The following is a 72,089-nucleotide window of genomic DNA, read 5'->3' on the forward strand; positions in this document are numbered from 1 at the left end:
TGAGGTTTTCCCATTTCAATGTGTCACATTACAACAAAAAAAAGCGTGGATGGAATTCAATGAAACGGAGAATTTGAATTTGAATGCGCTTTTCCTTCTCTCTATGGCTTGTTCGAATTACAGTCTAAATTCCCCTTTTGTGAATAATATGTGTTAACAATGATTTGTGGCGTCTGGAGGAAATGAATATAGATTTAACATACGAAATATTGAATAGAGAAATGACGGAAAAGTCCTCTTTATTTCCCATGAAAAGCGCAATTAAGCTACAAATAAAAAGCACCGAAGATGATGCTTTTCCAATAAATTGATTTCCTCTTAGTTTTTCTTATTACATTTTCCGGCTTGTTTGCTACTTTTGTATAGAAAAACAATGACATTTATGGCGTTGGCAATTTTTGCAGCCATTTAATGGCTTCCTCACTTCTTATCGACAACACACAAGCTTTTTAGTCCTATTTAGGTAAATGAGTGAATTTTTGATGTTCTCGATTTTATGCTTACATTAAATTAATTAAATTAATACATAGGGGAGAGCGGGGAATTTAAGTATAAGCATTTAGGGCATTTTTGTGACTGCAATTTTTCAGTTATTCTTAGAGTGAAACCCAAAAGAAATGATAAAGACTGGATTTCTATTAGAAATTAAAGGATTTTCATTCTGTTCTTTAGCTTAGCATAGACACATTAGCAGAGACACATTTGATGAAACAATAATTTTCTTCAATTCCTGCAAAAACATCAGCAATCACACTTTATTATTAAAATATGCACAATAAGATTAAAAATAGTAAATTAAGTTAAATTTCCTGTCGGAAAAAGACGCTGTGCAAAGCTGCCCCACTTGTTTTGAGCTCTCCACAAAAATTTTGCAACTTTTCCAAATAAGTTCAGAAAAGTGAGAAATTTTTGGAATAGTTGAATGAATCTTTGTGGACAATGACTTGTTGAATGCTGAACAAGAAATTGAAATTGCGAAAATTCTCTAAATCTGATGATTTGCAACAAATATAATAATTTTCTTATATGTCTTAAAGACATTCCCGAAACATTTGATCGTGAGCTGGTTTAATTTCTCCACCTTTCGTGGACTGGATGAGAAAGGTGATGTTCTAATTTATCCCTGTTCCATTCTGCCCCACTCTCCCCTTCTGATTTCCAGTGAAGACTTAGTGATCCTGATTGTAAGGCGAATTCTTATGAGAGCGAAAAGATTGTTTCCGCCTTCTTTCATATTGTCAAAAAGGGAAGAACACGCGCTCTTGAACAAGAGCAACACTTGTGAGTTGTATATATTTAAATTGAATTATTACAGCACATAATGGCTCTAGGATAATGTAATTCTAGGAATCTCATGTCACTCTCTCTCTTACCTTAATTTCCTCGTGTGCTTTATCCCTTGTTCTTTCATCTCAATGAATAGAGCAAATTGTTTTGAAAATTGATACGAAGTGTGTGTGTGTGTGTTTGTCAAAGAGGTGAGCGAGAACACTTCCACTTTCATCTTTTCAATATTCCCACACAAACTCACATCCTTCGGCGCCGTCGTCCTGAAAAACGCTCAAGCACATTATCACGACGGGCAAATGAACATGTTAACATATGCCAGACTCGCGTGAGTGGCTTTCAAAATGATTCCCGAGGTGGATGAACTGATAAACTTCGCGAAATTATTTTGCGCAAAATTTAATCTTCACGGAGCAAAAGTGTTTTTCTCTTAAAGCCACTTAATGGGCTAGATGAGGGCTGATAATGGGGTGAAAGGGGAGAAAATGGAATTTCCATCCTTGCTGTGTGTTTTTTTTCACTCCCTTTAAAATAAATCACACATTGTCCGATTTGTGCTGGCGATAAAACACGTTTTGTATTGCAGAAGGCAATACATATGATATGTATGAGAGTTCTCTGAGGCGATGGTGGAAAATTGAGCCAGGATGTTTGGGTGTGAAAAGTTGCTCCGAAAAGGCAAGCGGGAAAAAAATGTTTTCACCCAAATGATCACTTTCGCTATTTCACCAACTCATATTTTATTCCCACATATGAGGTATACAACAATGAAAAACACTCGAAGTTTGGCACCAATTTATCAAAAAAGAGAGAAGAAGAAAAAAAAAGTGGGAACGGAGAAAGAAAAGAAGCTCAGCAATTTCTTTCAGCCACACCCAAAAAGGCGAAAAATATCGCTTATTCCTTACACAAAACTCCACATTAAACGGAATAATTCCGTTGAAATGCTGCACAAATCAAGGGGGAGAAAGTATGGCAAGAAGTAGTGTACAGATTAGAAGAAGTTTTGGGAAGTGGAAGTAATGTTCTTGGGCTTTGATTTGGCCGGAAAAAATGCCCCTAAAATTCCAAATTCAGCACTAAAAGTCACACATTTACATCGTGATGCATTTTATTTATTATATAAATATTATTTATGTTACAAACAATAAATTAATTCTTTTTTTTTATAAATATAAATTTAACATCGTACTTTAGGAAACATTCGTATGCATGTAGTATTTTTTTTCTTATTTTGCTCTCTGGAATTTCCTCAATTAATTGGATGTAAAACGAAATTGATCGCAATTCATTTTTTAGGATATAATCTTCATGTTCTGTCCAAATCTATATGAATTCTCTAGTAATATGACGGTAATTTTCACTATTCACTGATAGATTTCTTTCTTTCTTTTATTTACAAATCGCTGTACGAATTCCATAACAGTTTTGACCACATGTTCTGTATTTCATTAAAATTTTATCTACATTCATTAAAAATCAAATTACATATTCTAGTATACTCTGGGATCGATGATAATTTGGCATAATATTTTATAATTACATGTTATCAATTTATATATATGTATATTTAATTTTGTTATGTGAAAAATTTCACCCTAGAATTTTTATTATGCTATTTTAGATTTAGTCTAAACTTAATTTTGATTACAATTATTCTTCTTCTATATACAATCAGTTGTCCTGTTTTTTTTCTTTTTCTCATACACTCAATCGGCGAGACGCATTGGAATTTCTCTGAAAATGCTGCGAATATTGAGAGAAATTTCAATTCCATCTATTCATTTATTTATATCATTTTATTGGTCTGCTTTTCCTCTCAAAACTGCTTTCATTTTAAATAAATGTTTCCCCCACTTTTGACTCTATAAACACTCCCATATTTACATTTCAATTGAATATTTGACTAATTTGTGATCTCCTCCAAATCTCACAAACGATTCCTGCGAACACTCAAACCATCCTTTATTTCCTCTCTCTCTCTCCAGAGACTCAATTTCCCCTTATCATCATCATACAAGCAAATGCTTTATAATTTACGCTGAGATAACACAAATTGAGAAAATTCATTAACAATTGCCAATGAATTCCAAATGAAAATGGAAAACCATGTAAATTAAAAAGCAACTCTCGACATTGTGTCTAATGCAATTGATCAATTTGATTTCATGTGGAGTTTAATTAAAATTAATTAATTGGAGAATATTTCTTTTTTACTCTTTTCACAGTACGTAAAAAATAATTAAATTTTCCATTAAATGACTCCTTAAATCTATTCCTCACGGTGTTAATAAGGATTTAAGAAATCATACATAATCTTAGTGAACTTTAGAAGTAAGAATTCATCAAATTTACCTGAAATTTAAGAACAATTCGACGAGAAATCGAGCAATTCATGACGTTTTTCTTGAAGATCCTTTCCTGAAATCTACAGGACAATTGTCCTGAAAATACCACGAATAAAGTCATCTTAGATCGCTGCATAAACAGCAAGAAATTGCAAGCATTGGAGGCTCTTCACATCTTCTCGTCGTGACATAGAAATGTCAATAAGAAGCAAGATTGAACTGTTTGGTTCTGTTCAAGTGTCATAAAGAGATTAAAGACAAGGTGAAATGACTTCAAACTTGGCATGGCAATTAGTCATTATTAAAGCAAGATTTGTGGAAAAATTCAAGTCTTTAGCTTCACGTGGAAATTCGCAGCACATCGATTATGTCTCGACATGAGACAAACTTTTCGTCTAACGTTGAATAAACATATTTCGAGTTGCTCCTGGGCATATGAGGCATTGTCTTTCATTCGTCTAGCTAGACACTCTCATTTAAATTTAGACGATGAGTGGGAAGATAAAGAAGATTTGCCAGTAGATAAACAGAGGCAAGTCAGAAGCACTTTGTCTGCATTTAGAAATGATTGAAATACACCACATAAATAGAGATTTGAGGCTCATACTTCTGTTCAGGGTTTAATAATACACACCAATGTGATTGAACTAATTGGGGAAATATTTGGAAATTGAGTGTGAATGCCTGACAGTGCAGTGAAATGATGTTTGAAAATGGTCCAATTATTTATTTTTGCGTAAAAATGTTTCGAGCAACTGTACAGAAAACACATTTTGCAAAATGTACGATGAAATGTGTAATCAATATTCACACCGTGGCATGAGTTACATGAGGAATTTCACACACATATGGAGATACACTAGGGTGGCTCCTGTATAATCAAATAATATTCATTCATCACATATTTATAACCAGAGCCTTGCTGCCAAATTATTTCTTCCGGCCGTTTCCAAAGCGCACCCGAAACTCAACCGCGATTTTCGCAGGCTCACAGGGGTGAAAGCGAGCTTTTAGCGTGCAAAACGTTTCGGCACAATTTGCTGATTTTTCCATGCCCTCTCAGTCACTCGGCAGTCAATTGCAAAACACATGAGCGAACAGAGAAATTGGGAGAAATTGCCAGCAATTCTGCGGTAATTGCCCGCGCCTATCGATATATTGCAAAGTGCAGAGCAATGTTTTTTCGGCCAAAATTGCATGAGAAAAATTGCGTGGACAACGAAAAAAGAGGGCTATTAGTGGCGAAATCGAAATTAAAGAGTTAAATTGGAAGGAAAAGCGAATAATCAGTACTTTAGTGACGCACACACAAAAAAAAGTCACTTTTCAATGAAAAATGTCCGCGCTTTTCTATGTAGCAGAAATCAGTGCGTGATAATTCGTTTGCGTGGGATTTTCCGCCTCCCGTCAAATTAGGTTGAATGCAAACACTTGAAAATTCTGTGAAGCTTGCACGATAGATTTATCAATGGATGGAAGCGCTGATGGAAATCCGCGAGGGGTTGAAAGTCGATTGAATATTCAGAGAGTTCATTTTTTTTTCATTCATTGTTCCCATGCCATAAAACGCTCATTTACTCCACTGGAGGGCACGGGATGAGGTGATAAAATTCGCCGGTGGGGCGAAAGCACGAAGGGAGAGAGTGAGAGAGGTGAAAATGAAATGAAGGAAATATAATTGAATATTAGTACGATGTCATTATTTCTGCGTGTCGGGAAAAAGGTGATAAATGAAAAGAGCATGATGATGGCAAAAGTGGGAGTTTGTAATACAATTTTTAATACGATATTTGTGATAGAGAAAAAAAGAATCACAAATCTTGATAAGATGGCCTTTTATATTGCTTAAGGATAGATTTTTTCCAGACCACACACACAATTCTGGTGAAAGAATTTCGCTTTGTAAGAGTCGTTGCAACTTTACAGATTTCATATTTCATTTCGTAAAAGATATGAATTTGTTTTATGATTTTCATAGCTTATATTTGCGGTCGTCTGGTGGCGCTAGTGTAAAATACGCATGAAATACGAATAAGATGGAGATGAAAAGCGAAGTTAGGAGTTTATTTAATAAGAATGACAGCTGTCAAAACGCTATTTCTTCGTGGTTACTCTTGAGAGAGTGTTTTTAGGATAGAATTTTCCAACTTGCGTTCAGTTTCTGTCATTTTCCTCCACGTGGAAGTAAGAAAATATTCTTCAAAGGATGTTTGAAAACACATAACCTCAATTTGGTGCATTAAAATATGCAAAAAAGACCGAATAAATCCAGTCAATCTCTCTTAATCAATTCAAAAACCATCAATACTGTCTCGCTGAAGATAAATTCACCACTTTCATAAATATTACGATTCGCAGTTTCACGAATTCGTAACTTTTACTGCTTACTTAAAATGTTATGAAATTAAAGTTGCAACAACTCCTAAAATTGGACTATTTAGCAATTTTTAGAACTTTTCTTTCGGTAGCTAAAAAAAAACCCTCTTTAGCTATCATTCAATTAATCTTATGAATCGCAGTTAAAAAGTATATTGAACATAAATAAACCCACCTTTTACTGGCGCGATGGGCAAATATTGACTCCTGATTACTGTGGGTGGAACGACAGTTTTGTGCACAAAAATGATGATTTATAGATTTTTGAATGAATTCACGGTTGGTTGGATTTGTAAATGGGCGAATGATGATGGTGGGAATAAATTGTGTGGTGTTCGCTAAGATTCGTGAGATCCATTAAAAAGTTTCAATAATAATTCAACCCGCCAAGGTGTGAGGAAGTGTCTTCTAATTAATTTCCACCGCCCAGGATTCCTCGCCCGACGCGAGTCCTTCGCCCAGGGAAAGAAGAGATACACCAACCAGCGACAGCATCGTAATTAGATTTAACTTGGCAGTGGTTCGCCCTGTGAGAGGGGGTGGAATTGTGGGGGTGGAAGAGCTCCGACGTCTCTCGCTTGTGCAGATGAATGTAGGAATTTGTGTGGCTTTTCAGTAATATTTTCGATTTGACTCACAGACTAGCATTATTTATGCTTGCAAGGACTTTTGGCCTCGTCTCGGGAATTTCTCAGCATTCGCATCCTTATTTCTCGTGGATCTGCGCGATGGGAAATCGAATTGATGCAGAAGCCAGACCAGTTGCGAGAAGACAAATCAAAAAGGGAACAGTATTAACACTTGTGGAGATGTCAGGAGTAATTAAGGTCCTGACATGAATCATCGCCCATGCGCAGAGGTGCAACTTTACCGTGGATTGCAATCAATTAACATTATAAGCTTTTGTATAATATTTTAATGCACTCTATGCAGATGAAAGTCTGCAATTTGACTGTGCAAAATATTCAAAGAACTGCAAAATCCATTTCTTCGTCACATTCTTAAAAAAAAAAGAAACTTTTAATTAGACTCTGGTTCAATTTGGTACAAATCTTCGCAACTTTCCAATGAATTTTCGTGTAAGAGAAATGAAGATGGATTATAAAAGTTCCTTTTCTCTCTCTTTCTCTCTCTATCTGTTCTTTGTGGGAAAAACCCACAAAAGAGACGAGTTTTTATCTCACAGCCACTGTGATATACTTCCACCTTGTCATTTTTCCTAATTCACAACTATTGTGTGCGAAATTAATTTTCCCTGCGCAAACAAAAGGGAAAGCCAATTTGACTCTCTCGCCTCGTTAAGCACAACACACCAACGCTGGGCGAGAAGGTAAGGAAAGCGCCACATTCGCGCTGTGTATCATGAGTGATGAGGAGAAGGAAGAGAATACGTTCTTTGGCTTATTGTTATACATCACATGCGTATGTATTAGCAGAACGAACATAATGTCGTGAATAAAATTGCCTATTCCAAGTCTATCAACTTCTTTGCCAACTGCGTAGCAATTATTAACCGAAACGAAACGGAACAGTGTGGATAATTTAAGGAAAAAGAATGGTTAGATTCATTTGGATTTTATATTTCAAGAAAATACGACAAACGTAGTGAAATTTCAATTAATTTTTCAAAATTTAAACTACTTTTGTTCATTACGGATGAGCGGAAATCAATAGAAATTAATTTATCGTTATTTGAAAGGCAATTTTTCATGATAAATACGACATATTCAGTAAGATTCCCAAAATTTCACTCAAATATTTCCAAAATTTCATTCAAATTTCCAAAATTTCACGAAATTTTCATCGGATTTTAAAGTGTACCGCGAAATATTTGGGCATGTCAAATTTCAAGTCAATTGAATAACACAAAGTGATTGAATTTAGCATCGAAAGGACATAATTTAACAGAATTTCCGTAGTAAAACCTTAAAACTAATTTATCCTCATCTCTTTTCCATTTAAAATTTCAGGAGCTTTGAGGCAATGTTCAGATAAATAAATATTCGTTTAATGGTCATCGTTATGAATGGCCGATGACAGTTTTTTTTTATGAAACTAATTGATGTTTCAGTGCGTAAAGAGAAAATTCAACAATGGCGGAGACTAAATTCCTCGCCCAATATTCAGTGATGGAGATTATTTTCCATTTTGACTGTTTTGCAAACATAAATTGAAATGACAAATCTCTCTGACATGAAATTCCATCGATGAATTGTCGTGTTGACCAATTAGAATTCTTCTCAAATAAATTCATCATCAAACATTGCGCTTTGATGCGACATTTTGGGAATTTAATCTTCGTCAGGTGATAAAAAATCCTTTTTGAATCCTTTACAATTTAACTGTCAGACAACAAACTGTCACGAGGAGGATTTTAAGTGTGTTTTTTTTCACTATAGTTTCAATGATGTGAAAATTGAAAGGAAAAGGAACGAATTCTGAACTTGTAGAATTGATCCTTGATGAAATGCTTTCCTTTGTGATTAGAGTATGTAAGCTACTTGGCAATAATTCTGCTATCCTTCGGGTAAAGGATGTGTTCAATATTTCGCAATATGTTATTATAACTAAGGGATTTGATTAGCATTTGATTAACAAGGATGTTTACACATAATACATACATTGTACTCGCCATTTGCTTCCGTTCCCACTGCTGTGCAATATTCGGGCTTTTGCCACCTTCTAATACGCCTTGTCACGACCTTAAGTACACTCGACGGACCTGGAGATTTGAATATTTCTGCATGCTACACAAATAACTCACAACTTATGATTATGCTGTGAATAAATCACGCTGAGAGCAATAATGAGATCAATTTATATGTTAACATTCCATAAAGCCATTATCATAATGGTCACTGATTCAGTCATACTAATGCAGTAAAACGCGTCTTAAAGGGGTTGAAAAGGGGTTTGAAAATGTATCAGTTTGTGTTTGAAAATTTGATATTTTTCAAACTTCAATAATCGTCAATTTATTTCCATCGATTGCATTTCCCAAATAAATGCAATTTCACTTTATACCTTTCGCTGTTATTCATCCATAATGCCATCACTGGATAGCTCACAACAAGGGGGAGATAATACAGCCAGAAGTGGTGTACAGTTCAGCAGAAGAACTTAAAAAGTGAAAGTGTTCAAAAACTTCCAATCTTCCTTTCCTGCGTGCTTCCTTTACTGACTAATCATCACGATTCTTTGGGTTTCTTTTGAATTGTGCGAAGAAACAATCTTTTTCTAGGTTATGTAACTAATTTTTTTTTTTTTTCTTCTTTTATTAAAGGTTTTCATCAGGATGATGATTTCCCTTATGTAACTAATCACGGGCGAATTTAGTGAATATTTCACATCAATTTTCATGCTAAAGTCATCAAGATTTTCTAGTTCTTGACTGAATTAAGAACTTTCATGCGATAAACATTGCTATTCTGAACTTTTTATGCCAAAAAACGACGGAAATTTTGTTGAAGTCGAACATAACCTCGAAAAGAGTATTGTGAATTGAAAATTGAATGAATTTTGACTCTGAATTAGCAATTTAGACATTAGTGGAAATTCATAAAAGTTATTTTAACATCTATAAAGCTTCCAATTTGAGTCTTTTAAGATCTCTTAGTGATATTTAGTGAAAAAAATTGGTTTTAAGTCGGATTTTTCCAGAAAAATCGCATGGAATTATTGAGGAAATAGTCTAAAAATTTGAAGCGCTGGAAGTGTTAGGAAGTGGTGTACAGATTTAGAGCATATTATCTTCCCCTTGGCTCACAACATTGTTAATAGAATTTCGATACATTGTGTGGTTTAAATATGTCGTCTCAATTGCATTTAGTCACAGTTGAAAAAGTATCAAATTGAATGGAAATATATGAGTGGAAATTGTTGTGCAAAAACGAGCGCATTTTGGAAAGGATGTTAAGGGAGGAAAAAGCGATGTTGATACATGTTTTTGTAGTTATCTCAGCTTCAGTCTTAATTGATTAATTCTTGATGGTTTGCCGGATACACAATTCTGTCTCTAATTTACTTTGGAATGTCACTTAAACGCCATGTAATTGAAATTTATACACACACACACACACAGTGAGAGAATGAGAGCGTCACAAGAAATACATAGAATTTAATACACAGCTTCCCAGGATTTCCCAATCTCTCACACCCTAGCAGCATTCTGGGGTCATGTGTGAATGCCGAAGAAGCTGGAGCTGAAGAAGTTCAGTTTGCGATGTGTGCCAGAGAGAGACTTGGTCTGAGCTCTGTGTCATTAGTTCGGCGTCCAGTGGTTGGATTTCACCCTCAGGAATGACAATCATTGGTGTATATGAGATTATGTGTGTGTGATTCCGGGGGTGGTGAGATCGCCTCCCTCTCCGCTGGGCGCTCCTTCTCATCTCATCTTGAGACAAACTGATGCAAATTGTTCCTTCATTAAAATTTGATTGCATTTGAATAATGTATGCTTTTCCCTCCATGCCGAGACTCATGTGAGCACAATGGAATGCATATCAAATGGTTTGGAAGATCTCAAATTTATGGCATACGCACGGCGTGTGGGATATTTCTCCTGTATATCAATCGACTGAATACATTTCTCGCCTGCACATCTTTTCTACCCGCCGAGCATCACGTGCATTTGTCGTATTAATTACACTCCCATCGTTTATGCTTCACTTTCACCCACTCATGAAGAATTGCCGCCCCTTCTAGCATATATATCATGGCGTTTTCTGCACTTTCATTCGCTGCAAATTTGTGTTTTCGCGTTCGTTTTTCCGTGAACAAGAATTCTCATGTGGCGGAAATTCGGAATATATCGTGAATTGGAACATTTCGCCTCAGTGGAGAATTTTGGAAATATTAAACAATCATAAATTGCAACAATTGTAGTCAAAAAATCAAAATTTGAATGAAAAATAATCAAAAATGATTATTTTCGGAGATTTAATCAATTTCTGATTATTTTCCCCACATATCGCCGCCAGAGGGCAGCCAAGTTGGCGTGGGGGACGCTAGTCGCAGAGAGAAGGAAAAGACTCGACATTTAGGGATTCAAATCTAGTTTTTGGCAAATTTTGACTTTCCCCTTGACTGAAGAAATTTTTTTTCAGTCTCCTTTATAAAAGGATATGCAAAGGATGAATTTCCACCACATAAAAATGCTGGAACGCGAAATTTAGAACACAGAAACTCCACAAACCCTGCAGATTAGATTTGTCGTGATGAACAGCGTGGAAAAAGTGTCTCATAAACAGAATTCAGTGTGGCACAGGATGTCTCGCTGGTGTCCTCAATTGACTGCACATCTCCTCGCCGAAAATGAACACAGACACTATGATACATACGTGACTCAACGTGTGGCGAGGAGAGGCGGAAAATCAGCGCCGGGAAGCTCACAGGACAATGTATCGGCGGAAAATGGTGTGTGGAAAGTGGAGATGTCGCTCTCAGACCTTGATGACATCTCCCGGATACTGCATCGGCTCGTCTCATCCACCCTCTCGTCACATGAACACGTCGCCCATGATGGGGCCCTTGCGCGGGGTCGTGGGCACGCCGTGCGGACACTTGGACTCGTCCTCGAACGTCACCATTTTCTCGCGCGGCTTCACCAGCATGCTGGCGGGCGGCGGCGGCAGGAGCGTGTTGACGGGCTGCAAGTGCGTCACGGGCGACCTCTTGGGCGGCGGCAGCGCCAGATCGCCCACGCCGGACAGGTTGAACTCGCTGATGCTGCGCGGCACGAAGTACTCCATGTGATTCTCCATCACGCCCGTGGAGCGCCGCGCGGGCGTGTTGCGCTGGAAGGAGTTGCTGGCGCGCCGCGGGAGGGAGCTGTAGCTGTTGGCCAGCAGATCGTGCTGCCGCTGTCAGGACTTTGGCGTCATGGCCACGGTGACGAGCGCCACTTCCTCGTTCATGGGCGACGGCACCTGATCCTGCACGCCGAACTTGCGCAGCCACGCGATCAGCTCGCTCTGGATGAGGCTGAAGCACATGGCCACCACGGCCATGCCCACGAGGATGTATCCCGAGGCGATGTACTGCGCCAGGTGGCTCTGCGGCGACAGGTCGCCGAAGCCGATGGTGCTGAGCGAGGCGAAGCAGAAGTAGAGGCTCTCCAGAACGCCCCACTGCTGGATCTTGTGGAAGAGCACCGCGCCCAGGCTGATGTAGCAGATGAGAATCATGATGCACACCGATATTGGCACTGTTGGTGATGGCTGAGCGGCGCTGTGCTGCGGATTGTGGCTCTTGAAGGTGTTGCCGTTCTGGAAAGTGTGCGGCCGCTTCTCCCCATCCAGGCACGGCAGCCCCTTGCCGCTGACGCCGCTGGCGCTGCTGCTGGCGCTATTTGTGCCCGAGCTGCTCGCCGATGTGGATGGGGAGCGAAATCGACGGAAGATACATCGCATCACACTCGACAGACCCTCACCCATGGCGGAGAGATACAGTAGCATTAGAGGGATGCCGAACAGGGCGTAAATTAAGGCAGCTATCCGGCCCCATTGACTACGTGGTGAGACTCCGCCGTATCCTGCAATTAAGAGACGGGAAGACACGTTAAAAGGACGTAATTTTCATTTTTAGACACTTATTCATCCCCCTCCACCACCCCCCGGACGTGCGTGGCGAGCATTAGCATTAGGAGGGAAAAAATTCTAATTCCCAGACGTGGATTGGTAGCATAAATCTTGAGCCTCGTTTAATAATTGCACCTGGAAATGACCCACATTTCTTTGTATTCACTCGAAGAAAAGGCAATTAAGTGAAAAGTTTGCTTCTCACTGAATAGTGAGTTATCGGAGTGATTACTTTGATACAAGGGGAAAATAATATGCCTCAAATCGGTACAACACTTCCTAACAATTCCAGAGTAGTCTTGCTTTTAATTGACATTTCTATGTCACGATAAGAAGATGTGCAGGGCCTTGAATGCTTCTAGTTTTTCGCTGTGGAAGCTTTCTAGATTGCAAAATCATCTGCTATAATTTGCCAATGAACTCAAAATCGTCCAGAAAGTTTCCCAAATAAATATTTTCCAAGTTCACATGACTCTTTTTGAGGTTATGTTCGACTTTAATACGATTTATCAATGTTTATTGCATGAAAATGCTTAAATCTATTAATTTACTGGCGATCTGATCGAAATCTGTCTCACTGCAATATTTCCTCCTTGTTCTGGATTACGAAAGAAGTACATTATCTCCTTCAGGAGTTGTATGATGATTTTGTGCAACAAAACACTTCGCATGGAAAGATCGTGGAAATCCCATATAGCAAGATTTCCCAAGCATGCAATTTAGCAGTGTAAAAAGTGGGTAATTTCAGCATTTAACGTTAAATCAACAGAGTATGTACATGTTCCAAATGAGCAACCCTCTATGGAGGTTTCTAAATCATGAGGGGTGTGTATAATTAGTGGAGAATTTTCCCCTGTCAGTGAGAAATGGCGTGGAATGTTGTAAAATCCCACCCACATCACCGCGCTTTTCCAACGCTTCATGAGTAATATTGAAGAAGTTTTCACCTGTCTGAGGTCAAGTATATGCGAGATGGCATCATACACTCTGTGTACATGAGCGATAAATACGTGTAAAAAGAGCAGAAAACAGAGTGCAAGTGAAAGAAATTTAATTACACTCCTGAGAGCGAATCCAAAGGCATCTCATGAGACGCAAAGTGATGCGGTTTATCTTGTGCTGCGCCATCAACTGCCTTTTAATGCAACATCTCATGTGTGCAAAATGCCGAAATTGCATTTTCGGTGACTCACTGACGACATGCAATTTGACACATACACGCTTTAATACACTTAAGACACTTTAAGCAGCATCGTGTGTTAGTCAAGTGTTAAAGATGGACAAATTGAGAGTGAAAATAGAGTTTGTTTGGCAAAAGTGTGAAAAACATGCGTCAATCATGGAATTGTTTAAAAATCTCTCTCATGTGACTTTACAAAGGGTTTTTTCCTGTTTGAACGTGTGTTTTTCTACCATTTTCACTGTTTTTGATATGTATTTGATAGCCAAATAAATTGACATTACAAATAAAAATACATTCAATGGTTATGATTGTGTCAAAACATGGTGATTAATGTGCATGACAATTTCCATAAGTTTTATTTGCCATGCAAATATACACAGATTTGTGTCCCAAAAAAGGACTCTAATGAATGAATGTTGTTTGTAAGCGAGAAAGACGAATTCTCATCTTCAAATCGTTGTGGTTTTAGTGTGGAAACGATTCATCGGGAAATCAGGATGAGCGGAAATTTCAATTTTCATAAATATCACACTTTGTGTATTGATGCTGTTGACATATTGACTTTAGAGCAATGCCGCGCGCCATGTGAAGTTAAGAGGTGGAAACGTGGGAAAGAAAGGCACGAAGAGATGAGCAAAGTTGTGGAAAAAAGTAATAAATATAGATTCTGAGCTCAACAATTTCCACCACATTATGCCATATCGCTGATCTCTCTTCATCCCTCTCTCGACTTCTGCTCGTGACCCTCGACAAATCGACTTCCCTCCACCACCCGTTTTGGGGCTGGAAAGTTGGGGGTGTCATAGCAGAGAGCGTCGTGTATGGGTTGAGTGTGAAAAACGAAATTTCACTCTATAAATAAATAATCGGTTTACACGGAGCGCAACCTCAATGCTTAACTCCTCCTTGTTGTCTAAGAAGAGATTCCGCATCCACACCATCATGTGCAGTGGTTTGAGAGGGTGGAAGGAAAACATTTTACCATCGCACATTCCGCACGCAAATAGCATTGGAGGTGAGAGTCAAATTAAACAAAACACCAGTACATCTTTTGCTTTCTGAGCGTCAGAAGAGTAAATTGCGACATCATCCAATTTTAATACATTTTCATCCTGTACAGCATTGTTGGGGGGATGTGTTTTGCACCCTTCCTTCTCTCTATGTGTCTTGACAGTGTCAGTGCTGTCGACTCACATGAGATCAGAATTCAATTCCCACCCTCTTTGGCGTGATCGTGAATTACTCTCAGTTCCAACAGGGATTGGGTTGTAAGGGAAGAAGCACCGCAAAGCCATTATATTTATTACATTCTGTATGAAATTATATATCTACAGTGCCGAAAAGCTTATTAAGACATCACGTTTTTCTTCCCAAAGAATCCCTTTTATCCATTTCCTCTAAAAATGTCATTTTACGCTTGTTTCGGGGGTTAATTATTTATTGGGAGGGGTTTAAACTCCCCAATATTTCCCTATTTCGTGGCAGAAAAAGAATTACCTTTCGAAAATGCGATCGGAACTTCTACATGACTTAAAACTGCTGCCCTCTAGCGGAAATATGTGGCAAAAATATTTAATATTTAAATTTTGATTGAAATATTCGGAAAATATCCAAAAGAAAGTCGTATTTTTTTCACAATAAAGCAAAATATTTCACGTCTTAATGAATTTTTCGCCACTGTATATATCTGATTTCACATATAGCATTACAACAGTCTCATTTTCACCTGCAGAGAGTTTTCCAAAGAATTTCTCCATCCAAAAATCATTTGCATACTTTCAAGAATCAAATCACAAAATACCCCTCAAAAAATACAACCATAGGCGAATTTTTGCAATGAATTTTCCTTCCAAGGTGGTGAAAAATTTTCCAACTCTCACACTCGCAGCCGAAAGAGGCGCACAAAAAGAACACACTCTCTCTCTCTTCATCTTCTCTTTTTGGTGACTTTAATTCACTGCCATTGGCACTTTTGGGTGTATATCAAGGGAAAGTTAGCCAGTGGAGAAATGGGGAGAAGCAGTCAAAGTTCAACGGTCGAGTGTCAATAAAACAGGAGGACACCTAATTACTCGTCGAGGCGAATAAACAGTGTAATAAATTCAAGAAAATCTCAATAGCCCCACGTTTTCCCATTTGGATGTCTCCATGTCGGCATGAAGGAGTGCTTTTTGCCAGCAATGACACATGGCACGGAACGATGGAGGACAAATTGTCTATGACACCCATTTTGCCCTTCACTGAGAGAAAAATCAGGGCGGAGAGAAGAAAATCAAGATTATCGCGACTTGAAATTCAAGTCAAACTAACATTCCTGAATTTGAGTAATTGATTTTCTTCTTACTGCGAAGATTTCCCAATTCCACACACGTTGTTAACATAAAACCTTGCATAAAACCGTAAATATCCGATTAAAGATTTAGTATTTGAGCAAGGTTGTCTACTTATTGGTGTTTGCAAGCTTTTCAGCGGAGAAATTCGTCTTCCAACTCTTTCAAAATGATGTTAAAAAATTTTATAACAAAATTTAAAATATACATTAAATTTGTGATTCACTGGAAATAAACCTAAAATTCACAAAGAACAAAACAAGTGTTTGGAATTTCAGTTTGCCGCCGAGTATCTCGAGGCAAGTGACACTGCATCCCCAATATTAGCAACCCCCTTGTCGTGGATTCACCCACGTGAGCTTGTCTCGTGGATTTTTATTAAAAATTTCACACCAAAGTGACCAGGCAGTGATGAAAGGCGATAGGGCATTAGCACATAAATTCAATTCTCCGAATGGCACTCCAACCGGAAAGTTCAATGGAGGGTGGCGACGCTCTTGGGGCGGCTAAATATTTATACGTTGAGATTATTTTACCCACATCTGCCGTAGTGCAACACACACACACACAAGTTAAATTTGGCGTCGTAAAATATTTATCAAACCTTTCCGTGTTCAACAGTTTTATAGTCATTTTGTGGGTAACACTGGCGTGTTTCTGGGGTAGTTGCCTCGCCTGACATATAGATGCGGCTGCAAGATCTGTGGTGGAGCTTTTTCCACCCCCCCAGGCTTCTTTCTTCCAACCCCGAAAGCACCGGAGAGAGAGCTTGAGTGTGGATTGTGTTTCTTTGTCACGTGTCGACATAACAATTTTTCTTCTCCCCTTGTTTGGGTGACTTTTTTTTTAATAGGTTACATGTTGCTGCATATAAAGCATGATCATTCCTTTCGTATTCATGAAAATTTAGCAGCCAGCAACACTACACCCATTTATAAAGAATTTATAAGTGCGGAATTTATACAAGTAAATTCTATTTTGTATGTACTTTCACCTCGCTTCGCAGCCAAGGCGAGAAAGAGATCTCCTTGTAACGAAATTTCCCACTTTTCCCAGTTGTGGTTAACGTACTCTTTTCGCCTCCTCTTCCACACCTTCATTTTTTTTTTTTGAATTTCGTATGTGACTGGCGGATGTGCAGGAATCTTCCCATGGATTTTCATTCTTCACCCGATGGAGAGGAAAAAAAAATTCCACCTTCGAGAGAAGGAAAAGAGTGGCAAGGAAATTCCTCCGTGCATCTCTAATGCAATATTATTTTCTATTTTGCATGAGAGTGACTATGAATTGTGCCGAGACTCACCAGGGAACCTAAAGGTACAGGAGCGTAAAATTTCCCTGGTAAAACCTCTTGAGCTGCGGAAGAACACGTGTGTGTGTTGGCAGAGCCGCTGGGGAAATTATTCTTGTTTTGGTGTGAAAATGTGGAAAATGCCATTATAAAGTACAACAAAAACCGTAAAAAGTCTCTTGCATAAACTGCTTCTCACACGTTGAATCGCATTGGCTGAAAGAATTGTCAACAACGCACATTTTTGCTTATTTTCTCCCCCGCAGAAAATGCATTGCCAGAGTTGCTTTTCGACAAACATTGTAGAGAATAAGTGAAATGTTAATAAGCTGTGAATACTGAATTGAATTGAAGCAAATATAGTAGCGAAATTAGTTTAGGACATTGATCAATCAAAGCAGTCCAGAAATTCCAATCAATGAGCTTTTCACAAAATAATGAACGCTTGAATATTATAGTGAATATGTAAACGTTGTTAGAATCATTTCCCTGTCATATTTTTATAGTAATTTACTCATTTTCTGAACATTACAATAAGAAATTGATCACAAAACGTTGAACGGAGGATAAAAACACACTTTCTGAGAGTTCTATTGATCTTGGATGACACCATCATCATAGATTGCTGCATAAGCAGCAAGAAACTGCAAGCATTCGAGGCTCTTCACATCTTCATTTCGTGGCATAGAAATGTCAATAGGAAGCAAGATTATGCTGGCGTCTAAACATTAAAAAGTCATGATTTTATGTGGTTATCCGAGCCAGTGTTACGATTACAACATGGATTTTGTGCCCTAATTTAATTTTCACCTTGATTTTCACTGATCTTTTGCGCTTAGTTTGCTGAATTTTGCGATATCATCGTGATTTCAACACCAACTCCTTCATTTTTTAGGTGTATTGAACCTATTTTTTCCACTATAGATGTTAATCTGCTTAATTGTGAAAAATATTTGCAATTGACGAAAGGAAAGCCGCCGAATTTATTGCGATACAGAGGAAAATCAATGCCAAATGATGCTCAATTGATGCGATTGATTCGCAATTGACACAGTGCGAGCGCACATCACTTTTCCATTTGTATTGAAAATGAGTGGAATTTATGAAAATTTTAAATCGCACATTATCCGATTTTCTACCAATAATGATTTGATGTTGGTTAAATATTAATCAACGGAGTTTTTTTTCATGAAAATTAAATGATTTAGAATTATTTGGATTATACATTTTATTTTCATTATGTCCGTGAATTAATAATAAAATATATATATATATATGAATGACATTATTTTTTTATTCATGTGTTCATGCTTCCGTATTCTGTGTAATTAATAATAATAGGAGGGGAGAAAAAACAATTTTGTGTAAATTGAATCAAAGCTTTATCTTGCTTAATTTGAAAAGTTATTTATGTGTGCTGTGATGTTGAAGCCGCGTCATGCCGTATTTGTTGGTGGGGGAAAAAGAGGGAAATATTGTGGAAAACGCAATTTTGAAGTGTACCAGCGCCATGCTGAAAGTTGCAAAAGTATGTCACAGTGCTAATGTCCCCTGAAAATTTTGTTCGCATTAGTGGCATCTGAGGAGTCTTCGAGGCTTCTCTTTCTTTCTCACTGTGCACCGACTTTTTCACCATGTTGTAGTGCGAAAAAAAACTTTTTCTCATGGCAAAATCCGTTGAAAAATTTCCAAATCACTCCCCATCTTATCATAGTGAGATGCTCTTTTGGCACAGAGTCGCAGCAAACTTTGATCCAATAAGCCAAGAAGAGAATGTGTAATAAGAAGAAAAGTGACATTTAAAATTCTCCTCAGTGATTATAATTTCATTTTGCATCCGCAAACATGACTTTTGTGCCCTTTCTTCTTCTTCACGCATTTCCCAGCATCGCAATTTGACTTTACGAACGGCGCATTATGAAGAGTTGTTATGTAAGGGAGAATTGAGCAAGAATGTTATCATTTGTCATGTCGTCAAGAGTAAATCCAACAATAATTTCCTGGGTATATTTTGGCAAGTACACATTTTCTAATTTGCATATTTCCCAACTGTGCCAATATTTGCACATTTGCATAGACAGGACTGAAAACTCCACTGATCCCGACACCCGTCTCGCTTCTCACTCAGTTATAAAACACAAATGTAACTGCAGATGGATATTATATTTTACGATGGTTAGATGGAAATCTCTACGGCACATATATATTCGGGCCGACTGAGATGAGAGGGGCGAAAAGGTGAGGAATCCACAAGAAATATGACCGAGAGAAAATCAATTCAATCATACAATATGATGGAATATTTATAGCGTTGATATCTTCACATGGAGACCACTTTGAAGGGGAAAAAAAAATCTCGTGTAGGGGAAAATGGGGCAATAGAGAATAAAGAGTCACAACTCTGCCCCGCTGTGGGGCAGCGCTGATTTTCTCTCATTTTCACCACAAATTGCATCGCGGAATTGTTGAATTGTGAGCAAATGTTCACTTCGTTGTCTATTTTATTCACTGACACTGTTTAAGCCCCTAAAAGCTGCTTCCAAATGACTATTTTTACGACTCTTCTCTACGTTTACACCAGATTTTCGCTTTTATTTCCTCGTTTTCCAACGCAGAAGAACGAACAGCTCAAGAATACTGTGGCAAATATTCCAGCGTGGTACAAAAGCGAGGTTATGTCAGATTTGCAGGAAAACTTTGTGAATATTTAGAATCTCTTCTCAACCATTAAAAGCCTCTGATAGTATTTTATGCTGATTGAGACGTTTTCGGTGAGAAAAATCAGCATTTTTCTTGCACTCTTCAATTGGCATAAATTCTTTGGTCAGTAAATAATACAATTTGCTCAGTAACTAATTTTATTGGTCAGTTTTCGAAGAATAAATTTTATCAGTATCTGTGTTGTTTGGTTTGTAAAATATTGAGGAAAAATATATTTTTCAAAAACTGACTAAAATGATTTGTTTACTCACCAAACTGAATTTTAACTGACCAATAAACTGCAGCCTTTCCAATTCCCACTTGTTTAATGTCCTTACGGATCACATAAATTGTATTAAGGCCAGTAATTGATTCATATGCAAGATATATGAGAAAATTCAATGGAACAACACTGCCCCAATTCCCCCTATATTATTGAAATTGTGAATTATGATATATTATTTATGGGATGATATTTAGCGCGATAAGAGAAAAAAGCGCCTTCGCCCATTGAAAAGAAAAGATGTGGAAGGAAAATCAAGGGGTGAATTGGTGAAGAGGGAAAGTTAACCTTCGTAGCGGTTGCGTTTGAATTGGTTGGGCTATTAAAAATTCGCCTACGAATGAATATTAGAAGATTCCTCGGGAAAGTATCCATCTAAAAGAAAACCTACAAACGTCGTCATGTGAAAGGGAGGTTTTTTTTTCCTGGGGGTGCCTCTTTGCAGTGAAAATAATTTTCAGAAAGATAACTCCCTCTCTGTGCTTTATCACACAGCCATCCATGCTAGCATGTATTAATGCTGTGCTGAAGTATCTCTCCTCTGCAGAGTCTGTTTATCTGGCATAACGACGTACACTGAGAGTGGGCGAAGGAGGAGGAGGTGGAGGAGGAAGAAAAACTACGGAACAGCAGGAAGAAAGAGGAGCAAAGGACCACTTTGCCGGAAAATGGCACACACAATCCAAATGCACATCTCACGATAATATGATAAAATATTGTAAATGGGAAAAGGTTCAAAAAATTATTCAACTGTAAAACGGGCTTATTCCAATGAAGAGCCGAGGTCCTGGCGGATGATTCGGATGTGGGAAGCCATGGGAAATGGATGGTGGCGGTTGACAGAATTTGCGATATCGTGAAAAGGGGGATGAACACTGTGTCGTCGTCTGATGGAATAAAATTGCATAATAATGATATATGTTTTGGGGGGCGGGAGGAGAATTCGAAGGGATTCCCATTGCCTCCGCGCGCGATTTCGCCGTAAAAGATTTCTACAATTCATCCACTTGCCTGAATTATTCACACTAAAGTACACACAGAGAAAACCTCATGAATCCGCATCTCTCTGCTGCTACATACATATGTATCACAAAATATATATATTTGTTTTTCTGCCTCAAATTCGACTTCTTCATCTCCCATGCAATTTACTGTTTTTGATGCTGATTTGATGTGGCGCGCGCAGAAATGAAAATACATTCGGGCGAATAAAATAAATAAAAATGCTTGAGAAAATCGAATTTTGATATTGATATGCTCCCAATATATCTATTTATTCTGCGAGACACTTTTTTTCCGCCTCTCACAAACCGCCAACAATATTACACACACACAAGAAAAAAACAGTGGCGCGAAGGGCAAAAAGATTACCACCACACACACTGCAAAATCCCATAAACCAAATGATAAGGGTTGTCTGTCTTATATGTCAAGTGTGTAAAAACCCATTTTGATCGGTTTGGGCCTCGTTAAGATATCCACTCGCTGTAAATTCTCAATCTATTCAAACCGCACCCCTTTCGCCTATCCCCCTTTTCCGGGCCCACGCGACTTCGATCTATGACACTGGGTGAGAATGAAATCCGAGAGAGAGAGACAACCACCAGGCGCCTCCATCGAAACGTCCCGCCAAATGTTCATTAAAGTCTCACACACGAAGGGAAAATATTCCGTAATCGTTCGTCGCGTTGTTGATTTATCGAACGTGAGTCAGCCTAAATAATTACCAATATCTGTTTACATACGAATAGGCAATTAGCAGTCACTTTACTACATTATTCATTACATTTTACTCACTTTCAAGCCAAATAATGCCTCACAACGCTGCGTGTGTAAACATAAAATATATCTTTCGCCAAATCGACGATGTCAAAAGTGCAATTTTGACAGAAATTACAATTTCAGATCACAGAGAATGATTATAGAAACATACAATCAACAATTTGATAAATTAGAAAGGATAAAAACATTTTTTCTACCCCTAAAAATTCATAATTAAAAGATACTGGAAAAAGTATAAGTTCTGCAGAAGAAATTTTTAAGAATGTCTACAAAAAATAAAAATTTGCACAAAGAATGTGAAATAGAAACTTCAGCAGAATTTATCAAGAATTGTAAAGAAAAAAATGATAGAATTGCAAATTATATAATGAAACATTTTAAAGAAACTCTAAAAACGAAAATATACTTGAAAACAAGTCAATTTTTCAATGAAAAACTGAAGGAACTAGAAATTTTATGAATTTTGAAAATAGTAGAGTTAAGGGAAGAATTTCAGGTCTCTTGTTTATCGTGAATTGTATTAAGTTTTCTCCTCCTTTTGATGAGCGACAGAAGAGAGATTAAAAACAAGAGGGTGAGAAATACAATAAAACACTTTTAGTTTTGGGTGGAAAAGGGGAAGAATATAAATTTATTTGAAAAGTTTTAGTCGAAAAATAAAGTGGGAAATTTTCTGACCGGGAAACGCTGTTTCGGGTGGAATTTGAGAAAGAAAGAGAGAGAGAAACAGGAAAGCTGTGAATTGTGATGTTCAAAAACAGAGACAGATTTATTTTGACTCTCCCAGTTTTCTCTATCCTGTGGGAATTTAGAGTGTAATAAATGCGCATTATGTATACAAAAAAACGCGTGTAAAGTTTGAAATGTTTCAAAAGTCTTATTAGCGTGGAGAACTAAATGAATTTCTCCCTTTTTTCTACAAGTTTCCTTGAAGATTTATTCATTCGTGTCCGAAGAAATGGAAACTTTGACAAGATCTACAAGTTAAGAAGTCTCTTATTGTTGAAAGAATTGCACAATTCTGGGTGAACAGTTGGACAGTCATGGCAACTGATAAGATGGGCAGAAGTGTTCAGAGGATTTGTGACTCCTTGACATTCCTCTGATTGCAATGTGATACATTTACTTCCTCCGCACAAGAGTCCTGCACAAGACATTTCAAGCAGCACAGAGTCACTCATTCTGCGCACAATTCAATGCCATCAGTGATGAATGAAATTTGAAAGTGATGAAGACCTAATCAGATTTTGGGGCATAAATTCATATTCCCATTCATATCACGTTGGAACATTTCTCACTGACGTGTCTTGTGGAATTTCCACATTTCCTACATGGCAAGGGTGCAATTTTCCCTCACTTTTCATTTCGAGCGCGCCATCGCTGCTGCTGGCAGCGAAGAACCACAGCGACATCCAACAACATAAACCTCATCATTATCGTCTGAGGGTTGATGCTGCAGTAGTGCAGCGCACATCGTCAAATTAGACAGGATATTGCATTGAATTAACATAACACTTTCACGTTCATACAAGGATGCAGCACGAGATGAGTGCAATGCGATATGGAGTGACGGAGAGCGGAAGTCGCTGCGATGTGACTCAAGAACAAGGAATACCATTAAAGACACCATTACGTGTGTCCTTCAGTCGAGCAATTGTAGATTCCGCGCACTTTTAGGACACGAAGAGTGTATTTGATTTGAAGTTGCTATTGTGATCAAGGTTAATTCGGCACAAAGACGAGCGGCGCTGCACAAGGCGCAGAAACTACGCAGGGAATTGGTGTACAGCTTTTAGGGAAGTGTTAAGAATTACAAGTTTTTGCACTCGAAAAACAAATTGAAGCATTTTATAAATTATTTTGCGCAGAAAAATCAATTTAATCGCTTTTTTTAGGTTATGTGATTGATATAAATCGGGTTTTGGTGGTAAAATAACCCTCAAAATCATCAAATTTCTCTTTTCCTCGGAAGAGTTGAGCTTTTGTGTTCGAAAAAACATCACAATGGTTAAGAAAATGCTTAAAAGTCAATCATAACCTCAAAAATGTGATTTCAGTCTAGAAAAATGTCTCTTTTCTTAGTTATCTTCGCGGTTTGATATGGAAAACTGTAATTATCGCCACTCATTTCCAGGTTTGGAAGGATTAAAATTGTGGAAAGAAGAATATTAAGCCAAATTCATAACCTCACAATTAAGTCAGAACATTCTTAAGCATTTTCTGAAGACAAAACTATAAAATCAAGACAACAAACTCTGATTAAACCGTGATAAGTCAGAAATGAGAGTGAAAAACTGCCGAAGGAGTCAGAAAAGCGATGGAAATTGTATTTGAAAACATTCAGAAGTGCTTGAAGGCATAATTCCTCCCCCTTGCCGTTGAATGCTCATGAGGGTTGGTCAGGAAATGCTGAAAATCCGCGGTTGCGAGTAGATATTGAATATCAGGTCGCCACATCGTTCCCATGCAGGCATTTGAGAATGGCTTTCAGTAAATTTTGCGGCATCTCAATTATGCAAAAGGCCTCGAGAGGAAAATACATGGAGCTAAATTATTAATACAAATTCATCTCGCCCTCCTCGTGGTCAAACACAATTGAATTACACATTTAGGAAGAAAGAGGTTGAAATGTGCACATTATTGGCATACATTTGTAAATAAAATTAGACACCACGATGATTACGGGTTATAAAATAAATTGAATGCTGTATTGATTGCAAGGACATTCCTGCAAAGTGCGGGCGGATGAAAGCAAATCAAATTATACGCATTATACATATGTATATAATGAAATGGGGGCTCGAGGGTGTGGATAATGCAACATTGTGCAACACTGCACAGAGGTGGAAAATTGATTTCATTCTGTAATCAGTCACTGGCCGTCAACATCCGGCGCAAACGAAATAATATCACATCTCATGGTGATTTTGTCGAAATTATAGAGAGAGTTTCAATCCCTTATTTTGGGGCCAACATCAGGCCAACAACTGCCATATTAAAGGGAATGAGCTGAAGTGCATCCGTGTGATGTGGAGAAAAACTTTGTCCTGAGAACACCTCTCACGTCTAATGAAAATTCTTCCTTGGTGGTAATATTAATTGGAATTTCGTATCTCATTGCAGTTTGTATTTGTGTTTTTGTCTTTTCCCACACATTTCCTGAATAGTTTATATGTAAGGAAGATAATGAAAATTTTGATTATTCCTTCTTGTGGCACGGAAGGAAGCAAATATACTTACTTACATCATGAGGAAAAGGAGTTGAGCTAAAGAAATTAATTAAACACCGGCAAATGGAATGAAATTGAAAACTAGAGATTTCCTGTGAGCAGAAACTGTGCAATATAAAGTTTATTTGACACTTGCAAAGTGAGTTATTAGACTTTTTCAAGTATCGTCTTAATCACTCCGGCGATTCTTAGAAGCATTATTGCTCAAGGGGGAGATAATATGGCTGTACACCAGTGGCAGTGCTTAAAACACGCATTTTCTGCGCTTCATAGACTTTTCCAAGCGTCTAAAGTGACATAACCTCAAATTTAGAACTTCTTGTATTGAAAAGACACAATTTTTGTTTTCTTGAGCCTGAAAACTTACAAAAAAATAGTAAAGTAAGTAAATAATCGATCTCTTGGCTGTAATTAGAATCATAAACTTAAAATTACCGTGAAATGCCTCACAGATTCCTAGAAAGAAACTTATTTGGAATGTTTTAAAGGCAATTCTGGGCAATATTCATCAATTCTTCACTGACAATTAGCTTAAATTTGCTATTTTAGAGTAGAAAATCAATAAAACAGGTTTTAAAATAGACAATTTTGTATCCTGAAGTAATATTTTTGAGGTTATGATCAATCTTAGCGTAATTTATAAAGTTTAACATTGAAATCTTGTGATATTTATCAATTTTCTTTCTTATTGTGCCTGTAAATTGCAAATAATATCAGTTTAAGTGCAAGAATGAATGATTTTGTAGGTTATTTATTGTCAAAATTTATCTTAAATTAGTAACATAACCTAGAAATATGAGAAGAACAATTCTTTTTCTCCAAGTATTGCGTTAATTTCTTCAGAAAGTAACTTTTGAACGCATCATATTGAAGATATTGAAATACTTCTACTGAATTGTACACCACTTCTGACCACAATATCTCCCCCTTGTTATTGCCCTGGAAAGAGCCAATAAGTGCGATACAGTGAAGGTATTCAAGGGGAAAATGACGGTTATCAAGTAAAATTCCGATCGTTTCCAGCGAAATCCATTAAAATCAATATCTCTCCGGCAGATTTCATCTCCTTAATTCAATCTCAAACATCTGAAAGGCTAGAATAAACTTCCACGAGAACTTTGTATGGATATTACATGGCAAATCACTCACCCTTATGTACATCTCGTGTAGCGCTTTTTTTGCAAAATTCATACTTGAGGAGTGAAATTTTAAAAGCTCCGATAAATCAATTCTTAAAGCACAGCACGCACACCTTTTCATCTTTATTCACTTATCTCTGTTTCACGTTCGACTCTTGCGATTATGCTTCCACTTCCTTTTCATACACACACACGTTCCTTCCTGTCGCTCGTGTATTCAATGTTAGACTCTGAATTGTGGAATAAAATATGAGAAATTGTTGCTCAAATTTTGTGTCTTGTAGATCAGAGAGAGAGAGAGAGGAAGTTAACATTGGGATGTGATGTGAAATCGTCACAATTGAACATGAGAAATTCTCGATTTCATTCCACCTTGAGCGGAAAAAGGAAGATGCGAAGAAGTCGCGCAAACAAAACGTGGAGGTTTATTGGTTGTTCACTTTGTGGAATTTGCCCTACTTTATTCTTTCTTCCCTCACAAAATTCACCACACTTCCAACCATATATAAACTCCGAAAGGGTGAGTTGGAAATATTTGCACACATTCAGCAAGAAAATGTCATGGAAATGTCGTTTTGTGCTGAACCACAAAGTGCAATTCAATTTTTTTTTTCCTTCTCCTCCTCATTCTCCCTCTTTGACGCGTGAAAACAGTGAAAATGTGGGAAAATTTAATATTTCACACACACTTTCGGCAACCACAATTCATCAGGCGAGTGATTAATTGCATAATCTGAAGATTCTGCCAAGTTATCAGACAGAATTTATCACTCTTCTGACCATTCTTGATCGACACACTCTGGGAATTAATTGGCGGGGAGTAAAAACACTGGCAGAAAATCTGCCAGATGTGCTCGGAAATGTAGTTTGTCCGTGTTCAATATTTGATGGCTCAACATTTACATATTACGTGAAACTTTTCTCCAACCATTCAATATTCCACTTGCACTCTTTGCACTTATAATAGGGAATTTATGCTTGCATGTCATCATTAAATATGCATAAGACATCATAGTAGATGCAAAACTAAATGCAATTTCTATTATGCATGCATATATTAGGCATTCTGCAAACCCATCAAATGAAAATTGGTGGATTTAGCTGTAATGGAAATATGACCATTCAGACAAAAAGCCCACATAATGTTAATGTATTTTAATAGAATCCGAAACATTCACTGCTTCAGCTCTTAACTTAATGGCACAATGTTGAGGAGGAAAATTGATTATTTACATCAATCAGTGTTTGAGATAACAAAGTTCTAACTGCAATATATGTCACATCTTCCTCTGTGTCAACATGTGTTTTGTGCTTAATTGATCAACATCACGTAAACAAGTTTTAATTGGTCCTTTGCAGGAGGTTTGCACACTTCAGCAGTGGAATTATGCTAGAATTACCCTATTTTATTAGTAGTTTTCAGTCATAATTTTAACACTGATTTTTCTTCTGCTGTTATTGTTACTTTGCATCATTTTCTAGACTCCTTGAAGTGCTTAGATTTCAGATTGAAATGATCTCAATGTCCAAGGATTTGTTCAAGAATAATTTCTACCTTGAGTTTTGTCTTTGGGAAATATTTAAAAAAACATTCTGACCAAATTGTGAGGTTATAAATCCAGCTTGAAAAACCTTCTTGACTAATTTAATCCTTTTGAATCTGAAAATGAGTAAATATAGCGAATATCGCAGTGTTTTTACTGCATTATTAGGTTGAATTTGCCAATTTTAAGAAAAGATTCTTAGCTTAAATGTGAATTTGATAATTTTGAGGGTTATTAAATCGACAGAAACACTATTAAATCAATAACATAACCTAGAAAAAGCAATAAAATTGATTTTTTCTTAGCAAAATAGTTAAGAAAATGCCTCAAATTGTTGAAATAGAGGCTTTTATAATTCAGATTTCGAGGACAAATCAATTTTCTTTTGGTGTGTTAAATGTTATAAATTTTTCTTTCTGTTCATAAACAGTGAAAAAAAATTGGCTAAATCATCTGATTATATTACAATCAATACATGAAATCCAATTACAATAACTATAAAAATGCATGACTTACAATTTTTATTTAATGTTCGAAATTCAGTTTCATTTGATTAATGCTGCTGTGAATTTCCTTGGAAAACCCTAGAGAAATGCAGTGCACAAAGTGCTCTCTGTGGACTGAGAAATGACTTTAAAAACTTTTCACCCTTTCGGTGATATATTACAGTACATAGAATGGGGAATGATTATATTGTGTTTATACACCCCATTCAATTTTCCTTGTTGGCAATAAAAGCTGATGCGCGGTACTTCATCTAAAAATAAGAACTCTAGAGTAATTTGCCGTTTAGTACTTATAGTCAGCAATAGATGCAATTAACCCAGATTCTCTTTAATCACGAACGCGCTCCTTTCTCTCTGCCGATGCACAGACAGCGAATTCTAAATAGAATCATTAGCCCATTGAAATGTGCCAAATGATCTCTTGATGCTGCTGATGTGCCTTCGAGAATTTTTGCAGTGAAAAGCACTCTTCAGTTTTCCCTCATTCGCCATTATACCTTGTCTTCCGCCTCTTCATTCACAACATATAGATTCTTGCAGTCGTGAAGGAGTCTTTCTTCAGCCATTTGTGACTTGAATTGAATATTTCACACAAGAACGTGCGACTGATTTCCACCAAAATTTGTCAATCCGCTTAGCGCATTCAAGAACTTCTCCACACACACAAAAGAGGAGAAATCTTATTTTTTTTAATTAAAGAAAATACTTCTCAATGCATTTCTCGGTTGATGTGAAAAAAAAAAACAATTTTCTTAAGTCAAATGCGAAAAAAAAACCGCCTTTAACACTGCGTGGCAACTTGAATGTCTTTCACAGGATGAATCTGCAAAATGTCAATTTATGTGCGGGGTTGAGACCAAAAGCCAAATTTAAAATTCAAATTGCTTATTTTGGTTCTCGCGGAGGAACACATTCACAAGAAAACAATAGGGATAATTTTGGTGGTGCCGCTCGCGTGTCGTTGAGATGAAGATGAAAAAGGGGAGGAAAACACTTAATGATCTGACGCACATCCACAGACAGACAACAAAACCCTGCATTTTCTTTGTCTCTTGGCTTTCCTTCTACGCAAGTCTGTCTCTGTCATCGTCGAGAGTGTGTGTCTCTTGTTAAATTTAAAGATTTGCACACCTGTGTTCCGACGCTTTACGCACGACTTTCAGCCTCTTTCACACTGATTAAATCACCTCTTCCATCACCCACGGTGTATATTCTTTGTGGAAACAATCAACATACTTAGCGTGACACGCGAAAACACTCCTAATTCACTAGAATTCAACATCATTATGCATATATTCGTCACACGCAAAATTTAATTTGCACGATATTTTGTAGTAAATTCATTGAATCGAAATTACCACAAATTATTCATGTGCACATAATTTCTTCATTACTATTTTTGTGGCATTAATTAAAATTTCCCATATCTGTCACCATGTATTACGGGAGAGCGGGGAAATTTGGTATGTAGATTTTAGTATCGACTTTCGATGCATTTTCCAAAAAGACAAAACCTTGGAGGAAAATTCTGTTCATTCTTTTTAATTTTGTATTGAAAACCGAAGTTTTTTCTTTCATTTCTCGACATTTTGTACAAAACTGCCCCACTTTGGGGCAGTTTTAATTTTGAGGCAGATTCAAACTGCAATTTTTCAGTTATTCTTTGAGTGAATTTTCTGATTATTCATTGAATGGCAAAGAAAGCTTTAGAATAACTTTCATGGCAAATTCTTTATTGTAGCACAGACACTTTAGCAGAGGCACATTTAACGGAAAACTGATTTTCTTCAATTCCAGCAAGAATACCATGAATTAAATTTAAAATTTCAAGTTATCAGTCGTTTTTGGCGCAATATAATGTAAAATGCACAACTTAGGTTGCATTTTCTGTTCGGAAAAGGCGCTGTTCAAAGCTGCCCCACTTTGCAAATCCCCTAGAAATGTCCAGAAAAGTGAGAAATAATTGGAATAGTCGAATGGATTTTGAGGAAAATGACTAGTAAATGCCAAGGAAGAATCTTAAAATCGCCTAAATGTGGAAAATCAGTGGCTTTTCATGTCTCATGTTGCCCCGTTCTCCCCTACACATTTTTTTCTTGATTTTTCGCGTGACTCTTGTCACCAAACTTATCACCTACATGAATGTAGAATGGAAATTAGGCATGCGGATATGCATATTTGTGAGCAGAAGCAACATTTTGGCTCAGTTGAAGTCATCTTACTTCGCTTGGGAGGAAGAACATTACTTGAGGGATTAGTTGTGCTGAAAAGCAGCCAAACCACATTCCAGAGAGATAGTTAGAGATGTTAGTAATGCTTCTCCTTGGTTCAGTTTAGAATAATCTTCACTCTCTTGCTCACATCACAACTTTCCATATATATACAAGCGAAAGGATGACTAATTTCCATAATTACAGCTAGGAAGAATTATTACAACTGAATATTCCCATCATGAGCGTCGCTATCTTGAAGACAGTGCGGAGAAAATTTATGCAGTTTGTTCCTCTGGATTTGTTTAATTGTGTGCAAAATAATCTAATATTAAGTAATTCTTAGTTTTGTGAATTTGCATTACTTTCAGCGAATTGTTTCCTGTGTGTGTCTGTGTGTGTTTCTGTATTTTTATCTCCACAATTCCATAGTTAACTTGCCATTGCAAATCACTTGTTGGCCACATTATACATAGCTCTATCGTAAGGAGTAAAATGCAAAAGCTCAATTCCTCATGTAGATTTTCTGCGAGTGGGAAAAGTTATGTGGAAAACTTTTCGTCTCTCACTTCCCAAAATCGATAGAGAGAGAGAGTGTATGCAAATAAAGTGGATTTGTTGCAAAGTTACGACAAATATCATGGTGGAAAAATTGCCGACTTTGCCTCTCTTTTGCTCACATAAATGCTATTAGCTTATTAAAGAGCCCTGGAAAATATGCAACTTTAAACGTGAAATGTAGCGCACTGATCCTCCCTCTCGTTGTATATTTTTCTTATCTCCTTCGCATGCTTTACCAACTTTTGGGGGTAATAATATCCGAGAAGAAAAAAAAGTTCTTTCCCACCCACCTCATCCATTAATGAATTTTCCCCATTGAAAATATACACGTCTGAATCCGTTTGGCAGTGAAGAAAAAGAGAGAGAAAAACTCCACCGCGAAGCTGTTTGTGAAATTAAAAAAATTTCCTCGAATTCTACAATACAAGGAGATAAAATGTTATTTTCTCTTTAACAAGCATCACCCGCAGGTTGTCCTTTGTTTATTTTTGCGTATATGTCATTCATGAACTGCGGATTATGTTTCTTATGCATGGACTGTATTAATTATGAGAAGATTGATGTACTTAAATGAAATCATTATTATACTTCTTGGCATCTGAAGAATGTGGTTTGTTACACAATTTCACTTCACCATCAATTCTTGGGATTCTAGGAATTAATATTCTTTTATATATGACCAAAAAAAACACTCTGATTAGAGCACAGTGAAATATTTCTCATTATTATGCATGTCTGATGAAGTTTTCTTAGAAAAAATTCCTCTTTCTTCATCAATTCTGGGAGAAATAAGTTGAGCGTAATTCAGGAACGAAGGCAAGATTTTATGCTAGCAAAACAAAGTGTAACCTTTGTCAAATTTAAATACTAATCAGACGTCAATTGCGCCAAGATGTGAAGGGAATATGAGGGTGAAATTGATTAAATTATATCGATTCAATGCAATCTTACCAACTGTGGTGATTAAGGCCAGTGAATATCTGTGGGAGAAGCAATATTTGAGAATGGCTGGGGTTGTTTTAGGCGGGGATTTTGCATATTTCAAAGGTAAACTCACAAGAAGCCGGAAGCGTAATCCCATCGGTACGCCTTGATCACTGGCTGCAATCCTGGCTGCTGCAGCTTCGAGGACTGCACAGCTCTCAGCAGTGTGTCCTGCAAGACATTCGCCGATCAGAATCACGATGCATATTCAATCGAACAGTATCACCTTGAGATTTCTCTGTGATTGAAATTATGTTTACACAATTTGTATCAGTTGCTGAGCACACAAGCACGGACAGATCCTCAAGAATTCAATTTGCATGTCCAAGTCATGTACAGACACTGTTTACTCAGTCAAACATTCCAAGTCTCACAGCAATATTTCATCCAGACCCAATCAGACCAATCATACACTCTTATAATCGCCCAATATTCCAGCTCATGTATCTTGGACGAGGCCAAGGGGGAGATATTACGGTCACAACTGGTGTTCAGTTCAGCAGAAGTGCTTAAGAAATTGAAGTGTCTCAATATTTTCAAGATTTCTGCTCACAAAGTCGTTTATAAACTAATTTCTTTAGATGTGACACCAGAAAAAAAATCATCGTCATTATTTTCTAGGTTATGTGACTCAATAAAGCAAGAATTACTGAGTAAATAACCTCAAAAACATCAATTATCACGTTAAAAGTGGAAATATTCTTACTTATTTGCAAAGTTTAGCATTTGCATGCAATAAATATCGCGATTTTTGGTTTTTAGGTAAGAAAAAAAGCCTAAAACTCTACGAAAATTAAACATAACCCCAAAAATATGAATTTTTAGTGTTTTCTCATCAAGCTTGGAATCAAAATCTTCAATTTTGAGCTTTAAAAAGAATTATGATGATTTTGTATCTTTTTTTAATATTTGGAATAATTGTTTTAAGTTTCTTGATGATGTTTTTTAGGTTATGATAAAAAAAATTGAAGAAAAATAATTTAAATCCGTTTTTCTTTTGAAACCTCTTCGTCAGTGTTCTTAATTCAGTTTTCAGGCTGATAAAAACAGAAATTGAAGAAAAATTTTGAGGTCAAGAAGTAATGGAAGTGTTGAATAGAATTGAGCCACATTATCTCCCCCTTGGACGAAGCACATGAGTGAAATTCCTTCTCAACAACTTTGCTTTTCCCAATATTTCTGCAATATGGATTTTCTTTGCACACAGAATCATGTGAAATGTGGAAAATTCGAGAGCTTTTCACTCCGAAGAATTTTTCATCAATTTTGTAAATTTACAAGCTTTGAAGTTTGCTGAAATTAGATAAATAAATGAAATAAATTTGCGTTTAGTTCATTCATCAGGCAATTAATGAAGATTTTGCCGTCACTCTTCTACATTTGCAGTGCAGCCAATTTGATTGCTCCTCTCGATTGGCTTCGCCTAAATGTCCTCGATGTACATAATGTACACATGGGCCGAATGTATGTGGCGGAAGCTCTGGCTAAAGTACAATATTGAAAATGTTTAACAGCCATCGCTTCGCTGTGCCGAAAGACGAGGGTGACTCAGGAATGAATTGGGTTGAATCGTGATTTGTGTGACTATCGATATATTCCGTATAGTAATTGCTCTCATGGCCGGAGTGGCGAATCTCTGGGTGTAATGAAAAGCAATGTATGTGTTGTACAACATATTGCTTTCGATCCAGCTTTTCTCCCAATTCATTCCCACTATAATTTCTCTTCAGCACCAAAATATTTCGATTCGCACACAGGATCAAATGCTGGCTTCTTCTCGCTTGACAATTTGCCTCATACATTGCGCATTGCTTTAGATATTGTCCAAGGGGGAGATAATATGGCCAGACTGTGTACACACTTCACTTAATTTTTATGCACGTTAGCACATAACCTGAAAATTATCTTAAGATATTTCAAAGAATCCTCGAAAGAAACTTATTTAAGAGCACTTAAAGGCAACATTGAAGGAAAATTTACAATTTTAGAGGAGAAAATCAATCAAAGAGCTCTTAAAATACACAATTTTCTACCCTGAAATAATATTTTAGAGGTTATGATTCAATTTTTGCGTAATTAACACAGTTTTGCATCGAAAACGTGTGATTTTCATCAGATTTCATAATTATTGTGCCAGAAAATGCAAATGAAACCAGTTTAGGTGCATAATTGAATGAATTTGGAAGCTTTTTTGTAACATAACCTAGAAATAATCTAAGGAATCATTATTTTTCGCTAATATTGCAAAGAAATTCCAAACTTTTCACTAATTTAAGTTAAAATTTAAGCACAAACAGGGAAGTATTGACGCACTTTCACTTAGGAATACTTCTTTTAAGTTGAACACAGTTTTTAAATTAAAATATGAGGTTGTGATTTTGTTAAAAATATTTGTAGTTGTTTATTTGTGAGTTTTTCCAATGAAAGTGACCGAAATTGGAGTTATTTTATGCAGTAAATTGCAAATTTTCAAGCACTTCCACTTCACAAATACTTCAGCCCAGCTGTACACCACTTCTCACCACAATATCTTCCCCTTGATATTGTGCAATGGAAACATATTTGCGATAATGTCAAAACATTCATAAATCAATATCAAACTCCGAGTCAAGTGGTTTCGTGGGTAAATTCTAAGCCTTTGACATTGAATTGCTCAAGCAATTTGTTGTTGTTTATTAAATTGTCAATTAAATTTCAACCTGAATCACTTGAATGATTATAATATAAATTGTATTTATGATATATAATTGCTTTGAAGTTGCATGTCAAACTTCAAGCACAGAAGATATATTTTTCCGCTCTGTGGAGAAAATACCAGAGAAATTGGTGACTTTATGCCATGCTTTATGCTGACGACATAGCATAAGAGGACAATCGACAAGCAATTGTTGGGACGAATTCACAAGTTGTGAGGAAATGCACAAATTTTCTCACAAACCGCAATGTGTACTTGACGAAGAGGATCTTCTCAATTTTTCTCCATTCACCTGAATTTCGTCCTTCGCTATCTTATGGACGAGGTGAGCTTTTGTCATCACTGTGGGTATAAAAGTTTTGTTATTGCTTAAAAGCAAAACTTTTATTTATGATTTTCTCATGTCTTTCTTTTCACGTTTATTACTCCAAGTCTTCCGTCGTCCCTTTTGTTGGCTATTATTTTCATCACAACACACACAGAGAAAAAAAAGATGAGAGAAAAACCGAATGCCATGAACAAAACCCACCAACGCCAAAAACTACTCAAAACTTTATAAAGCTTTCAGACTTCCAGCGAAGAGGAAGATGTGACCACATTTAGGGATTACCTGAAAATGCTGAACTTCTTGAGCAGCAAGTCGTGTCCAATTTTCTTTATACAGAATGTTCAAGTCCTCCGTTATCGACCAAAGTCGATCCACCGTTCTGAAAAGACATATGAAAAGAAGCGCGCTGTAATTAAATTATATCTTTTGCATTTATACGCCGAGCGAATGCTTATAAATATTGTGACTCTATTCACAAATAGGACGCTTCTTCCGGATAAAATATGACATTACATTTCATTAACATAAAATTTCTTCATCTGTCGCATGAACAATGTGAAGATTTTTCGTCGCTTCCGAGGCGCTTTATTTAAATGAAAGGTGCGTAAAAGTTTAAATAGGATAATAAATATTTATAAAATTTAGGTCGTCGGAAATAAATTCTTCACACTTTCGCATTTATATGCACTGAGAAAAATATCCCGAATAACTTTTTTAAAGTTTATATAATGAGAAGATCTTCAATTAATACATATTCGGAAAAACCACAAGAATTTTTATTGTCAATCTAACAGATTTGTTAAATAAGGGGTAAATATTATGGTCGGAAGTGGTGTACAGTTTTTTGTGAAAGTGTTTGGAAATTGCAAGTGGTAAAATATTCGGAATATTTGCATAGCAAAAGCCTTCAGTTTCAACAAATAAAGGCATTTTCTATAAAATTCCACTTAGACAAACAAATTTTATGGCTTTTCTAGGTTATGTTATTGACTTAAAAGAAATTCTGCTGACAAAATAACACATAAAATCATGAAATTTGTATTTAATCTAGGTATATTTCTCATATACTCGGCAAAATTGAGCATTTTTGATCGAAAAAACTTGATAGTTATTGAGAAAAAGCTGAAAAGTCAATCATAACCTCAAAAAATCCAATTTCAGTCTAGCAGAAGCATTCATATTTCCAGGTTTATAAAGGTCTAAATTAGTTCAACAATGATCTTTTAAGTCCAATTCATAACCTAAAAATTTGGTTAGAATTTTTCAAAACATTTTCTAAATGCAAAACTTAGATTAGATTTTGAAAAACAGTTGAATGAGTCTAAAAAGCGATGAAAAATGACTTTAAAGACGCTAAAAAGTGTTGAAAAATGATAGAAAAGCTTTCGGAGTTTTGAGAATTTGTGTGAAAGCTCGGATGGAATTCATTATCATTGAGAAAATTCCCATAATAATGGTGCTCATTGTGATACAGTGTTTTCAGTGTGCTCAGCAAATTGAGCACTTTCCATTCTATCAGTGCATTCACTCTTTTGTGATTTGAAAAAAGAAAGTAATTTCGTCTTATTCTGTCGCTTTATTGTACAGAAATTAATTATATCGTTTGATACGCTTTGATATCATCATTATTGTGAGTCAATTTGGTTTAAATTGAGTTTAAGATCCAAGTGATTTGTGCAACAGTGAATTGGATTGCAGAGAGCAATTAATTGGTGTATGCGATGGCGACATAATCACGTCTCCCATTGAAATTAACCCTTGTCTCTGTCAGTCCGTATCTCAATTCAGTTGTATCCTCACAATAAATAGTTGGCAGTATTGTTTTCTCTGTCTTCTTTGACTTGACTCTATCATGGCCACACTCGTAATCCACCCACATGACAAGTGGACAGTCTAAAGAACGATTTCAGATATGATTTAACGTCCCAGACGACGCAAGGATGCTGAAAGGATGCCGAGGATGGCGCAATAATGAAGATGTGTCCGCCTGCAGGCGATAGTAATTAAATTGCTTGAAATTGTTTCGCTTTGTTAATGGATATAAACACTACACACACACACAACCTGGATGGCATGAGCGAAGACGCTGGGAAAAGAAATAATTCAGGACTATTCACCTATTCATTGTTCTGTCTCTGCGTGAGTGTTCCCCGAAGATACACGCAGTCAAGCACCATTTCCCATTTCATTTCATTTATTGATGACGGCCTCTGGTGAAAACCGTTGACTTTTGTGTATTTTCCACAGCACACAATCATGATCTTCAGGAGGCACAGGAAGAAAATGTCTCTCTCTTCTTACTTCACTTTGGCATTAAACATTCTCAACGCAAACACCATTTCGGCGAGTTGTTTTTTCTTTGGTTATTTTGTCAAGACAGCGAGTAATGTAATCAATATAACCTCGAGAGGTGTTTGCGTTGCTTAAGTAAATGTGCTGAAAATAATATATACTTCCGCAGATATAATGAACGCATCAATTACAAATCTCTGGACAGATGGATCAATTTCCACTACAACTAGAGAATGTTAAAATTCAGAGATATCAAAATTTCAACATAACACATGATTGCAACTTGTTGTCAATTTTCTACTCAGCTTTCAACGCATTTGATGAAAAGCAATCGCTGAAGATTGTTTTAAAATAACACATTTGAGCTGTACAAATTGACTTAACACGTGTTAACCAGAAGTGAAAGTAACAAGTGGTTAATTTTCTGGGGTGTGGTGAATTTCTCAACACACATGGTGAAATAATTAACACAAGTGGTGAATTTTTAACACAATCGCCATGACTGAGAATAGCCAAGACAGTTTTAAGCTACATAATATATATTTTACACTCCTTATTTGAATGCGAATTGATCTGTATTTTAAACTACCATAACACCTCTTTAGCATTCCTCAGTGTGAGTGGGAATTGATCATTGAGGTTTGGTTAAGTTTGTGCAAACTTGAGGAGCTTTTTCCTATATATTTTTTCACTCAATTTTCCCCTTTCTTGCGCTCCGCTCAAGGAGAAAAAACACTTACCAACATGTACATTCTTATAAGCGATTTGGAGAGCACTAAAGTACAAAAGTGGTCACCATGACCTTGTCCGTGGACCATCGCCTGTGGCAACAACACTACTGAGGCTACATCAATCTATCCGTGTTTATTTATATACGAATTGGATGCGGGATGAATTTCAATTTTGTAAAGAGCCTCTCCATTGAGCCGAGCCGCAGCTTAATGCTCAACCCCCAAACAACACAGTCCATAATCTACATGGCACAATAGTTTGCTGAATATTGCAGTGGGACGAGGGGGAGGTTCTCGTGCAGTTCACAACGGGAGCAACTCTCTCTGTGAGTAGCAAAAGTGAAGGGAAGAAGCAGAAAATACCACTAACACCCTTTTATGGGGGTTGCCAAGAGGACGACGGATGGCGAGGAATACAATCAGGGGAAACACAATAGTTTCATTATTGCACTGGATGGTAAGTGCGGCGTGTGTGTATTACAGCAAAAACAGCACAAGTTGATCAGTGAAATGGTTATACAGTTTCGCCTTTCTCGTAAAGTTAACTTTTCTTTCTCCGCCACCTCCATTTGCACAAATTTCTCTATACACAGACACACTCACATAACTACATGGGCCCATATGTATAGTCGTGGTGAAATAAAAGTTCGCCTTTTCCGCCTTCTCACGGCTTTCTTCCCCATTGTCCAACAGATATACACCAGATATTTACTTATAAATGAGCGGCAAACAATGAATTTTCCTCTTTTTTCTTTGGACCCAAGGCGAAAAAACATGAAAGTTTACAGTAGAACATTAGGAAATAGATTCTCATTTCATATCGACAAAACAGCCAAAGATAATGTGGCCATTTACTGATATTATTCCCAATCCCAACACTTTAGAGATTACAGACGTAAGAGCGATTAGACACTTATGGGTTCGTGTCGCTGACGATATCGAGATCATTGGGCACAACAGAAGTTGTGGACTCCTTTCTGACCTTGGATAAACCTTGGTTTTTCCTCGGCGATGAAGTCGGCGGCAGCCGCACACAGAATAAGGAAGAATAAATGAATATTACGAGCACTATCCTGAGGTAGACGTCGTCAGAAGGAGAGGTAAGCAGAATAGAGAACAGTGGAGCCGAAATCTTGTCAGGCCAAGCCCAGAAAATGGTTCTAGTGCCGATTAAGCAAGTAAGATTTGCAGGAGATCCGCCATTTTGAGCTGTCTAGCGATATATCGAGTGATATATCACAGTCTTACAGACTCGTGGATCATCCGTAAGTCTGTCTCCGCTCTTGGCGCAAAAGAAGCATCACGCCAAAGAGGTTTTCAAACTTAATCTCATCCATATGCTGTTGCTCAAAGGCAAGACTCCATCGCTGTAATCCTCGAGCGGAATTGCAATCGTGAGGAGCTGCAAAATGGCATTTTGGAGGTGAGGAATTTTATATAATTTGTTATTTTTATGACTTTTATGGTAATTTGCCTTCCATCAATTCTAAAGACCACCCAACACTGGCACATTTGGGCGGAGAGAAGGACGTGCACACACTTAAGGAAATGCATCATGAATTATCTTGCAAATCGTGGTGTTAATAAGAAAATCTCTGCACCGACATCAATGTAAACTGCCTTCGCTTGCAGCTCCTGCAAATGCACCCATTTTTTATTGCGCCAAAGGAGCATTTGCCTTCAATTTGAGGCATGAAATATCCTTGGGGAGATTGCACAATGTTGGCAAGTGGCAACCACAATTTGATATTTGGCGAGAGTTATTCTGAATTAATGATGACAGGAATGAATGATTCAACCTACCATTCTAGAGACTTAGTTCTGCTTGGGAAAGAAACTATTTTCTCAGGCTTGTCTTCATTATTATCCTTTGGCAATGCTCTCGAATTTCATGAGAAAAGTCAATTTTTGAGCAGTCTCAATGGTCATGAATGTTTATTTGTTTGGCCTTGTTGAAACTTTTTGAATTATATTTAAATTTCTAATGTATTAAAGAGGAAGAATTTGTAATAAAAATACTTAAAATTTTAAATATTGAAATATAAATCACAAATATTGGGGAAATTATTGTATTTAGAGGCACAAAATACGCACAATAGATTATTTGTTAACGCACAACAACAAGGGTCATATTTGTGTGTAATTTCAGCAAATAATACATATTTCTAATTCTCATTAAAATATTTTCCTTTCAAGAGATACATAAACAACATTTATGGTGCTTGCTTTTGGCCTTTTTTTCCTCCTCATTCTGAATTGCCAGAGAAAAAAAAACAGTGGGTAAATATTATAATTATGGGAAAGCCTGCGTGTGTGTGTGTGGTGGAAAAACAGCAGGGATGGAAAATTTTTGGAATATTAAATTGGGGTTATGTTTAATTTGAAATTGTAGCACGAAAGAGCTTATTTCTCTATCCCTCGAGAAAAATTACACTTCATCAACGCTAATAAATTGGAGTGCTGTAGCTTGTATGTAAAATACACCGTCCGTAACTTGCAGAAATGAAAAAGGATTCACAGCCACTCTCGCTGTGCTTCAGCGAAAAGGTGGCTCTATATATATGTAATACGGTGAAGTCATTTGAAGGAAGCACAACAAATACAGCCCAGAGTTGAAATGGGAGGAAAGCTTTTTAGCGCGGACTGACAGAAATTATCCTGGGCGTGAGAGAGAAAGGACGAATAAGAAGGAGATTCGGAGGACTATATAGTAAATTTTCGTGTTAAACACTGTGGAGAAAATTAAGCCAATAATCGTTTATTTTAGTTATACTCAGGATCATCGTGCAGAGTGAATATTTGACAATGGGAGGGGGAGAGAAAGGAGGTTGCAAGGATGGCTTGTGGTCGAGGTGGTTTTCCTGCCAGGCTTTAGTTACCTCTGGCTTCTTCTTTAACTTTGGGCCTCGACAGAGACACCCAGCATGGCATTTATCAGCACTACTATCCTCACATATGCTGAAATGTGTGTATTTACTAAATATTTACACCCTCTGTGTCAGTCGCCCATTGAGGAATCCCTGTTGTGGGCCAGATACTATTGAGGAACAACACATTTTCCTCATCATAACTTTAAATGATGCTCCAAATTCATGCCATTTTCCGCACTTGAAACTCCCTCAACTGAAGGTATCCATGAATTTCATACCACAATAAAATTAATTTTACAGGCTTCTTTTTCGCCCAAATGAGCACTGTTGCCTGCCTATTCTCTATTTCAGTGGCAAAATACTCAAACCTTGTAGCATTGATATTAGAGCAAATTGTATGTTTGATGGTGCGAAAGGCCTGAACAGCCATTCGCTCTTCTCATCTATACAAAGAACGCATGAATCCAATTAGGGCGCAAATCTATGATAATTAACATGTTGAGGATCTACTCAAGGGGAGTAATTGAATTTACAAAGACGAAGCGTGCGAAATACTTGAGAAAATTCCCACTGAAATTTCTGCATAACATTATATATATATAGTAATTTCCAATTCACTGCTTGCAATTCTTCTGAAATATTCATGTATTTGCAATTGGGTGCAACAAGACAATTATTTCTTCAATCTACATATGTTAGTCTGTGGAAAATGCAGCTCAAGACGTCTTCCTTTAGTAAAACTTATGCATTACAAAGCTCAACAGGAATTGTTGGAAAGTAATTTCTATGGAATTCTCCATGAGTTTCTTTTCATAAATTCCCATCAGAGAATTTCTATGCATTTCACCATGGAAGAAAGTTCAAAATGCACGCATAATTCAATTTTTCCTCAGCTCTTGTGAGTATTTAAACAATTTCAAGTTGAATTTCCAACTTCTTTTACAATTGTGCATCTCATGTAATGAAGAATTCTGTAAAATATAAAAATTAACTTTACCTGGAGCGAATTTCTGAATTCACCAAATCAGTTCTTGGATATGGTTTTGATGCTGCAACAGATGTTTCTTCTGCATTCCCAGAATCATAAGTTTCCAGTGTTACAAACAAAACTGAACCGAATGTTGTGTACGCCAATACGAGAATTAAAGCACCTAAAGAGAGAGAGAGAAAAAAAAGTTAATTCATTTGACATGAAATGCTGAAATTGATAAAATGTGAGCTGTTTTTAGTGAGTGATTCAGGGATGGAATTATGCTAAAATTACCCTATTTTCTGCGTCTTTTTACAGTGTCGTTGAACGACTCTGTATTTCAGCATGTATTTTTGTCACCATACTTAAGAGAAATATCACACACGACTTCTATTTAAGCGTTTCTTAACTATGAAAGTGCATTTTACTGCGATTTTGCGAAAATTAGACAATTTTTCTTGACAAAAATGACACCAAATGACAGTTTTAGTACGCAAATTTGTTATGAAAGTGTTTTATTGTTCGTGGGAAACAATTTTACAGACTTTTTCCACTTTCGAGGCGACTTTTTGCGCTAATCTCGGGAAAAGTGGGAAACATAACCTCCAAATTATACTTATTTATGGTTCTCCTTATTCAATGAATGTCTAAAGAAATACGGAAAATATTGCTTTTTATATTATGAATCACAATTCACTGACGAACATCGTTGCATTAGTTTAGAAAATAGCTGATCTCAGAATAAAATTTATAGAAATTATCCGTAATCCCCGGAAAATCCGTGCCGTTTCTTGACAATTATTCTCCATTCCAATAAGACTGTTTTAGACTCCAAAATTGCACTGTGCAACACTAAAAACAACAAATTGCTAAGCAGATGCATTCAATTTCGCGTCAGCATTCATTAAGAGTTTTAGCAAGTCTGTAGATTTTTGTCCCGCAGAAAAGAGGGTAATTTTAGCATAAATCCACTGCATGAAGTGAGATTGTAAATTAATTAGGGGGAAATAAAATGTTCACAAAATAGTTTAGTCTAGAGAATCACATGAGTAGAAGGAATACAAACTAAGCACGCATATGCCGTGATTAAATATCCTGTTTCAGCAGGTAAACATGATGCATGTTCAGTTTGGTGAATGTTTAATCAAACTTTTCCATGCAATTTTGCATCGCGCCACTCTGACTTTGGCAATGAAGGGTCGCTTTTTCCATTTAGTATACCGAAATTTAATTATAATTTTAAAGTTTAAATAGCACTACGCTGCACACCGCCAGCAATAACATATGGGAAAATACGCACAGAGGTTGTGAATGAGATGATGTTGAAATTGCCAGAGTTTCTGGAGAAATTTAAAACAATTTTCCTGGGCTAATCATGCAATTAAAAACTCACCAATAGCTGCCAACATTGGCGATCGTCTCTTGGAAGATCTGCCACAGAGACCGGACTTTTCCGCCGATTTCTGCTGCTTCGGCGATGGAAAGCACAGCGACGGACTTCGAGGACTCGGTGGTGAGCCAACGAAGGCTGGCGGTGGTCTATTATTCATTTTCCCTTTATCTGTAACAATAAAGTGAGGCGAAAGTTTAACAATTAAACCTCCAACTTTTTTTTTCTGCCTCTCAACCACGCCCGAAGGCTCGGGCTGAAGGTGGCGGATGAGATACACGACAATGACGAAGGAGTTCGTGAATGGGTGCTTTTTTCTTCTCCTTTTCCCCCGCCCACTTGGCGCAATGTTTATATTAGAGAAAAGTTGTGATGTGGATCATATGGTGAAGTATAAAAATATTGTACTTGTGTTTTGTGCGGCAGCTTTTCAGATTCCCGCACCAACTATATATTGTTTATTTATTTACTTTCTTCCCCAGCCATCGAGGAGAAACACACCCCAATGCTTCTGGCGGAGGGGGGACAACAGGGGGTGATTGTGCAAAAAGCAGAAGGTGAATAAATGGCAAGAACGTGAGGGAAATTCCTCTGGATCTGTTGCCACTGAAATCGTGATCTTTCTCCCATATTTACTCTCTCTCACTCTCTCTCTCTCTTTTCTATGCCAGAATGAGGCGATGTTATTAGACATTCTCCATGTGTCGAGTGTAGAATTGAAATCACAACTTGACATTTGAATAAAACCCGAAGAAAATTCATAAGATTTCAAGTGACAGACATTCTAGCCACATGCGAAGCTTTTTCTTCAGCTTTCCAATATTGCTGAGTATCAGACAATTATTTTGTTCGGTGCAAAATATAAGATTAGAATAAAAGTCGTCAATAAATGGAGTGATTTCAACTCAAATACGGAATGTTAAAATTGTTTTATATTAGTTTGGAACCATAAATGCTATTCTGAGTCACACAGAAAGGTTTCAAATGGCGAATGTGTTAAAAATTATTTCATTAAAATTTTTTATAAGACTTTACTCATCAAATTCACTACAAATGTTAGGAAATTCGCTACATGTGGCTTAAAATTCACCACAAGTGGTTAAAAATTCACCACGAGATGTTTAAAATTCACCACATATGTTAATAAATCATTTATTAATTTCTATTATACAGAAATAAACATCAAATTCACAACATATGTTAAAAAAAATTCACTAAAAGTGTTAAAGAATTCACCATATGTTTCAAAATTTCACCACTTGTGTTAAAAACTTCATTATATTTCTTTATTTTACACAATGTGGCATCACTTAAAACTCTCCAATACTGTTTTAACAGGAATTTTCTTCCTTATTCATTTCAAATGTCACTTTTACTTGATAAAAGTTTAACATTCTTAAGTTTTAGTGGGAATCTCTCCAAAAATCATAGCAACTTTCTACCCATGCGATGTAAAATGTTTAAGAGCGCAGTGATTCTGTCTCGAAGTAGTTCATCCGTGTGCTGCAATAAAAGCTCTCTCTTATCCATACATATAGTCGAAATGTTGAACTCCGACCGCCAGATTCGAGAGGGTGTATCAAATTTCAATAAATACCCCCCTTAAATTAGGATATTCAATTCGGCAATCGAGGCGGAGCAAGGGTTACACTTTCAAATTGAGGAAAGTTCATGAGGTGTAAAATTATGTGGTTACCCGCAGCCACTTTGAGCTTCCTCGCCTCATTTTTCCCGGACTTGGGAAAGCAATTTGGGCGGGAAGTAAAAATTAAATAACCGCGCTGCCTTATATTTATGTGCTTCTCCATAAGAGGGGGCAAATTAGAGGATGTGAGAGGCAAAAGGAAGCTTTCAATGTATATTTTGTGTCCTTCAGTTAGGGACAGAAATTTGTAATTTCTATTTTAATTACACAAAATAATGTGCAAAAAAAAAACAATGAAAGTAATTTCTTCGAACTACAAATAATTGCGAAATATTTCAATTTGCCTCTGGCATAGGTGAATGAAAAGTGCGGAAAAAGTTGAGAAGAACATAAAATACAGAAGTTGTACAGTCTTAAGCGGAAAGTCATAATTCACAAACAAGGAATAATTTATATATATGGAATATTTATTGCCATAATGAAAGAAGTTGCTTGAATTTTAGTTTTAATATCCGAGTTTATTCACATAAATTTTTCAGCTGATACAGAAATTTATTTTTCCTCTGTTGTGAGGATTTATTAAGCTTCACGATGAAAATTTATTTCACTATTATTTTTTTTCCATAACATTATATAGAGAAACAAAACTGTTGCTTTTGCAAACTAATTTTTCACCTTTTTTACTGTGTCTCAGCGTGGAACAATTGAAGCTAATGGAAAAAAGTATAAAAGCATATTGTGTGTTTGTGTTGCTTTTGCAGAATTGCACAAAGTCGAATATTTTAATTAGGTTGAAATTTTATATTTTACATTTCAATTAGCAACTCTCTTTTTGGACGACGCAAAACCATCTTTTGTGTGCATTCTCGATGCTTGAATGGTGCTCAACTATCCCTATAAATGTTCATTAAATTGCATAAATTAGCAAAGTTTCAGCTACAAGTGAGTTGTGCTTTAAAAGCTTAATACATCTTCTGGCTGAAAGTTTTCATTAATACTTGTCACAGAGCACCATAAGGCCACATTTATGCAGATACAGACACGATATATACACATGTATGTAGCACAAAATGCCCCCTTTTCCACATTTTCCTCCGTGGCCCGACTGAAGGGACACTTAAAATGATGACAATGAGAATCTTCATGGAGGGAATTCTTCTCCGCTTGTCTTCTGAGACTCTGTGATTATATGGCATCATCTGGCATAACAAAAGGATGTGTTTGAAATCATCAACTCCTCGAATTAGCAAAAGGAAGAATGAGGAGAATTCCTTCGGTTGATCATGTCAAAGAGCACAAGACATGAAAATGTGCTCCATTTTCCTTCCATCATACAAATCTCTGGCGATCTTTGACTCAATTAAATTCATTCTCCACACTTCTTGATGGTCAATTTCCAATTGGTTTTCCTTCGCAAATTGTATTTTCAACTACCTTAAATTGGATTTCATATTGACGGGGAGATAATTTGAGTTAAATCAACTCAAAACCGCTCACTTTGGATGTCTTTTTCAACAATAAACTTAAAATATCACTAAGAAATCCATGAAGAATTCGTTTAGAACGCTAATAAGATAATTATAGAAGAATTTGTTCTTCTATAATTGGCAAATAAACTCAAAAATTGCTGAATTACACTCTTAAAATGGCCAAAGAGTTTTTGAAAATGCAACTAGTCGATTTTTGAGAAATTTTGATATTGAAATATTGATTTTTACTTTCAAATAATAAAAATTTAATTGTTTTCCAAGTAAAAATGACAAATTATAAATGATTGAATACTTTTGACATAATATTGAAATTAATTTAATTATTATTGATTAAAAATTTAAATTCAAATATCATCAAAAGCCACAAAATTTGCCACAAGCTGAATTTAAATACCAGAAATTAGGAGAAAATACAATTGAAACTCCAAAATGAATTTAAAGTTTAAATTTCTGCCCTCTGGCGGCAATATATGGAGAAAATAATCAAATATTTAAATTTTCTTTTAGTATAAATCAAAAAAATTTGATTGATTGAAAGGATTTTTTTTTCTGTTTTCAAAGTAAAGATCAAAACAAATGTCAAATTCCAACTTGTGATTAAGTTCAAAAAGTCCAGAAGAAGATTCTAAATTACTCAAAATCCAGTTTACTGGAACACACACAAATCTTTCCCCCACAGAAAGCACAAGAATGCGAACTTTTGTCATATCTTCATACGTTTTCATGGGCGAAAGGGTAAGTTTTTGAATGATAAAAACTCAACTGGGGGTGGAAAACTTTCATCCTGCCTTCCCACACACACACACACACACACACACACACACACACATAATCTAAAATACATGTATAACTAATATCTAACAATCACTGAGTGGAAAATGTCACAGAAAACTTTTCCCACAATCCTCAGCATCACGTATTATTTCCCAAATATCCGCCTAACCCCGCGTAAACACGGAGTTTTCACGCTTTCCACCCTTTTTTGTTGGGTGCGCGCCTCTGTCAGAGTAATAACAAAAATTTGAATATATGCAATGTGACGTAAAAATTTATCTTATAAATTTTACACGAGACTTGAAATTTTTCCCTCCTCCGTGTGGAAATGAAGTGTGCGGAGGGGGTGGAAATTGCGCGGGGTTGGTTATGAATTTTGTAATGTGCGAGCGCGAATCTGCGCTCAACAATTGCACCGCGAATTGCCACAGTTTCGCGAATATTGGCAAATCGTCAGTGACATCACGAACAAAGCCTCTCGGCATGGTGACAAAAAAGGGGCTTCACAGGCGAAGGATCATTTTATTCGCATGATAAATAGTGTGAGTATAGTGAATGTTTGCAATCCGTGTGCTGAACTTTTATTGAAATTACACACAGCATTCAACATATTCTTGTGGCATCGCAGTCTAACGGATATGTTCGCAGCGAATATTCCATAAAGCGAAGGTAAATAACATATCTAGTCAATTGGAAAATATTTGAGTTTGGTTTTTCTACATGTCAAGCACAGCAGATTGAATTGGAAACGTGACTGTGGATGCCGGCGTGAGTAATATCTAACAACGGAGACAGTTTTCCCCAATATGCATAATAGAGAAGTAGTCAGAGTGATATCTGGGAATTTTACAACACAAGCCTAATAGAGATTGTGTGCGAAAAGCTTACAATACACGCACAAATTGTTCAGACAGCGCGACATTGGCTAAAATAATTTACTCAGTGAAAACAAACACAAATTTGGCTGGGTTTGTCTAAAATTGTGTGTCATTCGACCAAATGTTTTCCCCCAAACCAATTTAGAGAGCACGAAATACAGTGAAATACATTCGGTTCAATCAATATTTTTGCATTATCATCGCTTATCTTCTGTCTGCTTCATGAACTTCTACGAGAGAATTTCCCGAGGGAGAGAAAATGCCAGATAAAATCAGTACACTACAATTCGTATGAAAAATCCTTAACACTTCCCAGGACTTCAGATTTCATGGATTGTTTATGACTTTGATAAGAATTGATTCACAAAATCGTAAGAAACATTTTTTATACTCAAAATAAAATGATAAAAAGTCTAAAAACAGTGATATTGTAGCAAATTTTAATTTTATTACCTTGAAAATCAACCTAAAATTAACTAAAATCTAACTAACAAGTTTGAAACTGATTTTCTCATACAATATTTCATGATTTTCTTCCGGTAAAATTGCAATTTAGGGTATTTTTCAATTAGAATTTTTCTAACTCCAAAATATTAGCTGTTAAGTTTAAAATTGAGGTTATGTTTTGTTAATATCACGATTTTTAGGCTCAAGAATTTCAATTTTATGACGTAAAATGATGAAAAATTAATAAATGACAGTATTAAATCGTTTGAAAAGATAGAAGTTCCTTCTGCAGTTGAGCTCTAGAGAATTAGTTCGAGAGCAGCAATAATTATATTTATTAAAGCGGATTTCGGTGGAATAATGTAAATATTTTGCAAGGTATAAAATGTGTAACATTTTGTACAAGGGGAAAATAAGAGATCCCCAAAAGCTTCGTGCGAAATTCATTTCAACTTTGTCTATTTATCATGTTCACCTCTTTTTGGGGGGGATGAAACTGGAGACTTTGGGTTAGCAATAAGCTTATCGCACTCGCTCATCAGATACAGGCGAGTGGAAATAAAACAAAGTAGCTCAGAGCCTTTGTCCAAAATACACCACAGAGTCTAATGAGTTTTATGCAAGTGGCGCCAAATATGAATTTCAACTATATGGCGTGAGCTGAAAATTTTCATTTACATCTGAATGGGATTTCGGATGTGTTTTGCAAGGGCAAAGTTCAAATTCGAATATCCTGGACGCGAAATCAAGTTTTCCAGCCAGCGCTGCGGAAGAACAACAAAATGTTGGGTGGGAAAATATATATATGCAGCGCTGGGGAATATTTTTGCTTCGGTGTTTTTAAGCATCCATCACTCTATAATAAAGTAACAAACGTGCCTGTCTCTCACATATTTGAGGCTGTATTTATGGTTTAGACGGTTTTAGAGATATAACAAAGCCAACACACGGGCGTACTTGAAAACTCCAAACCGCACAATATTATGTATACCTTTGTTGCTGAAATAAAACATAATGAAAGTTTATGTTTCGAGAGTTAGATACACACACACGCCAATGATGTACACCGCATATATTTACATTTCTCTTTAGTTAAACAAAGATAAGCCTTTGTACAACGTGTGAAATTTCCTCAATGAAAGTTAAAATTTTATGAGGTTACACATGCATGTACATATTTACATCCCGGTGGGCTCAGTTAACCACGCAAATGTGGTTTTCCATATTGGCTACGTTTCGCATATTCAAACTTTTACACGCTAAACGCTACAAATTCTGCCGAAAGCGCTACAAAAGTTGCGCATTAGATGACTTCTCATTAATTCTTCATGGCAGAAATTCTCCTATTTTTTTCCCCGCACGTTAGCATGACCGGATTAATTATTAATTCAACGCCGAAAAACGTTGAAGCAATGAAAGTGTTTGAATATATTTCACAAATGAAAAATTCACTAGAACTCAATTGATTTCCGCGGTAAAAACAGTCATGAACTTGTGATGGATCGTTTGCTCACTTTTCCTGCTGGAAAATCAACTATCTTTCCAAGAGAACCGTTTCTTAGGGATTTCTGATGTTCCTTGACGGATTTTTAATGGATTTTCTTACGCCAATTCTGTAGGAAAATCTTTTGAAGCTCTTTTCAAGCACGAAAAGGACGTCAAACGATGGATTTTGCTCGTGGAGAAAACGGCGGAAAGTGAATTTTGTATTTTTCCTGGTTTATCATTCAATGGCCAGAATCTGCAAAGCATAAAACTTTCCAAATATCTCATGTTGACAGAGACAAAATGGCTGTGTAATAACATAAACTAACCACGTGTCCTGGTAGCACGGGAAAGTCCTCTTCGGTCTTTAATTTTATAGTAAAATCGTTTTAGCACCAAAGTTTCCACACCACAAACTGTAATTAATGTCTGTGGCTTAATTTGACTCTGGCTCAATGGGGAAGTGGCAAATGAAAGCTACGAATATTTTCGGGATCCATTTGGGATGCACTTTGGCTGTATTGGGCGCTGCCGAATATAAACTTTCCGCCGAAACCTCCCCTGACACACAATTAAGTTGAGTGTTAATCTTTCGGCGGTGTTTAAAGCTTGCATGTAAATTTATATTTCATTCGCGCAAAATAGAAGAAAAAAAACACGCGCTTTTCTGCTGCTTTTGGTGGCAACATTGTAAAGTATGTATGAAATGGACGTGACGCATTTTTTCACCTCCCTTTATTATGGTTTTTCACAAGGGGCAAGTCACAAGGCGATTTTTGAGGGAAATTTAATTGGTCTCAATCAAATAATCAATTATTCAAGTAAAATAATCAAAAACGGATTATTTTCTCAAGTATAATTTGCAAAATAATCTAATTTTGAATAAAATATTCAGAAAATAATGAAAAAACGATTAAAATTTCTATGAAATAATAAAATTTTGAATGAAAAGTATTGACAAATCAAATAATTATTGAAATTTTTATGAAAAAAAAAATCAAATTTTGATTAAATATTCAAGGAATAATCAGAAAACGAATTTAATTTGTATGAAATAATCAAAATTTGAAAAAAAAAATCATGAAATAATCGAGAAATGATTGAATATTCACAAAGTTAATTCTCTCAATTTGCGAGTGATTTCCCCCTTGGTTTTTCACCTTTCCACACAACCACATTTCATGCACATGCACAGCATTCTGTAGCACGCAGAAAACGCTACATTGGCCACATTAAATATCATGTGTGCATATAAATGTGTAAAAATTGCACGTGAAACTTTGGTTTTTCCAATTGTTTCGCCTCACCCGCCATTGGGCGCTGCGGTCGCGTGCAATTTGACCAAAAGTACCCAATTCAGTTCACACAGGCTTTATTCAGTCACATCCGGCCCTGTATTTGTCACTTCCGTTCTGCAAATTTCTATCTCTCCATGAATTTATTCTGCAACATTCGCGAGTTTAAGTCGCGAACAATTTGGCACAAATGAATAGAAAACGACGAAAAGTCAAAATCATCATTTTTTTCAAGAGAACGAGTTGGAAATTTAGCGTTAATATCGCTGCGAAATTTGCCAAATTTACTTCAAAACCCTCAAAAACCTCTTAATAGTTCGTTAAAGTGCTCATATTGCGCTGTACTAATTATTTTGTGGATGTTTCTGGTTATTTTATTGGCTTTAATTTGATTTTTTGACTAATATATGGCAAAATTGATAGAAAAACTGAAAATATTACTTTCCAAAGTCGATTTTATCTAAACAAGTTCTAAAAAATCAACTTTTGTATAGTGAAAATTATCAAATCTGACAATAAAATCTTAGTGAATATTCTGAATTCTTAACAGAAAATCAATAAAACACTTGAAAAATAAGTCGAAAATTAATATCTAATCATATCAGTAAGAGATCTTTTAAAAATCGCCTTTTTCCAACTGTTTTGCACAACTTTTGCTGCATATTGAATTTTCCAAACTGTCCTTTTCTCATGAAATACATATTTTAACAGACATTTTCCCCAATCAAATCCATTGCGTCATGAAGGACATCATTTTCCATTTTGTCCCACGTAAGCAACATTTGTAAGTGTTTGGCGGAAAAGACAAGGAAACGACGTGAATGCAAACGGATGGGAAATAGATTTTCCCACAGAAGCACAACGAAGAGTTTCATGGTGATTCAATGACGTCGTCGGTATGCGTAAAGCTCTCTATTATCGATAGTAATACTCTTTCATCCTTTCAATAAATTACTCTGCTGTGCAGTCAGCATATTTCCAGCGTCACAGGCTTCGCTATGATTTATGTTTTGCCAACTCTGTTAGGAAAATCCCTTCAACATAAGAGTTGATGGGACTATTTTGGATGCGTATATTTGATCTTTGTCTTATCAAGTCACTTGCCAAAGCATTGGGGGAAAGTTCTAATTCGTAGTTTGTGCGATAGTGACAAGAAAAGACTGTAAACTGCGACGTTTTGTGTCAAAAGTGAGAAATATGAAGCTGTCAAAATTGATCATAATTCGATAAGCCATATTTGCGAAGCGACGAACTGAGATTTTGGGTTCATTTTGGAGCCCCTCAATTAATAGAGCGAGTGACTTTTATCAGATAATCTCTATCAATGTGAAGTACCTAAATTTATGGCAATATCTATTAGCTTGACATGATGGCGGTTGGAAATCTCCAAGGATTTCGACAGCCCCGTCGATTTATTTCTTCTTATCTGGCCCACATTGTAATGCTATATAAGTTACCCAATCCAAATGATGCCTTCTGACGTGAAATATTAACTTAAAGAGGCAAATTTGGCTTCCTTTCTTCAATGTTTGTGCAAAAATTGAACGCTGTAAGTATATTTTTGCTATTGGCATTGCCTAAAATCGAAATCAAACATCATGCAATATAATCACAAAACTGCATTGGTTTTCCATCCAATTAATAATTTATACGAATATATTCAGCGAAGCAATCAGTTTAATCCCATAGAATTACGAATAGGTTATAATACACGATTTAGCGGAAAATCCTCTCCTGGCACACTAAACTTGCTACTAAAGCTCTCTTCGTCCTGACTGACACCGTCACTTAATCGGTAACGATATGCAATCGCAATGGAGGATTTCCCGTGCTAATGAAAGAGGATATTCTGGGTGAAAAGTCAGAAAATCATCGACAATGTTGCGTATAATGTCGTCCTTTTGATCTCAACGCTATAATTAATTACATAGCAGATATATATAGCTATCTCTGAGTATCGCCTTTCCCCATTTTCCCTCTGTCTTTGTCACTTTACAACTGTAAGTTCGACACTTTGCTGACATATGGCAGTGAACATGGGTGTCAACATTTGTGCACAGCTCGTGAACATGCTGTCGCAAGTCAGGATGGCAAGGATTTGGTGTGTTTGGCATGGAGGAGTTTAGAAAACTATTATCAAATTTTCTGTAATTAAAATCTCATCACACCATCGTGTCCCCAATATTTTGGACGCGTCATCCATAATCTGGGCGTCTCTATTTAATCCTTATTAATATTTAAAGCATATTCCGTGACGCTCACGAGCTCAGCGGAGTCTCACGATTGTGCCATATGGGATATTTATCGCCAATGGAGTCATCCAGTGTTGTGACTACACAGCCTTGCCGCCCTAAATGCCAAAATGGGTGATTAAATCGACGCTCCGCATGTAGATTAGGCGCAATATATACAGAGAGACTGGCCTAAAGTATTCTCCCCAAGGGGGAGATAATGTAATCAGAATTACTTAAGGAGTGGAAGTGTTGAAAAACCTACAATATTCCTTTCTTATATGCTTCTTTTCTTGACTAATCATCCAGATTCTCCGAATTCCCTTCGATTTTCATGCAAAAACAAACGTATTAAACATTTTTTCTAGGTTATGTAACGAACTAAGGACAGATTTAGTGAATTATTCGCATTCTAGCACATAAATTCTGCTAGTCCTTGGGAGAATTAGGCATTTGTAAGCAATTAACAGTGACCTTTTGATCCTTTGATCCCCAGAAACACTGAAAATTGTGATAATCTCGAACATAACCTCAAAAATATTCAATTAGGCTTGGATAATGTCTATTTAGACAACTTTCTGGACTATTTTGACTGTGAATCAGTAATTGACAAGTCATAAGAGATGATTTTGTGATTTAGAAATCATTCAAATGAAGTTCTACAAGCTCTCTTAGTTATATTTTTGAGGTTATGATCAGAAAAGATGTCCAAAAACAGCGGTTATAAGTTGATTTGTCTAGAAAAATCGAATGAAACCTCAAGAGATTCACTAAAATAAGGAAATCAATGTGGAAACAAACGAAAAATTTCATGTTCTAGAAGTGTTTGGCATACTATCTCCCCCTTGATTTTCCCCATCCTGTGTCACCATTTCCCTATCCACTCTGTGTGTGTGCTTTCTTTTAGTGTCTGGCGAAATACGATATGAATACAGCGCAATACAGCATTAATACGATATTATTTATTCTCATTATACTTCATCATTTTCCCCACATTTCACTTGTCATACGCCTCGCCTCGTGGGTAAGATGACGAAGTTGACGTTCTTATTATATAAATAATAAGACGACTTGAATACTTATGATTTATTTCAGTGAGAATTGTTCATCTTCAGTCATCTTTTTGCCCAGGATATGTAATGCGTTCTCCCCGTTTAAGCACCATGAAAATTTATGAGGAAATATTCTTATAGAGAAAATATATAGCTAATTTCTCATTTTACTCAAATTTCACATTTTAATGTAAATAACGCCGTATAAATACAAATTGGTATTTTGGATTCCATCCAATAACACACAGAAATATTTGCTCAAAAATTATTCCACAAAATTGTAAAAGAATAGGGGAAAAAGGGGCAGAATTGGACAGGAGTAAATTCAATCAAGGCGCTTTCACTAAGACAAGGGCAGCTTTGTACAGCGTCTTTTTCTAGCAGAAGAATTAAGTTAAGTTCTGCTTTTAATTGCTTGCTTGCAGGAATTGAAGAAAATTAATATTCCATGAAATGTGTCTCTGCTAATGTGTCCTTGTTAAGTTATAAAACACAATGAAAATCTTTTAAGTTATATTTTCAATAATTTATCAATCTTTTAATAATGTTCTTTAGCTATTAAAAGAGTTTCTTTATCACTGCTTTTAGATTGCACTCTAAAAAGAACTGAAAAATTGCAGTCCAAATATGGCCCCACAGTGGGGCAGCTTAGTACAAAAAGTCGCGAAATGAGAAATACATTCTGTAGAAAATCAGGACAATTCAAGAGGCCGAATAGAATTTTCCCCTAACGTTTAATTTATTTGGTAAATGCATCGAAACTACCCTTTTTTCCCCTATTTGTGGATAAAAATTGTTTTTTTTCTTCCTCTTCATGCCTTGGAAATATTCAGTGTGGGATTCTTGTGTGAAAATTAGAAATTTATACCTTTGAAGTTTCCCTGTGGAAAGTCAATCTTCAGCACGCCGACGATAAGATGGAATGCTTGGCATTCATTGATCTTTGCATTTATGTATTGGATTTTGAAATTTAAATCCAATTTCTCCACTCAGCTAATAAATGTACACCGCATATCATCGGCAGAGACTTTTGCCAGTCCGCACTTGCCGCCGTGCAAATGGGCGTGGGAAGCTTTGGCGCCCCGGCACACCACGTGCCCGACGACTGCCTCGGATCCATTAATTGCGGATGAAAGCTCCATATTTTCGCCAGAAGCACATTCAGACTCACATGTTCTCAATCTCGAGAACAAATATAATTAATTTTGCGAGCAAGTTTAAGGGGCGAGCGGAGGATTCGTGAATTGTGGCACAAGTGAGTGGATTCACGATATGAAACTATATATATATATATATGGCGAATTGCTCCAACATTCAGCCCTAATCTATCACATTTCACTTCTCGCTGGAGAATCAAGTCCGCATTGTGTGTTGTCATTAACCCCAAGCAAACTCCATTGTTTCATCCCCTTGCGATGATGAAGTGGTGAGCGGAGAAAATGTACAATTGAGATTGGAAAAGACACTGAGGGATTCCTCATTTCAAGAATTTTAAACAAATATTTATGCAAACACATTTGCACGTGCGAATGTGTTCAATTAATCATTTTGTAACCGGTGAGAAGCTTGCGTGAACTTTGTGCTGAGCAGAAAATGAGTAAACTTCATTAATTCCTTATTAGAGTTTGAATTCTTTTAATTTAAGGGGAAATTCTTGCCGAATCTCAGAAGAAATCACAGGAAAATTGTAATTTTATGAACCAGAGTAACTTAAAAAATTAGTAATAAATTCTGTTAAATATTTACACAGTGAAAACTAAATTAGAAGCTTTGATTTATAAATTTAAAAAGTTCTCAATTGATATTTTAATGAAAACCTATACTTAAATTTATTTTCCTGCTAATTTGTCTGATCTTAACCTAAAAAAAACAACATAAAGACGCTTTAAAAATATTCACAACATAAAAAAATTCAAAATTGAAGATTTTGATTCAAAACTTGATGAAACAAACTCTAAAAATGGACATTTTTGTGGTTATGTTTTACTTTCGCAGATTTTTAAGCTTTTTTTATTGGGTTTTCAGGTGAAAACCCAAAATCTCAATTTTTATTCCATGCAAATTCCTAATTCTGCCAATAAGTAAGAGTTTTTCCACTTTCAGAGTGACAATTGATGTTTTTAGAGGTTATTTTTTTTACTAAATATTGCTCACATAACCTAGAAAATTATTTTAACGAATTATTTTCGGTTTTGTAAACAGAAATATTGCAAATATTAAAACACTTCCACTAAACTGAACTAAAAGCACAATGATTTTGTGATTTCTGTTTCTGTCATTCTCATTGATGAAAATGAGCCTGAGGAAAAGTGATGCAAGAGAAATTCATGGATGGTCAAACTAATTAAAATGTAATACAGCATAAATGTAAAATTTGATTGTAAACTGGGAAAAGCGATGCCTTTAAAATATGACCAAAGCGAAATATCATTTGTCGTGAAAATAGTCAATAAATAATTTAGGATGAAATCGATTCTAAAACACAATTAATTTGAGCTGTTTTCATGTACAAATCGAAATCATATTTCAATATCTCTTATCGCTTTCTGTCATAGAATCAATGAGGTACAAATTTACTAAATTGGATTCAAGCTCGACAATCCAAATTGTGCCATGAAAACTGATTTGCAATCACTGAAACAGCCTCAATGAGCCTCAATCCATGGAACTAAGCGATAACATCAAACGGATTTTGCCAAAATATCCCCAAACACAGGAAGCGCCAAATGAGTGTAACACGAAAAGTTTTTCAGGGGTGGAAGAAGAGCAGCTAATCTCCATTTATGCTCGCGGTAAAATATAAGACAAAGAAAGTAGTAAATCGTGATGTGAAAAGGTGTTCCACGCCTGTTATCTATATACATACATAAGACACGGAACTCCAGCTGGCGCGAAGGCACAGAAGCTGAGTGTGTTGAGGCCCAAAAGAGTGAGTCTACATGTGTGGAATTTAGTTCATTTGGCAAATTAACAGGCGCTTAGAAATTTATGTGCGGATCTTCCTGGGGGTGCTTCACTGGGGTGGCTTTAATTTGATCAACGAGAAAACATCCAGCACAGCCTCCGCTGGCCAAAGAGAGCTTTTCCGACCTCAATTAATTTTCCTTGGGGAAATCAATGAATAGGAATTAGCATTAGTGCAATAAAAATCACCAAACAATTTAGGTGATAATTTCATGAGCTTCTGATTTGATTCTTCACAACGTTTCGGAGAAAGTTCTGCTCGAAATTTGATTTCTAAAAAATAGAAAATATGCTCAAAATGATAATATCGAACAATTCTGTGCAGGGTTATGACAAAGGGTGGAAAATGAGAGAGAAAAACAACACATTTTAAGTGTCAAAAAGTCTTATTAAGAGCCAATAAAGACAAATACTTGAAAAGAAATATATAAAACCGTGTTAAATACTGAAATTAGGAGGGATTTTAAAAGAAAAAAAGGTTTGTTGTGAGGAATTTAAGGTTACTTTTCGTTTTTTCTTTACTTTCTTTCATATCTGTGTAAGAATTGCGGACGTTTTTCTAGTTTCACACACGTTTTTCCCCCAAAACCTAGTCTAAAACCGTAAATATTCGATTAAACATTAAGTATGTGAGCAATTTTTGAACTGAAACGTTCTCTTTGAATTTGAATTTGCATCTCAGAGTCCACTGAATTAATGGCATGTGGTGAATTTGTCTGGAATTTTTGCGGGAAAACCTTCAGCTCCTGAGGTCAGCGTGCAAAGAAAATCCGACAGCACATAGCGTGGCAGTGGCAAAGTTGAGTAGCGAATTTATGGTTGTCGGAGAGGATGTGGTGTTAGTTCTTCCTTGTGCTATAAATTGCAATTTCATCTCACATAACTCTGCCAAGATGATAGACATCGTATTACACTTGCAGAACTCGATACTCTCCCGCCAAGCGAAGTGTGCTTGCTTTAGCATTCAAAATGAGTAAAATATTGAGGAATATATTCCTATTTTACAATTACTCTGCAAATTGTCTCTGTGGCTTCCGGCGCAATATTTACTTCCTCAGCAGCCGAAGACTTGTCGATTAATTTTCCCGCCGGCTTCCGCCCACGAGTGTGATCAATTCCGGGGGGGGGGCGGAAAAAACGCACTACTCGAATTTGCGAGCTTTGTTGCGAATCCCAATGGCGCAGCACAACAATACCTCCGCAATGGAATCAATGGCGACCAACAATAGTGCTCCCTTCGCCCACTTTCTTGCCATGCTTCCCAACCACCATCCGAATTATCGTGCTCGTCCTTCCGGGCGGTGAAATTTTGAGGGTGAACATCAAAATGTGAGAATTTAGCTCCAATATTGTGTTGTAATGATGATTGGACAAGCGGAAGTGGAACAATGAAAGTAATGGCGGAAACGGAGATCAGTTAATTAAATCAGGCGATTGCCTCCTAATGTGTCACTGCTGGGGTAATTATGTGGCAAACGGACCCAGAACAGAATTAAATATACGACAAGGACAGCCGAAATGTCACAGATTGATTCCAGCGCCACAATTATGGAGTTTCTCAAGGGGGAGATTGTATGCCAAACACTTCCAAATTTGCCTGAAACTTCTAGAGCTTGAAGTTTATGGACTGTTTCAACATTAATTACTAAATTATAATGAATTTCTTGAGGTTTCATTCGATATTTCTGTAATAATTGACTTTAAAGCGCATTTTTGGCCATCTTTTCCGACCATAACCTCAAAATATCACTAAGATATCTTCAAAAACTCCGTTTCGAAACATTCTAGATCCCAAATGATCTGATTATGATTTGCCATTGAACTCAAAACTGCTGATTCAGACTCAAAAGTATCCAAAAAGTTTTGAAAATGAACAATTTTCAAGCCAAGAGGACTATTTTTGAGGTTATGTTCAATCTTAGAACAATTTGTACTGTTTCTTGGCATCAAAGGTTCAGAATACCAATGTTAATTGCATTCTAAGGCCACTTTTAATGACTTGAGCATAAGAATTAATGTGCTAGAATGTGAATTATTCACTAAATGTTTCCGGGATTCATCATATAACCTAAAAAAAGATTGTTTTTGTTGATTCTGCGTGAAAATCGAAGGAAATCCAAAGAATTGACATCATTTGCCAGTAAAAGAAGCACTGAGGAAAGGAATATTGTGAACTTATCAACACTTCCACTTCTTAAGTACTTCTACTGAGTCGTACATCACTTCTGACTGTACTATCTCCCCCTTGGAATTTCTCTTCCAACTCTGCACACTTTGTTTTCACAAAACTTCCGCATGTAAACTTTCCGCATGTAAACTTTCCGCATCGTGCAAACTTTGAGCGCTGGGGTGAAATTTTGCAGCTAATCAGTCACGCTTGTCTCACCGTTGACATCAACATCGCGTCGCGATACATTCGCAGAAAGTGCAGCAATCATTAATCCAATTGGCGCCACCCACGCACTCGTATTTATTGCAGCGCCTCTGCGAAAATATCACTCAATCGCGGCGCGACAATGGATTATCAATTCCGAACTATAATTGCGATGAAAGAGCATTCGCTGCCACTTCAATTAGGAGCAAATCGCATAAATGGAATTACAGGTAATTTACAGCAATTCTAATTAGCCACCAAATTGATATGTATGATGGAGTTTTCCAGGGATTTCCACACTCAAAACTCATTCACACGATTCTCTAGCTTCTTTTGCTGTCACAAGTGGCTCTGAAGTAATGATTTTTATCACATTTCACCCTTATTTACATTACAAAAGGATGGGAGGAAATAATTATTGCAGCCCTGAGAAATGAAATGTTGGAATTTTATTTGCATAAAAAGACACTCTCGATGACTCTCAATGCTCTTAATATTAATTAAAATTGAGTGCTTTTGTAATTTTTCAGCATTTCAGCATTGTTCAAAAAAATTGGCGCTTCTAATTACAAAATTTATTTGGCATTATTTTGATAATTTTCACCAATAGGAAAAGCATTTGCCAAACTCAATTACTCCATATCAGAAGAAAAGTTCTGACTTTTCTCGTCGCTGTGCGTAAATATTGTGAGAAACCTCAGAAAATTAATTATCCAAGTCGGAAAAACGGTCAAAGAAAAGTACTTTTTGCCTACAAATCCCTTGAAAAACTCTCCTCAGTACTTTCTCACTGAATTTTCTCTGGCCTTTGAAGTCACGGAAATAATAATAATAAAAATGCTTTGCAGTCAATTGTAGGAGAAAAATCATTCTTAAAATCATTCTTCGTATTTTTGCACTTGATGAATGAAAGGAAAAAGTTTTTCTTCACTTTCTTTCCTTTAGGCAAATCAATAAAGGAAGAATTGATTTCTTCTTTTAAAAATATGTTGGACAAGTGTTGAAACAAAGAAAGGCATAATTATTATGTTGTCGTCGGAAAAGTGTGTTCTTTGATTTGAAACATCTCAATGCGACAATGTGAAAAGGTAGCAAAATAACAAATAATTAAAACTATCTTGCAGGTCTGCAAGTGAATTTAAACTACCGAATAGACTTATTCACGATTAATTTGTCACTGCGTTCATGTGAAAAACATGAAGAAAAAAGCACTAGATTTCCCGGAATTTCAGTGCAGAAAATTCATCCAGAGCCATTCTCTGGCTATCTGTATTTATTGGGGGGAAAAATACATAACAAAAAGTGCCAGAATAAACAAGTTTCCTCTCTATTTGCAAACGAACCGAATGCCGAGAGTGGCACAATAAAAGCATGACACAAAGAAATGACTTAATATGATATCTTTTTTTTCGTGGGACTTCACATGGCGTGTGGTGAGTGCAGATAGTGAGAGAGAGAGAGTTTCATGAAATTATGTTGGGATGCGCAATATGTACACTTATGCGTCTCTGCGGTGCTCTGGATGCTGACGATGGAAGAAGGATATTTTAAATTATATTTTGTCATTCCTGATGCTTGCAATGCATGTAACAGAGAGAAGCTGTGCTTTGTTGAGGGAATATACATCGTATTAAGCGACGCTGCCATGATACATATTCATATTAAATCTATTTTCAGTCATATTAAAATGCATTTTGTAAGAAGCATAAATGGATTACACTCCTACTGATTCACTTTGGCTTCTGCATCGCATGTAATATACACGAATTTCATTTTGCTCTCTTGCGACACACGAAGACGATGCGCTGTTCCTTCCTTTTCGTCTTGAGGCGAAGAAATCCTTCAATCGACTCAATTCATGCCCTTAATCACGCTCTCAAACACCTTGCTACACACAAACTTATTGGCATAAAAATAATTGTCTATTGCTTGGAAATCCTTGTGAATTTGCGATCTCATTCGAAATTCCAATTATCTCTGAGAACTCTGCAAAATCCAGCGAGAAATTATGAGCTTAATTCATCGTCTGAAGGCAAAGAGAATTTTGTGGAATAATTTTCAAACATACCGAATTTCTTTCTAGCTTTGCGGTGCGAAAAACTTTCCAATAACTGCACTTTTCCTTCAACATTCCTGTGCAAACTCATAAGAATCATTTCTTCATGCTTTTCCCCAATTTTGACTTGCAGCAAACTTTTCCACTCACGAAGCAAATAGCATAAAATGCATATAAAAATATTATAAAATATTTTGACAAAATCAATTTTCCACTCTCAACTCTATATTTATCCCGTCATAGAGACTGAGAGAGAGTCTTTAAGAAACTCCCAGTCAAATCATATTAAATTCATCGTATAAGATATTAAGTTAAGAATTTTAACGTGCTCAGAAATCAGCTCGAAAAGACGCTTATTTTACAAGAAAACCATTGGTAATTAAGACAATTTGTGCTCTTAGGTTTGTTAGATTATCAGTTTAAGGGATGCTCAATGAATGTGCTGAGAAAAGCTCTTTTATCTGCTCAATAATGATCAGAAAGTGATGGAAAAATGATCAAAATTGTGTTCTAAAGAGGCGATAAATGTTTAGTTAATTTTGAGCACTTTTTTGCATAAGTTCTGCTCGATTATGAGCACTTTTATTCAGCCGTAAATCAGCTGAAAAACATGCTGATTTTAGGTCACAATGTGTTCGCTGGGATATTTGACGTTTTAACATCTTTTCTATTCTTATTTGCAGACTTATTATGATATTAAACGCGATAATTTGTGGTTAAAACTCTCAAACACAGAATTTTCGTCGTGGATTAAATATAGAATTTAATTACCTATAAAGGTATCATCCGCAGCACCCCGAAAGCCATTAGGCATTAAAGTTGTGTTCCGAAGTCATCTCGTAAATCATCATTTCATATTTTTCACCTAATCTCCACTGTCCTTCCGTGGACTGCGAGAGAAAAAAGGAAGTATTTGTGTGACAAGAAGATGAAAAATGATTTTGGGATTTGAGTAAATGCCATCAGCAACAATGTTACATTTTCAGTACAACTTGTACCATCATTTTGGGGACGAAGGGTGGGAAAATGCTGTGCGCAGAACATGAGAAACCTGATAGGAATACGATGGGGAAAGGCATTAAGGACGATTTTGGATTATTTTCGGTGAGTAAAAACTTGTTTTCTCAAACTTAATGATCTCTCAATGGACGCTGGTGTGTGTTGGTGGAAATGGGGGAGCTTTTGACATGATTGAAGGTATTGATGGCAACTATTTGGCAAAGATGGGGTTGAGTTGACTTGAGGAGCTTGTGAAAAGAGAGCTTTTCTCCTCTCCCTTCGGAGGGTTTTGCGGTTCACCGGCGGACATTCATTTCGACTCTCAAACCACCATTTCTCCTATTTATTAAGCACAGGACATGGCACACATATATGTGTATTTGTGTGTGTGTGTGCACATAGAACTGCGGCAGAAAAACCACACAAATAAACTCATAAACTTTGAATGCTCAGAATTACCCGGGAGTATTGCTGTAATGGATATTTTGAGCGCTCAACATTTTGTATTGTAAAATGTATTCTGCTAAAGTGGTGAGTACGCAGCGATATATACCGATGAAAGCCCCATTGAAGGATGCGGAGAGAGGAAATTTATAAAAGTAGCAAATCCCCTTGAGCACATATCGGGGCCACAGCCGTACATACAGTGTCGACATGTGAAATAGGGACAATTAGCAAAACGTTACGAAATTCAGAGGAAACTTTCAGGACGTTAAGAAGTTGAATAAATCGTTGAATTGTACGACAAATGATCGTGAACTCTGTCGTAAGAGTCCTTAGGTTCTAATTGATATGGCGAGGAAGAAGTTTCTGGAATCAGGACTCTACGCAAGAGTGTCTAAAGTTTCCCAGACTAACCATCAGATAAAGCGTCTTGCGTTTGCCAAGAAGTGCGTTTCTTAGACAACAGAAAAATGGCGAAATGTGCTTTTTCCGACGAGTAATTTGCAAACAAAGGATACCTAAATAAGTATCAAGTACGCTGGATATTGTTAAGTTAATGAAATTGACTTTTTTTTCGATAAAATTTTGCAATGTTTGTAAATCTTGGGCATTTTATTCTTGCTCTCGGCTAATGATCATTTAATGACTTAAGTTGTTGAGCTAAAGACTTGAAACTTGGTGGGATAATTAGTCACAAATGAGGGAATATTGGTGGAAGAAATCAAATCTCTACGTCAATGTGAAGATTCAACTGTCCTCATTTCAATTCGGGTCACTGTATGTGTCTGAAGGGTGTAAGTTTCACTTCAGCAGAGTTTGTGTCGATGTGAAAAATTCACAGTTTCATTCCACCACTTCGACTCCCTTTTTGCAGTTCACATATTTATGTTTTGAGAGGAGAGCGTGCAAATGGGACTAGTGAGGCCATCAGAGGCAAAGAGAGAGAGAGAGAGCAAAGGAGGTTAAAATGATAAATGACGGTTGAGCCAAAATCTCAGATAATATTAACATACGGAGCAAATGACAAAATGGTTCATTTAATTTATATTTATTCACCCAAATAAAGTCCGTGTGGCGCAAAACATGAGCACAAATTGGAAACATGGCGAAATGACGAGGGATGTGAGATTGAGCAACAGAGATTCCGCACAAGTCAACCGGACCAAGAAAGGGGTGATAAAAAATAGGAGAAGAAAGTGAGAAATTCGGATATGTCTTCATTTGCCTCACCCAATGTTGTCTCGTTGAATGAAAATTTAATTAAATATCCTTGTTGTGGAGAAAATGGGACCCTTTGTGTGTCCTTTGCATCTCAAATACTGGGACGGCCTGAGAAGTATCTCATCAGCAAAACCTCCGACACGCCAGCTTGGTGTTTCCTCCCTTGTCTCCCTAATCAACCCCTTCTTTATCTTCCACGGGGCGCAACTCGCTGGCAAACTGACCACGGAAACCCTTTCATGTCATTACAAACGATAACACTCTCTCCTTATTCATCCCAGCACTTTCACGCGGACTTTCGCATCTTTTCTGCAAAAACACCCACAAAAGCTCTCCGTGTGTTTGTGTGTTTCAGTCGAAAATATGAAGGCGCGGAGGAATCTTATCTGCCAAAATTAGAATTTAATCACATTATACCTCAACTTTTAATTAATCATTTTTTAAATATATCCTCCAGCACGGGAAACCATCGACTTTCGCCCCACAAAAACAGTCATAATGCTGGCGATATATTTAATTGCGAGACGCAGGAATTAAGAATCACTTTACTTTCTGGCCGTCGAATTAGCGGAGAATGTTGTAACATAATTGGATCTCGTCTGTAATGCGTTTTCGACCTCTTCGGTTGAATGCACTAAGAATATAGAGAGAGAGACTTTGCATTGGGGCGTTGTTAAGCCAATTACAATCGATCCGTCCTGGAAATGTCACTGTATTTGCCCATCAACACACGACTGAAGGGGTTAATGTAACTTTAATCTGATGCGGACATTAATTCAGGATTAAGCTTCGCAATTGCAGACTGTGCTGCGATGGAAGGAAAAACTGTGAAATGACAAGATCTCTCCATTTTCAATTTACAACACACACACGTGTTGGAATTATACTTAGCTAATTGCCCTCAATATGCATTAAATATATTACAATCTCTCTATCTCTCTCTCTCTAACCTTACCAAGGCTCTAAATTGTCCATCGCATTTCTCACCTGTGCGCAATTCTATCCTGGACATTCGGTAGATTTATATTGTCATCCTGTCACAGTGTCATTTTTCAAAGTTTCGAACTCTCAAGTTTCCAGCATTGCCAAAATAATGCATCTTCCTTTCTATCGAATTTATATCTCTCGCTATTCTCACACATTTTGCCCCATTTTGCCATTTGTCTCTCCGTGGCTTATCACTCTATTCCATGAACACTTTCCACTCTGCTTTCCACGGAGGAAAACATGCCTTTTCTTTAAAGAACAATCGCGTGAATTGCGTGGATTTCGCATAACAAATGTGCGACAAATATTCAATAATTGGATTATTAATAGCAAAAATTTGGGCAATTTATTTGATAAATCTTCTTGAAATATTTGTCAACAGAAGAACTTTACATGACATGTGATAGATTACAAGGGGGAGATAATACAGCCAAAATCTCTACACTACTTTCACAATTAGTGAAAAAGATGAATAAAAAGGAAAGCAGAGAAATTCAGCAGATTTTGCTTATAATTTTGATTTTATCCCCTGAAATATAACTGAAAAAAATCAAAATCTAACCGGAATCTAACCAGAATTTAACCGGAATCTAACTGACAGCATTATTGCTACATTTTTCAGAGAAATTAAATACAATTCCGATCGATTTTGATTAGAATCTTCTGGCTTAGAAACATAAATGCTAAAGAAGATTAAAAAAAAATTGAGGTTATATTTAACTTAAGCGCTGTTTTTCACCTCAAAAGTTACGAAACTTTGAGAAAATATCAAAATAAAGTGCTGGATAAAAATGATTTCTAATATTCTATCTGAAAATTGCAAATATTTCTAACCAAATCCACTTTCTAATACTTCAAACTAAATTGTACACCACTTCTGTCCACAATATCTCCCCCTTGATGGATTACAAAAGCTCCACCGAAAATTTAGACTTCAGGCCAATTGTATAAATCCAATGATCAGATTCTCTTGAAGAAAAGTATTTGGAAACTTTCTCGATGGGGGAGGAAGGAAAAAAACCAAGTGAAAAATCTCTTTCCACTCTTTGGCCAAAAGGGAATTGTCACATGAGAACAAAGTGCTCAAAAATGGAAACATCAATTGCGAGAGAGAGGAAAAGTGTGAGACAATTCCCAAGTTTCCACTGAACAGGAAAACTGGTGAATGATGATGAAAAGTGAAGGGGGGAAAGAAAAAGAAGGAAAGAAAAAATTCACTCTGCAATATAAGATTCTGTCATTATTCTCCATCTGCTTCAAGTGTGTGAAATAGAATTATTCTCGATCCTCTCGACAAAATGACAAATTTATGTATAAGATTGTTGACAGGGGGAGAACATTTAATTTCCCCGCCAGCCCTGATGCGGAGGGTGAAGCGACGCAGAAAAGCTTACTTACGGAAAATAGCTTCAAGAGAGAGGGAGAGAAAGAGAGAGAGTTTTCCTATATAATACACCTCTTCTTTCAATACTGCTACGCGTAGTTCTTTTTGTCTTCTCTTCTTTTTCCTTATTTTTTTTGGCATTTCTTGTGCTTTTTCTCCGCGCTCTCTCCTTCCGCATTAAACACCCTTATACTTAATCCAGAATGAAGACACACAGAGGGACAGCCAAGAACAAGGACAAAAAAAAAGTGCCGTGAGAGAGGGAAGAAAATTAAATTTGTGGTGTGGAATTATTTTTCATTTCCTCCAACATCCTCGCATGCACGAAGTGTGTGTGACGCGCGGAGGAAAAGACACAGAATAGAAATGTTAATGTATAAGCTTTGGACCAACTTCCAGCCATTCATATATATAAACACACACATTTTCCACCCCCCTAAACACATGAGACGATCTCGGTGATACATTTTCATGACCCTGTGCGCTATGTGAGGTTGGCTGTCAGTATTTGTCAGGCAATTCCACATGATAAATAGTGAAAGAGCGAACACGAGGATTTTATGGCGCGTCGTGTAAATTGTAACAAGATGGTCCTCTCATATTATTATCTGTTCTTCCCCATCAACACTACTGCCCCCATTCCGCCCTCCCCGTGGAATACTATGGCTTCAGTGTCGTGTGTGTGTGTGTGTGTGTGTTTTGATGTAATAAAAAATATGTTTTATGTATGCCAATACGTCCCCATTAACGGCCTTGCGGGGCGGATGATGGATTTTCAAAGTGGCTCTATTATAAGCCCTCCAGTGTCACCCGCAAACCTTTATAGGTCACATACTGCTCATGTAATTCATCAAAATACATCATCATCTCGCAGCACTGTTAATTGAATATTAGTCTAATGAAGTCTGCGGCTGGAAGATGGCGCGCTCAGGAGATTGCAGGAAATTTAATTATATCCGCAAATTTATGTATATGTGCCGCATAAACTTAAAAAATTCCCCCCCACAGACAATTTATCAATTAAGTCAATTTTATTAGAGGGTATCTAATGTATAATGCAGCACCATTAATAATTCATGAATGATTTAATCGGAAGACGTGTCACTTAGTGTATTACTTAAATATTCATAAATTTGTCTTCGGTAGTCTTTTGCCTCGTGAAAGCCTCAAGGCCTTGGCGAATGATCGGCTTTTTGTCTCTTCCCCATCAGAAACATTGCAATCTTCAGCATTTTAGAGACCGCATCAAGGATAGGAAATGAATTCGCATGAAAAATTCCTTAACACTTCCCAGGATTTCAGACTTCATGGATTGTTTATGACAATCACCTAGAAACTGACTGAAATCTAACCGAAATCTAACTGAAATCTGACTGTTGGTTTTATAACTCCAGCACTTTTCTAAATTCATTAGTAGATATCAATTCTTAATTAGAATCTTTCTGGCCTGGAATTTAAAGTGTTGCGAACTGTAAATTTGAGGTTATGTTAAAGATTATTCCTTAAACTTACAATTTTATGAGTAAATTTACGCAATTCTACTAATAAAATGAAAGTAGTTTCAATTTAGGCGGAAAAATGTCAAATTTAAGACGATAATTAGTTTAAAATCAGTAACATAACCTAGAAAAATATGTCCGAATCATAAGTTGGATGGAATTTAATTTCTTACAGTAAAAATGTACAGAAAATCAAAGCTATGAACTAAATATAGCAAAGATTCTAAATTATTAAACCACATAATTCATAGAATGAGGTAATAATATAGTATTTAATTAGCAGGTAAGTTTTATGATGCCACATCATGTATCATAAGACGTTTAGTTTAGTCCCCGTCGGCGTCTTAGTGTGCGAAACTTTCAAATAATAGTCTCTCCTAAGGCGGAAACTTCGTCCTCGGCAATATTCTGTCACGACAGCATAAATGAATTCATTGTGGCGCGAGGAAGAAAAGCGCAGGGTGTGAAGTGTAATCGATTCTAATTTACCACGCTGAGCATTGGAAGCGAAGAGTCTCACGCGAAGGATGCCTTATTGGGTGCTTCAACACCTCTCACGACCTGCGACTGTGTATAGACTTCCGCACAAGTGGACGGCGGAGGCATTGCACAAAAATAACTCAATTAGACTGTCCTCAAGGGGACGGAAGACATCCAATACCCACGCATTACAGTATTTGCTGATGGTTTTTCTTGTTGATTTATGCTCATCGACAGATTGAATCAGTCGCTGAATGACTCCCAAGCCGCCACTTTTGCAGCCCCCAATGTCTCTTTTTTCTCCCTCAGCAGACACCCCAAGCGAATTCACTGCCATATATGGCGATTATATGTGAAATGTGTGTATACTAGTCTGTCTAAGGTTTATGGCACAAGATAATCCACTCATGCGAAGGAATATTTCGGGAACTTTCACTTCTACTACATCCACTTAAAGACGTATTAAGTAATTAAGGGGATGATGGAGTAGAAAATACGAGCACATACCCGAATAAAAAGCACAAAATGTACTCTCTGTGTGTATTTTTGTGGGTGATTTTATGCGGGCACACATTGTGGGCGGTATCTTCGGAGGGGGAGAAAGAAGTCATGGTGTGAAAGCTCGCGAAAAAGTGGGCAAAATTGAGCATCAAAATGTCCATTTATGACTCTCTCTCTCTCTCTGCTAATCCTTATTAATTATTCTACTTTATTGGTACACATTGGTGTAATTTTAGCTTTTCTTTCTCTCTCTTAGCTACAAAGATAAGTGCTCACTTCTTCGGAGCTGTTATAATAAGGAAATAGTAAGAAATCTATATCGTGCAAGATATCGTGTCATGTATGTTAAAATACGATACAAGGGGGAGATAATATGCCCTAAATCTGTACACCCACTTCCTAAGATTTCTAAAAATATGATTCTCTTAAGCTTTCATGCGATATTTTTGTAAAAATCTACATAAAACCGCTTTTTGAGTACTTTTTACCATGAAAATCTATAGTTATTACTAAGAAATCATGTTCTCGAATCGTCTTTTTTAGCTCAAAGTCCTTTTCTTCTCCATAGCAAAAATCATGCTAATGCCAGAACAATCTTCCTTCTTATTGACATTTCTATGGCGTGATAAGAATATGTTGAGGGCCTCTAATGCTTCCCGTTTTTGCTGTAGAAGCTTTCTATATCACAAAATCAATGATTTGCCAAAAGAATTTTGTAAGTTCCTGAACACTTTCACTTCTTAATAACTCTCACTCAACTGCACACCACTTCTGATTGCATTCTCTTCCCCTTGACACTTCGAGGCACCTTGATTCGATCGTGCGATGAAAATGACGAAACTGCTCACCGCACCCTGAATATCTCCCTCATTATCCTAAGTGTCTAATGAGACATACTTTAGCCCACATAGAAAACACCACAGCGGAGCAATTCCACATGAGGTGCTCGATGGGCGGAGGAACAGCATCAATTACGTTCCTTTCTGAGGGAAGTTTTCTTTAAATTTCAATAAAGCACAATTAAGCGGTCTTTTTTTCTCGCCACTCAACCCCCAATCCACCGCACCATCGGGGCGCATTCAGTCCGCAATTCACATGGTCAGTGGATGAGAGCGGGTGAAATATACCCCAGGTGAACTCTTCAACCTTTTAAAGCATCTGCTTCCCACGTCGACGGTCATCGTAAGCTAAACAAGATTTATTGCGACCCCCATCCACCCCCAAATCGACTGGATGAAAAACAAAACCCTCCCCTCGTGCCCCGTCCTGCTGCTGCTCCCCTGCCCGCAGGCCCTGAGAGGCTCTGTGTATGTCGGGTGATGAATTCCAACTAGTATTTTTAGTTTTTTTTCTCCCGCCTCCTTCTCACTTCTGCACACACACACAATTTTCATGAACTTTTCCCACTTTGTCGGGGAAATGGAATAAAACGGATGAATACACGTCTGATAAATGATTCTATTCATCGCATCGTGAATCTATGGTCGATCTCAATTTGTGAAGCACAACTGACCTCAGGGAAAAAAAAGAGAGTTGCACAAAGGGAAAGTATATAAAATAGTGAAAAATAAATTTATTCTGTGGCTATACGAATGATTAAAATAGAATAGAGATGAACATTTCAGATGGAAATTGTTGCAGGAACAAAAAATAGCCATATTTTGGAAGTACTAAGAAGTGTTTCAATGCTCACAATATTTCTATTTTCAAGTATTTTCCCACCCCAATTGATGCTACATAATTAAGCAACACTTCGTGAATAAATAATCACCAAAAGCATTAAATTCTCCCAGTGAATAAAGATAAAAATGCACTGCAAATTGTGCTAAAAGTCAAACATAACCTCAAAACTGTGTTCCAAATTTGAAAAATGCTCTTTTTCACAGTTTTCTAGTCTACAAAATCGGTTGAAAAATCTTTTTCTTGCTTGTATTTAAGTTTTGGATAGTTTTTTTTTAGTTTCTCAGTGGTTTTTTGAGGTTAGGAAGTTTAAAAAAAATCCGGAAAACCAGGAAAGACAAAGTAATTTGCAAAATCCTTCATTTCTTCGAACATTCTCTTAAGAAACCTAAGATCTTTAGCCATAATATCTCCTCCTTGTTTCTTGCTTCTGCACGCAAATATTGGAAAATCCCAATAAAATTGCATATGAATCAACGGTATTTACTGGAATACATGGAATGTATATAGAAATACGCACATTTATCTGAAATATTGCAGCTTCAGGCTTATTTTGGGAAGGCGTGAGTTGGTTGATTGCTGCTGAAATAGGCGC

The 72,089-nt window shown here is 36.7% G+C and overlaps 1 protein-coding gene across 1 annotated transcript; it reads right to left on the minus strand.

Annotated features, from left to right (window-relative positions):
• Positions 1–11,509: 11,509 nt before the first annotated feature.
• Positions 11,510–43,768, minus strand: LOC132264513 (TWiK family of potassium channels protein 18-like). Its single transcript, XM_059764748.1, is given in 6 exon segments — positions 11,510–12,543; positions 32,300–32,328; positions 32,406–32,503; positions 35,638–35,734; positions 42,246–42,399; positions 43,612–43,768. Coding segments are annotated over 6 exon segments (1,569 nt in total).
• Positions 43,769–72,089: the final 28,321 nt, after the last annotated feature.

This window comes from Phlebotomus argentipes, unplaced genomic scaffold (assembly GCF_947086385.1).
Source record: "Phlebotomus argentipes unplaced genomic scaffold, Phlebotomus argentipes genome assembly contig_27, whole genome shotgun sequence".
In the NCBI taxonomy this organism is placed as follows: Eukaryota; Metazoa; Arthropoda; class Insecta; order Diptera; family Psychodidae; genus Phlebotomus; species Phlebotomus argentipes.